At 41.8% G+C, this 72089-nt stretch overlaps 1 protein-coding gene and 1 long non-coding RNA gene across 2 annotated transcripts; one reads left to right on the forward strand and one right to left on the reverse strand.

The window, feature by feature from the left end:
* Positions 1–9557: 9557 nt before the first annotated feature.
* On the forward strand, positions 9558–12172 carry LOC310986378. The gene is made up of 2 exons (XR_014595407.1): positions 9558–10769; positions 11412–12172. It is a non-coding gene; the product is annotated as an uncharacterized lncRNA (long non-coding RNA).
* A 259-nt stretch (positions 12173–12431) lies between these two features.
* On the reverse strand, positions 12432–41055 carry slc2a1b (solute carrier family 2 member 1b). The gene is made up of 10 exons (XM_083972239.1): positions 40632–41055; positions 27426–27521; positions 23408–23568; positions 22984–23224; positions 21640–21802; positions 16676–16863; positions 16405–16509; positions 16105–16206; positions 14210–14413; positions 12432–13219 (listed from the first exon to the last, which is right to left on the reverse strand). The coding sequence occupies exons 1-10, from the start codon at positions 40644–40646 to the stop codon at positions 13019–13021; spliced, it is 1476 nt and encodes a 491-aa protein (XP_083828365.1). The 5' UTR covers positions 40647–41055; the 3' UTR covers positions 12432–13018.
* Positions 41056–72089: the final 31034 nt, after the last annotated feature.

Genomic DNA, 72089 nt, shown 5'->3' on the forward strand with positions numbered 1-72089 from the left:
TCAACGTAAAACCTGTGTCTGACAGCTTTCCCTTGACAACTGAAATGCTCCTGGATTTGCTCGACTTTATTTCCATCCGGGCCCACTGGATGTTCTCCTGCAGCTTGTTCAGCAACCGTGTGCCTTGGTTCAGAGTCCTGCACGGGTCCAATTTTGGAAACCCGCGCCCGCCCGACCCGTTGGTTTTTAAGCCCGTGTCCCGACCCGTCACCCGTGATTATTTCTGACTACAACCCGGATCCGACCCGCCCGTCAATATTAAGACCCGCTGCCCGACCCGCTGCCCGTTAGATCGCCGTCATCACCGGCGATGACGGGGGTACAGCCGTACTCTTTAGAAAAAAGAAAAGAAAAGAGAGAGAGAAAGGGGGGGAGTCGTACTCTTTCGCGGCTATTTCCGGAACGGAGAATGATAGCGACGTAATTCTTTTTTTAATGAAAGCAGGACACTTCAGCCTTTACATTGATCCCATCGGTGTGTTTGTAGCTTACCCAGAGGCTGAGCAGTCAAGCCATGACAGGCTAAACTCCAGGGAAAGCTGTGAGCGGTCACACGCGCGGCCAAAGATCGTTTATTTACATCAAGATGCTGCTCTGTTGTTGCCGTGAGTGATAAAAAAATGATTTGCTACGCTGGTTCATGCAGCTGCGCGTGAGTTTTCCTCTGTAAGCCTACACACATACACCCGCGTACCCACCCGTGTTCATTTGAGTTCCGCCCGTGCCCGACCCGTGAATTTTTACAAGACAGCTGATCCACCCGTTGAACACCGTTTTTGCGGGGTACCCGTCGGACCCGTTGCAGGACTCTGCCTTGGTTGTGGTGAGTATGGTCATATCATCCATATACGCTCTGATCGGAGGGAGACGAAGACCTGAGCTTGAGCCCAACTACTACCCACCGGGAGGCTCGAATGATGACCTCCACTGACATCGTGAAGGCCAGAGGCGAGATGGTGCATTGCCATTAGCCCCCTTTCCAGACGTTGCCATGCTGTAGTGTACTCGTCTGTTGTAAGCCATATAGCTGCACGTGTTGGAAGTAGGATTTGATGAGGCTGGTGATTGCTTCTGAGACGCTGTGAAAGTGAAATTCTGCCCAGAGGAGACTGTGAGGAACAGATTCAAAGGCATTGGCGAGGTCCAAGGACACAACATTGATATCTTTTTCATCCTTTCTGGCGGCTTGGATTTGGTGTCTCATGTTTGTGTGCTCCAAGCAACCTGAGAAGCCTGGGATGCCTGCCTTCTGCACTGAGGTATTGATGTAGTGGTTCCTGTCCAGGTAGACAGTCAGCCTATGAGCCACTATGCTGAAGAAGATTTTGTCGTGGTCATTGAAGAGGCTGATTTGGCGAAACTGGCTGATATCCGCAGAGTCCTTTTCCTTGGGGATTAGGATGCCTCCTGCCCTCCACCACGCAGTTGTGATAGCTTGTTTCTCCCAAACCACCGTCATCAACCTCCAGAGAAAGTGTAGTACCTCTGGTGCGTTCTTATAAAGCCGGTACGGGACTCCATTGGGCCCAGGAGAGGATGCAGCTCTTGCCCAATGTACAATCCTCTCCACTTCCACTTGGGAGGGCTGATGTCCAGCTGATGTTCAGGGGGATGTATTGGTGGCATATCGAGTGGAAGAGTTGTCTGACTAGACCGCTGGCTGTCCGTGTGGTATTTAGGTAAGCTTCGAGATCTTCCATCGCTGTTTTGAGTTTGCCACTTTTGTTCTTTGTGAAAAGACTCTTTACAAACTTGAAGGGGTCCTTGAAGAAGTTTGATCTTCCCTGCTCCTTCGCTTTACACCTCCTTCTCAAGTTCTCAGCTCTCCTCAACGATGACAGTCGGTTATTGATTTCTGCTTGTAGCAGGTTAATTCCCTCCTTCTCCTCCTCTGGACCCTTCATTGTTTTTTCAGCTGCCTCCTCTCCTTGATAAGCCGTTCAATCTCCTCCTGTCTCCTGGACTTCATCAGGGTGGTTGATGTTTTCTTCTTCTTGTCTGTAGTTCCGAAGCGGTCAGCACCATAGTTGTATATCAGGTCTCCCATTCTCTACTCTGGGGGTGTTTTCTTCCTTGAATTCTTCGTAGCCAGGGGTGGGCGGGACCTGCACGAGCAGTGCCAGGTCCCTCCCACTATTGGGAGCTAACCTATGGCAACCCTGGTTAACCTCAAGAGCTTTGCTACCGTAATTTCTTTTTCAGTGTTTTCAGGTTTGATTTGGGATAGGGGCAGTAAAGTGTTAAAAATAAACCCCATGGGACATTTCTTCATCCTGGTACCTGTCAGAGTCTTAAAGTAGACACTTAAAAGATTAAGAAAAATCTCAAAATGTTTTCATTCAGTGCAAAGGATTTTGGTATAGGGGAAAATATACATACGATTTTAGAATTTTCAGCTACTTTTTGTCCCAAAATCAAGTCAAGATGTGTTTAAAAACTTAAAAATAACTAATTTGTTGAATTCCCAGTTTCAAAATTGTGTAGAAAAATGTGTTAATTTGTCTCTCTCTGTTGTTTACTTCAAGAGATATGCTGATTTCTTTTTCAGTGTTTTCAGGTTTGATTTGGGATAGGGGCAGTAAAGTGTTAAAAATAAACACCATGGGACATCTTTTCATCCTGGTACCTGTCAGTCTTGAAGTAGACACTTTAAAGATTAAGAAAGATCTCAAAATGTTTTCATTCAGTGCACAGGATTTTGGTATAGGGGAAAATATATATACGATTTTAGAATTTTCAGCAAATTTTTTGATATTTTTGTCCCAAAATCAAGTCAGGATGTGTTAAAAACGTAAAAATAACTATTCTATTGAATTTCTTGGCCCCAAATTGTGTAGAAAATGTGTTAATTTGTCCCTGTGAGTTGTTTACTGAAAGAGCTATGCCAATTTCATTTTCAGTTTTTTCAGCCTCGAATTTGGGATAGGTGTAGTAAAGGGTTAAAAATAAACACCATGGGGCATTTTTTCGCCCTGGTACCTGTCAGAGTCTTAAAGTAGACACTTTAAAGATTAAGAAAAATCTCTAAATGTTTTCATTCAGTGCAAAGGATTTTGGTAAAGGGGAAAATATACATAACGATTTTAGAATTTTCAGCTAATTTTTGATATTTTTGCCCCAAAATCAAGTCAGGATGTGTTAAAAACGTAAAAATAACTATTCTATTGAATTCCTTGGCCCCAAATTGTGTAGAAAAACGTGTTAATTTGTCTCTGTGAGTTGTTTACTTAAAGAGCTATGCCAATTTCATTTTCAGTTTTTTCAGCCTCGAATTTGGGATAGGTGTAGTAAAGGGTTAAAAATAAACACCATGGAGCATTTTTTCACCCTGGTACCTGTCAGAGTCTTAAAGTAGACACTTTAAAGATTAAGAAAAATCTCTAAATGTTTTCATTCAGTGCAAAGGATTTTGGTATAGGGGAAAATATACATACGATTTTAGAATTTTCAGCTCATTTTTGATATTTTTGCCCCAAAATCAAGTCAGGGTGTGTTAAAAACGTAACAATAACTATTCTATTGAATTCCTTGGCCCCAAATTGTGTAGAAAAATGTGTTAATTTGTCTCTGTGAGTTGTTTACTTAAAGAGCTATGCCAATTCAATTTTCAGTTTTTTCAGCCTCGAATTTGGGATGGGGCAGTAAAGGGTTAAAAATAAACACCATGGGACATTTTTTCACCCTGGTACCTGTCAGAATCTTAAAATAGACACTTTAAAGATTAAGAAAAAACAGGTGGGGAAAAAAAATCAAGACGTGCTCGTAGACCCCTGTTTCCATCTAGACTAATATATCTACTCCCTTCTGAGGACTTTCCTCCCTCCCTCGTTCTTTCCCTGTGCTTGGAATCAATAATGGCAGGACATGAGGCGATGTCACAGTTCTATTTAACAGCAAACATGCCTTTGAACTGGTTAATTTTATTAAACGAGAAGCTGGGGTGGGGGAGTTGGTTGGTATGTAGTATGTATAATAACAGGGGAGGGAGGGATGGAAACTGGGCAAAGAGTCCCAGCATTGAAGCGTCTCTGCTTTGTGCACCCTGGAGGTTCTGGCTGCCTCGCCGACTGTCTGGGCTACAAACGCTCATGTGCCGGTGCATGATCAAACATATTCAAATGCCCGCATTTGCCCTGGTGTCTCCTGTATCTCATTATTCAGCATACCATTCCCGGGGACCTTGACAATTGTTGAATAGGCCACGACTTCAAAATGCGTTTTTGGTTGTTTGCTCTGTGTTGTGAAACCTGCAGAGGTCACAGATGATGGATCATTTTTACCCTCCAATGCCTGCAGGTGTGTTCTCCGGAGAGACTAGTGCATCAGATCTTTGTGTAATCATGATCTTCTAGTGCTGACTGAGATTTAACAGATGTCTGTGAAAAGCCACACGATTGAGAGGTGAGACCCCTGCCCTTTAAAACAGCTTGAGGACATGAGGGTAGCGAAGCGTATCTCATTCATCTCGAGGTCATCCATGAAGGTTAACATGATCTCATTTTCTCTTCTCTGACCTCACCGCGCTGAGAAAAGCCGCACACATAGACCACGTTCTGGCCAGATGTACAAAAATAACCTATAAGACGTAACACTTCACCTTTTAAAGGCTGAGCTGGCACATTAAATTAGTCTTATGGTGTCATCGTAATTATTGTGTAACAGGTTAAAGGTTAAAGGGATAGTTCACCCAAAATTCAAATGTCACTCATTATCTACTCACCCTCATGTCGACTAAGGGCTGGGAGAATTTTCAGAGTCCTCCGTGCCTTCTCTGAGTTACGGGGGGGTCCGCGCAGCAGTATTTGTCCATATAATGGTTGTGAATGGTGCTCACTTTTCTTAGTCCAAAACGACACACCAAAAAACATCCAAATACCTCCATACTGCTCGTCTGTAATGTCCCTCTTAAGCCCCGACATGAGAAATTGTTCCGCCTGTCATTGCAAATCATGCGTGATTCCTGTGTCAGGAACACAGGAATCACCTGACATCCTGACACAGGAAGAGCAGTGAACTGAGACACTGGGAGCTTCCACTACAAACAAGCTTAAAATATAGACTCATTTTTTTCTGAACAATTTCTCATGTCAGGGCTTTAATACAAGAGGGACATTACAGACGAGCAGTATGGAGGTATTTGGATGTTTTTCGGTGTGTCTTTTTGGACGAAGAAAGTTGGTATCCATTTACAACCATTATATGGACAAATACTGCTGCGCAGACCCCCCCATAACTCAGAGAAGGAACGGAGGACTCTGAAAATTCTCACAGCTCTTAGTCGACATGAGGGTGAGTAGATAATGAGTGAAATTTGAATTTTGGGTGAACTTTCCCTTTAAGGAAAATGTTGAGGGAAATGTGAGGCAGTACAGTGTGATAGGAGAGATACAGAGCTGGAGGAGGGGGTGTGGGTGGACAAGGAGGGGTTTCAGGTGTCTGCTTTTTAAAAAAATGGGGAGCAGATTACATGTCTGGCGGTGCAATCTTCAAAGGCGTCTTTGAAGCCACAGAATCACATGGGGTCACTCAGAGACAGAGGAAATGTAAATTCACCCCCAAATCAAACTGTACAACAATGTTTTAAAACAAAGGAGGATAATTAGTTACGACAGATTCTGATTGAGTTTGTTTTTGTGTTTGTTGAAACCCTTGTTATTATGTACATTGTTGTGTGTTATCTTGGTGTTATTTTCTGTTGACTTGTATAGACCCCAGAGTATACAAACAATACAAACTATACAAACAAACAAAATAAATAAAGACTTCTCTCCAGCGAACGATGTCATCGCAAGTGTTTGCATGTGAGCTGAGCCAGTCTGAGCAGTGGGAGGAGGCTGTGAGATGTAGCAGTTTATTTAGTGCAGCAGATTAATTGCATATTTCAAGAGAATCGTTCACTTTGGTATAAAAGCATGAAATTTGGCACAGATACTCTCTAAGTGTCACTTTTTGGGAAAAAGATGTTGGCCATGCAAAAATTCTAAATGGCGGCCATTTTTTCAAGATGTTCTGTATTTAGTCTAGTAGGAAGAGGGGGGTATCATGTATCCCCTGGAAATATATTCTAAACAGTGTTTCTAGATTGGAAAAAATGTGTAGAAAATGATGAGCTATGTTAAAAAGTTGTCAGAATGTCCCATGTATCATTTTTATGCAAATTAGTGCCGCCATTATTGAAAAAACCTAATTTCACTATATCTCAGCCAATATTGCAGATAACTGAACAAATAAGGTGTCTACACCCATGTTTTGAGGGTCAGAGATCATAATAAAACTAAAAAACTTATAAAGTGATCACATGTTGGTGGCATGCTAGTAAGCAAACCTAACCCTTTTACCAATTACAAGACGCCAATATCGGAGATACCAAATAAGGTGTCTAGACAGAGGTTGTTTTGTGTTTAACCAAGGTTTATTTGGATCAAACATCATAATAGAACTCTTGTTGATGTGACCACTCTTCTCTTTCCCATGCCAGATAAACAGTCAAGTAAATGGTTCTCCACTATGCATCACTCATCATCGTTTTCACTGAAATCATCAGAGTTAAACTCATCCTCTCCTTCCTCTTTCTCCTCCTGTTCATGCTCCCCAGTGTCATGGGGATCAACCAGTGAAGTTGGTAGGATAGGACCACAGGACCATCATCATAGGGTTTTGGTTTTTCCAGAATAGGTTCATCAGCTCGCTTGTACAAGGCACGGTAGTTCACACGTCGGGCATGTGGCTTCAGAGCAGAGTGGCATGGAGGAAGGTGAGCCAGGTCAACCTTAGACTTGCAAGTGAGTTTCTTGTCCTCCCCCACCATGTTGCGTAGCAACTTGGCAGGGAACATCCACTGAAGACTCACAACTCTGTCCAGGCGTCAGACAGGTGAATTGCTCCAACTGCCTCAGCACCTCAGGCTTGACACACTAGCAGTCACTGAGTTGACTGAATATGTGAAACCTGGGATTCTTCTTCAAGGGCCCCACCTTCCTTCTCCCTTTGATGGCACTGGTACAGTCTTCTCCACTGAACACATAGAACCCAAGAAGAGTGGCGCGGTGGTCTTCTCCCAGGGATTCTGCAAGCTCAGAGATGTTGAGGAGTTGTTGGTGTTGGGTTAAAGAAGCTTCCTGGATCTTCACACTGTAGGGGTCTGAAGAAGTCAGCTTTAGCAGCCTTGCCCACAGCTTCTGCTCGTACTGTAACACGTCCATCTCAACATCAATGGGGACAGGTGCACCAGAAGCCAGGCAGTAGTAGTATTGCAGAATCCCTGGGAGAAGACCACCGCACCCCTCTTCTTGGGTTTAGTGGAGAAGACTGTACCAGTGCCATCAAAGGGAGAAGGAAGGTGGGGCCCTTGAAGAAGAATCACAGGTTTCACGTATTCAGTCAACTCAGTGACTGCTAGAGTGTCAAGCCTGAGATGCTGATGCTGAGATCTGAGGTGCTGAGGCAGTTGGAGCAATTCACCTGTCTGATGTCTGGACAGAGTTGTGAGTCTTCAGTGGATGTTGTCCCTGCCAAGTTGCTACGTAACATGGTGGGGGAGGACAAGAAACTCACTTCCAAGTCTAAGGTTGACCTGGCTCGCCTTCCTCCATGCCACTCTGCTCTGAAGCCACATGCCCGACATGTGAACTACCGTGCCTTGTACTAGCGAGCTGATGAACCTATTCTGGAAAAACCAAAACCCTATGATGATGGTCCTGTGGTCCTATCCTACCAACTTCACTGGTTGATCCCCATGACACTGGGGAGCATGAACAGGAAGAGGATGAGAAAGAGGAAGGAGAGGATGAGTTTAACTCTGATGATTTCAGTGAAAACGATGATGAGTGATGCATAGTGGAGAACCATTTACTTGACTGTTTATCTGGCATGGGAAAGAGAAGAGTGGTCACATCAACAAGAGTTCTATTATGATGTTTGATCCAAATAAACCTTGGTTAAACACACAACAACCTCTGTCTAGACACCTTATTTGGTATCCCCAATATTGGCGTCTTGTAATTGGTAAAAGGGTTAGGTTTGCTTACTAGCATGCCACCAACATGTGATCACTTTATGAATAGTTTTATTATGATCTCTGACCCTCAAAACATGGGTGTAGACACCTTATTTGTTCAGTTATATTGGCTGAGATATAGTGAAATTAGGTTTTTTCGATAATGGCGGCACTAATTTGCATAAAAATGATACATGGGACATTCTGACAACTTTTTAACATAGCTCATCATTTTCTACACATTTTTTCCAATCTAGAAACACTGTTTAGAAGTATATTTTCAGGGGATACATGAAACCCCCCTCTTCCTACTAGACTAAATACAGAACATCTTGAAAAAATGGCCGCCATTTAGAATTTTTGCATGGCCAACATCTTTTTCCCAAAAAGTGACCCTTATACCCCTTTCCCACTGGCCAAAAAACCCGTTTAAACCCACTAACAACTGGCTTTTGGTGGCAGTGGGAAAGGCGCACCGAGCCGCGTCGAGCCGCGGGTCAAACGACTCGGCAAGCAACGCGGGTTAAAATTGCCTTTAATCGGCTCGGCTCCGAACGGCTTGCAGTGGGAACGCCAGACCCGCGTCAACCCGCTAATTTACGTGATGACACTGAACGTTACGTGACGCTACGTCATCGCGCCGGTCGCGTCTCATATCACGTACCAAAACAAAGCTCTGCTCCGCTCTGCTCTCATCCGAGACTGGGATCAAAAGATCAGAGAACACTGACCAAAAACGATAGAAATAAAGAAAAGAAAAGAAAAGAAGCGACAGTCTGTTTAACTGACGTGTTGTGCCGCGGACGTCCGTCATCCGGCCGCAGCAGACTCTCTGTCCTCCGCGGTCCTGGTGCTCCAGGTCAGCCAGCCAGAGAGTCTGCCTCGGCGGACGGACACTCCGCGGCGGGCGGCTGTGGCATGACTGTGTGTGTCTCTTGCACCGCGGATGAGAGCGGGGCGACTGGTTTATGCTCTGTCTGATCCCTCAGCGGGGGGGTCAGACTCGGCTCATTTTGGTCAATGGGAAAGGGGCCAAATGCCGATTGTTAGCGGGTCGACCCGCGTTTAAAAAACCCGCGTCGACCCGCTAATTTTAGTGGGAAAATGGCTTTAGAGAGTATCTGTGCCAAATTTCATGCTTTTATACCAAAGTGAACGATTGTCTCACTAATCTGCTGCACTAACTGGAGGTCTATAGGGTGAAGTCTCAAATGGCTGTGACCCAGTGATAGAAGTTGTGGGTCACCTCTCTAGCTACTTTACAACCACATTTCAGAGTCGCCTTGCGCTAACAGCACTGACCCAAGGTTATGCACAACCGCTTACCTGCAGGGTCATACTTGGTGTTGGAGTTAAAACGGTGAGAAGCAATTGAAGGTTTAAAAGGTCCCTAAGATTCCTCTGTAAGCCGTGTTTGCTATTTCTACTCAAATGTAAAAGTGTCAGTGTTGGCTCACAGCTTGTTTCTACTGCCCCCTAATGGGCAAAATAAATAAATAAATCAGTTACCGAATGACCCCAAAACTTCAAATCTGTATGTATGATTTATTTTATTCAACCATTAAATCACTTATACAAGACAAGACTGTAGAAGCATTCAGATCAGCATCCATCACAATTTAGATTTCCCCTGGCAAAGGTTCACATTCCAGCACCATACACACAGATCTTTTCTTATTACAAACATTAGAATATGCTCTGTGCACTAACAATGAAAACACTACTGGTTGCATCTCATTGAAACCATCCTTACATGTGAAATTTAAATTAGAATTATCATAGTTAGGCCACGACATATCCTCAGATATCAAATCAAATGGGTATAGGAGGCAAGCTAAATGCATAGAGATGTTCAACACTACAGTACTAATAATTATTTTATCTATCAAAATAAAACTTCCTAAAACTTAAATATTTTATAAATTTGGAGTGAATGAGCCTGTAGTGTTGTTTAGAGACCACCAACCTGTGCTATAGGGAAAAGATTTCATAGGCAACAGGCTACGCTCAAAACGAAATGCCCAAGCAGAGTGTGGATCGACATTATGTAGTACATAAAATACAGTTCAGGTATTTGCAAAGGGGCAACTTCTGGTGCCATTACACTGAGTTTGCTGGTGAAGAAACGTGAAAGCCACAAAGGTGAAAGCCACAAAGGTATAGAGAGTGGATGTTACAGTGCTTTCAAGGACAAGTGAGGTGACCCACTGAATGACAAGAAACAGACTACAAAGATCTACTATGTACAATAATTAACAACCAATTATGGAATGATTTAAATGGGTTTTGACTGCTGGGTTGGATTTGTCCTCATCAGATTATGATTATTGCCATATTACCCAACAACTGACCTCCGTGTGTGTGTGTGTGTGTGTGTGTGTGCGTGTGTGTGTGTAAAAGGCAAAATGTGCTCTATACAACACGGTAATAATTACGAACATATGACACAATTTCACACATTTCCATTTCAGAAACATCAAGTAATTTGTCAGCAGTACTTCAGTCTCTCTGCAGTAACAAAGTTTCCACACTGAGTAAAATAAAAAAAAAGGAAAGTAAAACACACACACACTGAAACAACCTCAAAGTGTTTGTTTTTGTGATGAAGAAATATCACCATGAATAATAAAGTGCTGCTACAAAGATAAACTTTCCTCAATATATTAAAAAGAGAAGGAACAAGTGATACAGCAGTCACAGACAGCGACTTATACAGGCAAAGAAAGCCAGATGAGTTGTTTTTTTTCCCCACCAGCCACTGTGTACAGCAGTGGTTCCCAACCTTTTTCTTAAGGGACCCATATTTTTACCATTGAAAACTTTGGTGACCCCCCCCCACCCCCCCTGTAAAATTAAATAAAATAAGTATCATCATAACTTCTTTTACATGAAATACTGTATTATATTTCAGTAATTTAATAACAGCATGGAACAAACAATCAGGAGAACCTGTGTATGATTACAACATATTTCTTCAGAACTTGTACTTTTAAAAACATAATTGTGTTTTTAAAAGTACAAGTTCTGAAGAAATATGTTGTAATTTTACACAGATTTTTTCTCACTGTTCCATGCTGTTTTTCAAATTCATTGTGACTGATATTGCCCTGCTGTATATTATGTATTTAATGTTTTAAAACAGTTGATATTCAATCATCTATTGATATAGGCCTATACTTTATTTGTTTATCTATTTAAATACACAAATAAATGTTTAATGTGGCCCTTGAACTTAGTTGATTTTGTCACATATATGAATTAAATGCTTAGCCTACTCATTTATTTAACATTTTAATTACATTAAAATTATTAAACCCCTTAAAATCAAGAGGGCCTCGCGACCCCCCCTGGATCTTTGGCGACCCCCTTGGGGGGTCCCGCCCCCCAGGTTGGGAACCACTGGTGTACAGCACAGTACACAACCTAAAGACACAGAGAGAGAGAGCTACACAATACTGCAGAATTCACTGTACAAGGCACAGAGTGAGCCTCACACCAGGGCATCAAGTGTCCACCTCCTATGACAAATAATGGACTTTACGGAGTGCAAGGAAACCTGGGAGTTTGACCTGCACACTGGTGACAAGCACTTTCAAATAATGACAACCTCTCCAAAAGCTGACATTCATGTTGGTCCCCATTATTTCTTTTCTTTCCCACCCTCCTCTCTCTTCTCATCTTTCTGAAGATGCTTCATAGTTGGTGCAGAGGTACGACTTGCAGCTCTCATTTGTGTGAAAAGATCCAGAAAAAAGGACAGCTCTGAGGCTGATTCACCAGACTTTGGAAGCTCCACGGGTTATCTCAACTCAGAAAAAAAGTGAAGATCGTCCACTTGACAAAAGCTTTCAGTCTCGATCAGGCCAATCTGACCTGGAGCTGCTCCGACGTGATAAGGCTGAAAAGGTTGAAGGCAGGAGAGGGCTGATTGTTTTAGACGGGCACTTAAACTCTGGTTTTTCCAAGACTAGTCTTTTTTTTTTTTTTGGTTTCGCAGCTGCTGATTGTGAGTGAGTACTTATCTCATGTCCTGCTAAAATGGCTGGATGATTTATTTATTTGACTTCACTGCCAAGTTCAGCGCTCTGGTGCTGATCTGTGCATGTGCTGTTCAACCTTGCACAGAGGCAGCATTAATCCCACCTGCTGTACTGATAAAAAGGAATGGTGTAAAAACACATGAATAAGGCATGAATGGATTCTTTATATATTACTCAATTTTGTCTATGACCGAATATTAATCAGATTAAAAATGACAATAAGTGTCAATAAAAATGACAGTGACAATAATATGTAAAAAATAAAAATAAGAAGTATAATACGTGGAGTGTTGCTATTTAAATTTCATTTCAAACACTAAACTCCTCACAGTAAAACACCAACATATGAGAATGTGTACTCAGTAACTTCAAAAGGTGCAATCAACTTATTTTGTTTTTAAGGCCAGTGCCCCATCTGGTGGAGAAAGACAAAGTTAAGCTGTGCAGCATCTACAGTGCTAGTCTACAGTGATACATCATTACAGTATATGATCAACAAACACACAGTGAACTGATCGCTACAGCTACAGCACTGACCGTAGCAAACTGACTGTAACATGCTACAGAGCATAAGAACATATCAGTAATATATTCAGTGAAAAAAGTTATTTTCTTTAAAAATAAAAAATAAAATAAAGGTTGGTTGATGGATGTAGACACTCCTTTTCCTCCTCCTTTCTTTAAAATATTAAAAATCTTCCCCATCTATCCTCATCCACCCTCTCTACAACATCCGCCAGGCGACACAGTGCCCATTGAGTTTTTGTTTGTTTAAGTTTCATAACAGGGGCAGCAGAAGACGTCATGAAGGAGAATCACGCCCGGCTGTTGGTTTGGTAATGACGCCTGAAATGTGGTGACAGTGTGATAGTTATTCTACCAAAAAGACCTGTCTACTGCTAGTTAGTAGACCTTTCTCGTCCCTCCATGGGTCTGAGAAAGAGTTTGTTAGAAAGTTAAAAAAAGGGAAGAAAGCAGTCACTCAGAGCTGAGAATCAGCTCCCAGGCTGTTGAGCTCCTCCGGTGAGTGCTTCTCTCCCCCCGTGGCAGCTGTCTGGCGGAAGCCGGCCGAGATCTCGTCAAACGTCCGGCCCTTGGTCTCTGGCACTTTGAAGTAGGTGAAGACGAAGAACACGAGCAGCAGCACGGTGAAGATAATAAACACGTAAGGGCCGCACGCTTCCTGTGAAGAAACATCAGTGGGAGAAACAGATATTTAGAAGAATCCTAACAGGGTTGACTCAAGACTGATGATTTGACTTGAGTATGAAAGAAGAATTCATTTTATCTGTAAATACACATCAAACATGGAGAAAAAACCTAATGTGATCTTTGTATCAACTTAAATAAAGTTTAGTGGGTGAAACTTTGAAGTATTCAGGAAAAAAGCATCACTTCCTGCTTTGTGGTCACTGTCATCATTAATGTTGATGATCAAGCTGCTTCAGTCAGATGAAATATAAAAAAAAAAGGCTTTTATTTTGAAGTTGTGAAATGGTTTGATGATTGGGTGAAGGAGCACAAAACCCGAATTCTATGACTAAAGGCTCAGTTGTGGAATGATCGCAAACATATTGGTATAGTTAGTGGGTGTCAATTAATGAATTTGAATCATGTGATTGATTTGTGTCTGAAGGTGAAATCAGAGGGTAAAAACAAATATAATTTTTGAATTTGGTCAAATTGTAATGTTGCCACCCTGTGGCTAGTTAGCGTAGTTCAGTTATTTTACCCTTATATCGAATCTTTGCGTGCATTTTATTCTCTGCAATAGTTTTCACATTCACGACACAATACTCTTTATTCTCTATTAAATCTAGTGGGATGTGCTCCTATAACTTATCAGGCTGATCACCTGACCTCAGTCTGACCTCAAATGAATGTTATTTATGGGTAAAATAGAGGATATTTAGTTTTGTAGTGTTCCAGTGAATTTAAAATAAATTCCTGGTTTAACCTCATGAGCTTCCAGTGATTAATGGGTTTGAATGGAGCTTGTATAGAGATTCTTATCCTTTTGAAAACAACTGCTTATAAATTCAAAGGAAAATCTAACTAAAATAGCTTTGACTTATAGTAATTTAACTTTTAGTTCCTAAGAAATTACCATGTCACTTCAATGACACTGAGGTTTTTTTATTATTATTATTACTTCTACATTTTTTCTACTCACCTCAACATACTGGAAGCCCATTCCCACTATAAAGTTGGCGGTCCAGTTAGACAAGCCAGCTAGTGCCATGGCTGAAGGCCTGGGCCCCTGTGAGAACAGCTCTGCCACGATGAACCAGGGGATGGGACCCGGTCCAATCTCGAAGAAGGCGACAAAGGAAAAAATGGCCACGATGCTCAAATACGACATCCACTTGAGCTGGTCCTACAAGAGCAAAGCACAAGAGAACACATTACTAAAGATCACTTTAAACACAATCCCTGCGTATGTACGTTGTGACAAGCATTTATTTGTTTTCTTTTTTCCTTCCTTTTCTGTATTGTGTATACATATACATATGTATCTCAATTTCATACAATGGTGTGTACATAATACATTTATATATACAAACTTTGTGCAATATTGGACACACATCTGCATGTGCAATCGTGTGCTATGGGATAGTGCAATTTAAGTCTATCCTGCACTTTATTGGGGCATTGTGCAATCACATTAAATTCAATCTTGCACTTATGCACTCGTCACTTTAGCAAACAGCACTTTAACTAGCACTGTAGCGCTTTATAACTTCTCAGTAATCTTTTGGTCCCCTTACCCACTCTTTTAACCGTCTATGGCAGGGGTCATCAACTATATTTGTTGAAGGGCCAGAATCTTTCTCAACAGACACATTGGGGGCCGGACATTCAAATAGGCAGAGATTGAAATTAAATTCACCTTTTTGCCTAATAATGTATTTGTTTATATTATATTTTACCTTTAAACTCATAATTTTCATTTATACATATCTTTGGTGTTTGGTATGATATAAAATGAAAAATCTTGACAGCTGGACTTTCAGATCCTCCCACATGCTGGAGCTTTACACTGCTGACTTGCCCTGTGATTTTCAGCCTAAATATGAAAGGAGGCTGACGTACGGTTCTGATGACACAAGTCAGTAGTCCTGAGTAGTCAGTAGTGTTTCTCTTCTATAATACACATTCAACATCTCGGAGGCGACGTTTTTCCACACACAGGCAGAGCTCAGTGGGAAACAGTAGGAGAGACACAGGCCGAGGGGGAACCGAGACAATTGTCCCTCGGGGATAAATAAAGTTGTTTGAATTGAATTGAACACCAGAGAGAGAAGTAGGCTAGGTCCGTGCAGCTGTGCGCCACAGACGTGCACAAAAAAACAACAACAACCGAGTGGCATCAAACACGCGCTGCTACCGCATCGTTTTTGGGTTGTGAGCGTGCATAACACGCATCTACACTGAATGGGTTTGAGTGCACAAAAGACGCTACATCTGAACGGCCCGTGCACACCCGGTTTAACCAAGGCGGCCAAACTCACCCAGCTGGCCTCTGCAGACAGGCAGGGAAAACCCTGCAGTCCAGCTCCCTAAACTTTCATGCACGGTGCTTTGGGTACCAAGGCGTTTCCTTTTCCCAGCACATTGACTTACAGGCGCACACTTTGAGCGTGTCTGCGTGTCTCCGTGTCCCAGCGCATTGACTTACAGGCACACACAAACAGAGACGGAGAAATATAATAGCTACTTTTTAACTATTAGAACTCAGTCGCGGGCCGGATTGGAAGGTTCGGCGGGCCGGATTTGGCCCGCGGGCCGCCAGTTGATGATCACTGGTCTATGGTCAGTTAACTGGTGGTTTATGTATGTCGTTCATTATGTCTGGTGTAAGATGTCAAGGTGTTTTATTGTCCTAGTACTGCCTCTTGTACTTTTTATTGTCATTGTTTTTTATGTCTAACATCAACCTGCCAATGGGACTGGGGATGGAAATTAGCCACTGGGCTATAATCCCACATATTTACATGTCAATGTCCATTAATATGTACTGTTCCCATTTTAAAAAAATAAAATAATTCTGAAATCTGAAAAACCTACCAGCAGAGCCAAGGCAATAGTCATCAGGATGGCAGATCCAGCCATTCCCAGCAGCCCCAGCAGATGCAGAGACCTACGTCCTGCACGTTCAACAACAAACAGCTACCGAAAAAAACAAAGAAAAAGATTGGATTGTCACATTGACTGACTAAAAGTGATTTCTGAACTATGCACTGTAAGAACACATGAGTACTAATTATTTCTAGGTGAAAACAGTCCTGAGGCTAGCATCCTTTTAATTTTTCATCTGTACTGTTATGACAATCTCATGTTTTAAAAAAAATGTCATACTGTACTCACCGACACCACAGTAAAAGCTGTATTAACGACACCGGCTCCGATGGTGGCATACACAGGCTGCTCCACTCCAGCTTTTTCAAAGATGCGGGTGGAGTAGTAGAATACCTACATGTACGGCAGCGACAGAGAATAAACATGAGCTGTTGCCATGTAGGTATTAAGATCGTCTTCTATTTGTGATGTATGGGCATGTGATTGTAAATGAATCACGCCAGGGAAAAGTGATGTTACTGCATGAATTTCTGTCTTCTCATCAGAGAAGGAAACTTACAGCGTTGATGCCAGACAGCTGCTGAGAGAGCTGCAGGATGATGGCGACGATAAGTGGCTGGCGGTACAGGGGTGACTGGATGAGCTCCTTGATGGTCACCTTCTTCTCCCTCATCATCTGCCTGCTCTCCTCCTTCATCTCCTGCATATCAGTGCTCACATCTGTGGTGCCCCTGAGCTTCTTGAGCACTGAAAGGTGTGGAGAAAGAACAGATGGTTAACTTGCTATTAACTAACTATTTCCTTGATGCAGTTCAGCTATTTGTTCCCCTGACATTTTATTATCTTTAGGTTACACTTTTGAAATCTGTAAACAGCAATGGACAATCGTGGACAGTTTTGAAGCTGTTACACCATTGCCATTTTTCTAGTAGCCTACTGTACCACCACCTCCACCAAACTCCCACCAAATACAGATATTGGCAAAGGGTGACCACAGCTTCAGTTATGCCTTAATAAATGTTAAACAAGTGAGTTATATAAAAAATACACCCTCCATACAGTTGTCATGAAGGAGGAATTGAAATCAGAACTGTTTTTTTTATACTTGTTTACAAACTAACAAAAAAAATAATCTTGTGTGAAAAATACCATTTGAAAAGTTGAGTGAGGATTTAAAATGTTTTTCAAGACACAAGGGCACAAATTTAACCGAAAAAGTGATAGTTTTGAGCACAGCGTCTAAAAACTCTCTTTTTTTCAACATTGCGTACGTCATGAGAGGGAGTTGTAGAGTTGTACGCTAGCCGCTGCCGTAGTGTGGGAGCAGATAACTGTCTGTCAGATAGTGAGTCAGTGTGTTTACAGCAGTTTTGGATTGCGATGATTTATCATGGATATGGTAAATTATTTAGTATATGGTGGTTGCACAAACTCCTAGCCTCGCGTCACCAGGCTCTTCGGACAAGCGAAGAGCCTGGTGTCTGTTAAAGGAGAATTCCGGTCATTTTTGACCCCTAAATCGTTGTCCTGATGGTCATCCAGTGTTGGGGGGAGCTACACCATGGCTACCCGGCGCTAGGGATAGCGACAACGCTAAAGGGGGCAATTCTTTCAACCACAACAAACACTCAAAAAACAATCAAATATCTATGGTACATGACTGGAATCCTTATGACACACCACTGAACTCATAAACTGTACAGTAAACCGGTATAAACAGTATAAACGTTGTGTTTTTGCATGTAAAAAAGTTTGCAGGTGTGGTCCTGCTTTCATTAAAAAAAGAATTACGTCGCTATCATTCTCCGCTCCAGAAATAGACGCGAAAGAGTGCGGCTTTTTTTTCTCGGGGGCTATACCCCCGTTATAGCCGGTGATGACGGCGATCTCACGGGCAACGGGTCTTAATATATATATATATATATTTTTTTTTTTTTTAAGTATATTTTTTTTGGCATTTTTGCCTTTATTTGATAGCACACAGTGAGATAGACAGGAAAGGGGGAGGCAGAGAGAGGGGGAATGACATGCAGGAAAGGTCTGCCCGACGCAGGATTCGAACCGGGGACGCCTGCGTTGAGGACTGTAGCCTCTACATGTGGGGCCGCCTTAACCACTGCGCCACGCACCGCCCCAATGGGTCTTAATATTGACGGGCGGGTTGGATCCGGGTTGAATTCAAAAAAAATCACGGGTGACGGGTCGGGACACGCGCTTAAAAACCTGCGGGTGGGGCGGGCGCGGGTTTCCAAAATTGGACCCGTGCAGGACTCTGCCCACACTTGTATTGAAGGTAGGCCGACCTCAGGGTCCATGTCAAAAGCTGCCGCTAATGCTATTGTGTATTTCTGACACTCGTTGTAGTGTTCATATTAAACAAGGCAGGAACACGGAAGTGTCAGAGGACTCGTTTTGTAACCTAGCAACAGCGGCATTCTGACGAGGGAGAGAGAGAGAGCGCTAAGCGCTGGGAAAGCAGCACTGAGAGCGCTGTCAGCGCTAAAAACGTGTTTGGTGGACACGGCCCCTTACTCCAAATGTTGTCTGCATTCTGGTTCCCGTCTGTAGCGGAGACCGAAATCACCAAATTCACCAAAATAAAAGTGTTCACCAACATTAAACTTATAAAATAGACATTAAAGGGATAGTTCACACACCAAAAAACATCCAAATACCTCCATACTGCTCGTCTGTAATGTCCCTCTTGTATTGAAGCCCCAACATGAGAAATTGTTCCGAAAAAATTAAATAAGTCTATATTTTAAGCTTGTTTGTAGCGGAAGCTCCCAGTGTCTCAGTTCACTGCTTTGCCTGTATTTGTGCATTGACAACCAGTTCACGGCTCCGCAAATCGCGCAAGATTCCGGCAGAGCAACACTGAGAGCTTCCGCTACAAACAAGCTTAAAATACAGACTTATTTAATTTTTTTCAGAACTATTTCTCATGGTGGGGCTTCAATACAAGAGGGACATTGCAGACGAGCACTATGGAGGTATTTGGATGTTTTTTGGTGTGTCTTTTTGGACGAAGAAAAGTGAGCCCCGTTCGCTAGTCATATGGCAGTGCAGTGCTGCACCGAGACCCCCTGTAACTCAGAGAAGGCACGGAGGACTCTGAAACTTCTCCCAGCCCTTAGTCCACATGAGGGTGAGTAGATACTGAGTGAAATTTCAATTTTGAGTGAACTATCCCTTTAACTTGTAAAACAATAAAAGCAAAATGTTAAATTAATGGCTAGGGGACTTTCTTGCCAATTATATTCCTTAAATTAAAAAGTTTCACCGCATTTTATTAGCTTGGTGCTTTTATTTTGATGGAATGGCCTGTGGTTCCGTTTCCTACCAAGACAGCAACAAGGAGGAAGTTTCATACAGGACGTTGATACCTCCACAGAGGCTTTTCATACTCATACACACACAATGTGATTTTCTCGATCTGTTGATATAGAGCCAGATGCAAATGTTGTATAAATAAAAATTATAATTATGGATTGAGACAGGTCTAGTTGAAAGTATGCACTCTTGAGTGCTGTGTATTTTCAGATGGGTCATATGGTATATTTTTCTTTTGATTATTAATAACATTTGGCACATCTGCATAATAGTTGCAATGTTTGGTAAGTTAACACTTAGTTTAGATGTGTTGTACAGGATGTGCTTAATTGTGGTAACTTTAATTCATGAACATAATTTATGAAGGACATGTTGGTTGGCAGTCTTAAGCTGCTGCTGCTGCTGCTGCTGCTGCTGCTGCTGCTGCTGCTGCTGCTGCTGCATGCAGGTTTAACCATCAAATTCAGATCTAACTGTTGGTTAAAGATAGAAAAACCTACATAGGCTAGGTCCAGTGGACAATCTGCCTGCTGTATGCAGTGAAGTGGTATTCCTTTATTTTTCTTTCTCTCTTGCACTTAGTATTTTTAAGATGTTTATGCTGTTGCAAAATTTTGTTGTGTTACACTTGTGTACTAAATGTCAATAAAAATCTTAAGTCTGTGACCTAACTATATACTTGTATGTGTCAGTGTGTGTGTTTGTGTACATTAGGGTGCATTATATTGACTAGTGTCCCTAATATTTTGCACCTGGCCTATAATTACAGAGTGATTAAAATATTAGGAATAATTTTCAGTATACTGCACCTTTATACACCACTATCACGATATCAGTAAGAAACATAAAAAATAAAAATCATAAAATAGAGTGAAAGAACTCAGAGTAACAAACTATTTCTGCCTCAAACATACACATGTCTGCTGGCCTGGAGAGGTCCGTGCTCCTGCCTGTAGTGCATGTTAGAGCACTGGAAAAGAGAGTAACGACACCACCATGGACTCCCGTGGTAAGGGTTTTGCGCCCCTAGTGGCAGGATATGGGTATTGCAAAAGCGCCCAGAAAACCCATTCACTCCAATATATGTGTGTTGCCCACTTGCTTGTAAATTGATGAAAACGGCCGTGTTTTCGTTTTTAGGTGTCTTGGTAATATCAAATTATACTTATAATTTGTTTATTACAAAATGTAGATTGAAACATTAATGTAGACAACTATTTTTTTTTTTACTTGCCTATGTGTTAATATTTATCTGTAAAGGATCCTCAATGATGCTATTAACGTGGGTGATCTATAAATGTCCTTAAATTATTGAAAACACCACACTGCTCATTCACCGACAATGCAGAGATGTCAGTTCTTGGGCGCTTTTGCAAAACCCATATTCCTCCACCAGGAGGCGCTTCCATTGAACCAATGCATGTCCTTACTCTCTTTTCAGTGCTCTAGTGCATGGAAGTAATAGGTGTATTCAGGACAGTGTTTATCTCGCCTTTCTCTCGCGCGCGGACGGTGATGGTATAGCGCTACCACGTAGTGTGCACGTAAACAAGCTCTTTAGTTTCTGTCATTGGTAAGTATCAGTACTCCGACCTGTATTAGATAATCAATACTATTTTTTTTTAATTGCATGATACATGATAGTAATCTGTATGATGTTGTTATGTGAGCGCAGTATTTATATCCGTAGCCAACTCTCCACTGACTGTCCTGAAACCACAGCTCAATTTCTCTCTCCTCTGGCCATTAATTCTCCCCCTGGTCTCTCTGCTCTCTAATGTGCATAATGGACTCGTAGTTATACGGTTGTGGTCCGTCATATTTGTAATTATACACATTCAAAGTTTCCTCTGGGTCAGAACCAGCACCAGAATCCATTGTTTTCCTATTGTTCACATCAGCCACTCTCACTTCAGTTAAGCGTTTTTCGATGCAGAAGTAAAATTTTCTCACAAAAACGGCTCCAAAAGCCTCAATAGTGTATTTATAAAATATAATTTTAAGAAAAACTTGTTCCTAAATTATTTTCTAAGCATTGAGTTAAGGGGGGGTCTATCCTGCAATATGCTCTTTAAAGTTTTTGGCACTTCAGAATTGGCTTCATTTTTCTGCCACTGTGGTTGCTTCTCGGCGATAACGCTTAAGATTTGTTTTGGATCTCGAGATGGAGACATGATCATGTCAACTCACCTGACTTGGCTTTGTTCTCTTCATTCTTGTTGATGAGCAGGAAGCGGGGGCTCTCGGGGCAAAGAGGCAGCAGGACGCACTGTATCACAGCTGGGACGAAGATGAAGCCCAAGAGGAGCGGCCACAAGGTGTCGGTGCCCATGATTGCGTCCATTCCAAACACCTGAAAACCAAAACCCAAAGGCGTCAGTTTACATTGAAAGGTGGTGGGGACAATGACCATATGCAGCCACCCCGCCCCCAACCCTCCCCCCTCGCCACCGTACCACCGCACCTGACAACGTCTCCCAGGCCGTCATAGGCTGCCGTTCTCAACCAGACTCTGGTCTCCTGGTGGACCGGGTCTGGCTCCAAGTTTGAGCAAATACATGAGCAAAGACCAGACCAGGTCCGACCAGTGTTGAAGCCTGGACCCGATGCGGACGAACATTTAAAAAAAAAAAAAAATTCTCTGCCGGACCGCGGCAAAAAAAAAAAAAAAAGCCCTAGTTGTGTTTAGAGACGTGACAGGTGTGGCACGACAAGCTGGTGATCAGCTGTGGTCATTGAATTGTTAGACTACACTACAGTAGGTCATTTCAATTTGCGCATCTGTGTTTTTTCCTTTTTGTTTTTTCTAACATTTATATGCGCATCGAGAGTGAGTGAGTGAGTGAGTGAGTGAGTGAGTGAGTGGGCAAGCGCGAGAGAAACAGCGGGAGCACCAGACGACCAACCGGCAAAAACTGAAACGAGACGCTGGTTAAAGAGAGGAAAAACACAGAATATACAATATGTCCAAGAGACTTTGTCCCGTCGTCACGACGTGAGTGAGGGAGGATCTGATGGGGTCTCAGGTTTAGTGATGAGGAAACTGTCACTGTCAGCTGCACATCTGTCAGCAGCTGCTCCAAACAGACACGTCACTAACTTAATTTTGAAGGGACAGGTTAGATGTTGATTTTGTTAACAGTGACTTTGTTGCACCCAAACATTAAGCATATATCAGGTGCTGTCTTATCCGGTACAATCGACCCCCCCCCCTCCCCACGGTGTGGCTCCTCCTCTTTGTCCGAAGCGGGAGATGACAGAAAGAGTCTGAGAACTACTTAAATCGAAGCTACATTGTTGCGAGTTGGCTTCGGCGGCGCCGTGCACAATGTTTCGGCTGCCTATATTCTGTCATAGTTTATCAACGTTTTTTCGTCATTCTTCATTAGGATAATGTTAAGTTAATTTGGTGGTGGGAACAAATTTGTTCTTGACAAAAAGTGGTGGGGACATGTCCCCAGCGTAAATGACACCTATGCCAAAACCCAAACATGAAGCACCTGTAAAGCATCTGGAAATCATTTGTCTACCAACCTGTGCAATGAGGATGCCCAGGACGATGCCCAGCTGGTGCAGGGTGCCCATGGCTCCTCGTAGAGACGTTGGGGAAACCTCACCGACGTACATGGGCACAAACCCCGTGGAGAGGCCGGAGTAGAGGCCGACCACGAAACGACCGATGATCAGCATTTCCCAGGAGCTTGCCATCTTTGAGAAGCCCATCAGAGCAGAAGCGATGAAGGACAGGATGTTTGCCGCAAGCATCGAGTTCTTTCTGTGGACATCAAAGAACGAGGTGAAGTTAAGACAAGCTGCCGACAAAACTTCAATTTACAGATGTGCACGCTGACACTCAGTTCATCTTTTTTTTATACTTTCTTTGACCATGATCAGCTCTCACACTGTTCTGATACAGCTTCTGGTGTCTGTGGCGTGCATTTTACTTTCATTCACTTACCTGCCCAAGGTGTTCACAAAGAGTCCGACAGAGAAGGAGCCCAAGATGCCGCCGACAGAAAAAATGGAGACAGAGATGGACCAGATGGCCGTCAGGGTGCCCTTGGTGATGGGCTCCTCATAACGCTCCGTCCATGTAGTATTTATGAAGTCCTCAATGATCTGCACCATAAAAACAAAACAAAAGAGACACATTTTGAATGTTTTTGTACGGATCAACGAGTTAAAAAGACGACACAAATAAGATTTAATTTAAACCTAGAAGTGTCACAGTTTTAAATTCATTATTATTATTATTATTATTATTGCAGCTTTATGATTTCCTCTTGCTCCCTTGCTATCTGTGTGTGTGTGACCAGCTGATGGCAGCACCACTGTATGAGCAGCACCATTTCCTGGCAACCAGGAAGTTTACCAGCAATGACTAAAGTGGCTGCAGATGTAGCTCCTCCTCTCTTCTGGCTCCATTACAGGCGATTGCAGTATGTTGACAAACTGGTGACGAGGTTCAAGCAGCCAGGGCCTGCCTCTGTTTATGTGTGCGTCATGGCGACACCTCTCAGATGATTCAGAAAGGTCACCACCCTGTCTACAGCCCTAGACACACAACTGTGACTTGGGCAGTATGTCTCTGACCCCCCGTACCAGCGCTGCAGTTAGCTAACTGCTAACTCTGGTGCTGTCATGCGCCTCCGCAGTAGTGTAACATCACCCATTTCTGTTGTGAAACACTTGGCATTTGACCCAGTGTCCCAGAGCTCTTGATGTACTGGAGCTCAGTGACGGAATGTGGAATAAATACTCAGCAGTGTCCTCTAGAACCACTTATGAATAATAAAGCTGTCACTTATCGAGGGCTCCTGAGGTGTGTATCATCATACACTGTACCGTACCGTACCCCTGACCTTCACCTTCACATCTACCCTTTAAAAACTGCTTTATTTAGAGGATCTGATCCCTGAGTTTATACGTTTGAAAGGAAGGACGAGAGCTGAAATGAAACCGCAACTTCCAGATTCTGTTCGAGATGTTAAAAAAAAGACACTCGCTCAAAACCCCGCAGGCCATTTGCAGCCATGATAGGAACTAAAACTAGAGCCTTTCTCCACAATACAGTGTGTCTTCAGTTTATTTAAATATGGGTGCTAGGCTCTTGAAAATTATCTGATATTTGTTGTTTCATTCAGACTTAAATGGTTTTTAACATTAAGTAACATCATGACCAGAATTAATTGATGTATTTCATTTTTTTTTTTTAACCTTTATTTAACCAGGAATAATCCCATTGAGATTCAGAATCTCTTTTGCAAGGGGGTCCTGGCCTTAACCTCCCTTGAAAATGTCATGTTTAATGATTTCACTGCAATAAAGATAAGTCCCATGCTCATTTCTCACACCAAACCAAGTTTCCATTTAAAATGTAAATCAAAACTTTCCATCCACTGCTGTCATGTGAGCACTGGGAGCTGGTTCTTCCAGATAAACACTTGATGACACCAGTCAGGTGCCACTAAACCACTGAAGTAGTAGAGAGTGCAACAAGATTATGTAATGTGACAATCTGATGTTCTTTCCTCGGTGGAGCCAAGGCCTCAGTGTAGATAAATCCACAGGCCTCCTGTGAGTATTTCAGAGCTGCTTTTTGCAGGCGGGAAATGGAGCTTGTTCCACACGTCTGAATTGCCGCCTTAATCTCAAATACGGTGGATGAAGTGAACCGAAACTGCAGTTGAGTGTCTTAACAGGCTACGGTGCCAAAATGATGAACTGAATGAATGGCTGATCTCGAAGAGTTGCATCATTATCTTGTGTTCTCCCTCTCCCTAGTCTCAACTGAATAGACAGTGCCACCCAAAAACCACCAGCTGGCCCGGGCCACACAATGGAACAAGCCGTCTATTCATGCTGTCAGGCTGTCAGCGTATGTTGCTGCAGCGGGCTGCTGGCCAGACTGTCAAGGTGAGCGCTGTATTCAACATGCACGGGGAGCATTATCCTTACACCTGTGGAAAAAAACTTTATTTCTAAGGAGGTGATATGAAGTATTTTTCATTATGTATTGCTTCTGGAGGACCAACAGAATTATTACTTAATGATGCCAGAAAACTAAAGCTCAACACTGTGTCTGCGTCAAAAGCAGCAGCAGCAGCAGCAGCATCACTGCATACTGAAAGGAGGTGTTGCTGCTGTTAAGTTGTATTTTGCTCAGTTATACATTAGTTAGTTATATCATCATCATCATCATCATCATCATCATCATCATCATCATCATCATCATCATCATCATCATCATCATCATCATCCTTTATTTAACCAAGCAAAAAAATTGCTAAGGAAAATGTCTTATTTAAGCAATAGCCTGGTAGGAGGTGAGGGACCTCCTATGGGGAAAAGGCAGAGGGAGAGAACAAGAAAAAAAAAATCATATCCTCCTAAGTGGTCATTAACTAAGAAAGGATTAAGGAGCCTGTGTTGAATACCTACTTTTCTGCCAACTCAGGACTGAACTGTTTGCACGTGACGCAGCTCAGACCTTAGGGAGTTTGTGTGTGAGGCTCAGTCTGAGTACTGGGAAGGGGACATGGAGCCCAGAGGGCAGGCTCATACAAGCCCAGTGTGAAGCAGGCGACTTACATCCCCCCCCCCCCCCCCCCCCCCCCGGCCCTGTGCAGCCCCTCATTCAGCCACTTACAATGCACTCGCTGCGTGAGCGCCGCGCAGAAGAACACGTGCCGTTTTCATGGGGGAGTCAAATCTTTGCCACAATAACAACCTCAGTTTTCTCAAGGCAAAATAGAGGATTAAATGTTATGAAATACCCGTCGGTCTCAGTTTCTTTCTAACAAGTGGGAACCGACTTAGAGCTGCACTAATGAGCCCATGAGATGAGGAAAACATGAGGTTTGCCTTTTTTTATTTTAATGTCAACTGAATGTCTAAATTGATTTATATAGAAAATAACAGTTGGATGAATCAATAATTAAATAATTATAATAATAATAATCATTTGCAGCTCTTGAGAGACTGTACTCATTTATATCCATAGTAAAGTTTACAAAACATCACAAAAGGCTTTTTTTTATTCTGAGTTTCACCACTAATGTTGTTGCACAATCCATGACAACTGGACAAGTTTTGCACAAATAGTTTCAGCTTGAAATCCCCTCTAAAGTGTGGGCAGCCCACTCTGCTCTTGCTTAACACAATGAGGGAATGTTTTCTCACTTTTTTAAAAGACAACTGATGAAAGCTGCCCTCTTTCTCAAATGATCCTTCACATCAAAGTGTAGGGCAGCTTTGACGATATGATGATAGGGGACGAGCTGTCCTGATAAAAATCAGTCTGCACTCACAGAGAGAAGTCCTGGAACACCTGTGGCTGTAGATCACCGTGACAGTCTGTCTGCAGCACACGGAGGACTCAGAGTATGCCAAAGGTAAATGAAGGAAGCAGGCGGGGCTCTGGCCTTTCTGGTGACACACCTGTGACCTTAGAGACAGCTGCGTGGCTGCAGGGTGTGTTCGGACCAACGCAGACTTATTTACACAGAATGCAATATTGACATTCCCCAGGAAATCAACATTTTACTGTACCTGTCTGCTAATAAAACCTACAGTTTCCCCATAACCTTGTTTTGTTATGGGGATAGGTGACTATCTACCCCCTGTGTTTCATTTCCTTTGACTTTCCATATCAGGCCTTTTCCCAGCCTGTTCACTGGGCAGCACAGGTCCATGTTTGGACATGGACACAGTCTTTTACACAGGAATCGCTCAGAGTCTGTTAATACAGATGTCCTTGGACCTTAGCCTAAATGTAGCTATTTTTATCCTTCCTCACCCTCCACTTTCTTCTATCTTCTTCTCCAATCTAACAAGTGACCAGACAGCACTGGGACTGGGCTGGTGGGGTGGGTGATCAGCTGTAGGACTGACAGCTCTTGGTCCTTAATGGCTAAAACCTAAAGCCTTAAAACTGTCACGGGGAGATGCTGCTGGAGCAGTGATGTCTAACTCACCTTTTGCGGGGCATTGATGACACCTGTGTTGTAGCCGAACTGCAGCGAGCCGATGACAGCTGTTCCAACACACATCAACAAGGGGAACGTTATTTGCTGAAAGAAAGAGGAGAGAAAATACAGTCAGTGAGAAGACCAGCTTCACCAGTTCATCAACATTTTATCCAGTTAACAAATAGATTCATTTGCCAAAGAATTGGAATGAGTGCAAATACTGTAGTAAGATTAATATGTGCGTCATTTTTTTGGGCGGCAGGCCGTAACAGTTGGACATGAAGTTTCACTCCCAGACATGTTTTGAGCACAAAGCATCCACTATTTCTCTCTATCACTGACTGTGATTTTTTTTTTTTTTTTGTAGTTTGCATCAGCTGCTTCTCTAAAATAGTCCGTTCGGGTTGGGCAGCCTCAAATCTTATTTTGACCATGTGTTCATAAACCAGATAATGAATGCACTGTGAAAAATATCCAGAAATATCTTGAAAATAAACTGTATAAGGCCATGTTGTGCAATGCGATGAAAATGGATAAGCCCATAAAAGATGCTTTGTGTCACCTGAAGGGAAGGGCTCGAAAGGAACAGGGAAGTGTTGGAGGAATATGTTAAAACCCCCAGCTGACACAACCAACACACAAACCAAAACCTTTATATAAGACTTATATAAGACACCTGTTATAAGAAGCACCATTTATAAGGAAATATTCCAGTGCAAAAGTCTGGTTGTGACTCTCTGTATCAGTCAGTTGTCTAGATAACTGAGGTGATCTGCCTCCAGGTCAGACCCAGGTGTTTTCATATTATTGTCTGTCTTCTTGTTCCTGTTATTACAGAGTTCATTTTAAGCTTGATCTCAGCAGAGCCCAGTAGATTAGTCGAAATTTTCCTCATACCAAAAAGTTAATAAACCAGAGCGAAGTATGTCGCCACTTGTTTTCCTAACCTTTGGGAAGCGGAAGCCCCAAGTGTGGATGGAGAACGATGAGACATGACATGAGGTACTCAGATTTATCCACCTCAGAGTTCACGAGGTTCTGATTAAATTTAGAGATTTAGAGATGCTTATTATTTCCACTCTAATATCTCAGAATCAGTCATGTCTGGATGATTAATGTTTCGCTTAAAGTCCTGTGATTCACAGCAATCCGTTACCAGTGATTCACACTGGATAGGTTCATTATGTTGTGGCAACAAAGGGCCCGAGCTTCACCAAGGTTGGTGACATGACCTGTTTCCTTTGTCATTTACAGACAAAAAATCTAAAAAAAATAAATAAAAAAAGACATAAATATCCTTAGAACGTTTTTCTGTAGTGAGAATGGCCACAAACTGCAGATACCATGAGCACCTGACGCCCTCTGATCCATGCTCACTATAATATTAACTTAACAACATAAACTATGGTGTGACTGTATATCAGTTTAAAAGTTACTACTGGTCGTTACTCATTGTTTACTTGCACTTTGGTGCAGTAGAGACCAGCTGGCAAATCAACACCGACACATCATCGTCACCTTTAAAGTTGCTAACTGACACTTGCACGCTTGGAGACATATTTCTATCCACCTGATGAAAGTAAGCCAAGTATTTCCTGCTGTCTACCAACGTCTGAGGGGAAGATCTGTTCCTCTTGCTGCTTACTGCGCCACTGTGTCCACCAGATAATTGTTAACTTTGTGAGCAGACAACCTGAAGTTGTTTTTTTCAAATCTGCCGACAGCTGAGAAGCGACACTTATGAGAGCAGCGAGAGTGGGGCCAAAATGGTGAACTTGTGGTTCAAGATAAGTAGACCCCGACCGATGAATCAGCTGACTTGAGGCTTTCTCAGACATAGCGATATACACAGCGTATGTGTTGGCCGATAAGAACTGAAGTCCCTTCAAACTTTGCGGACAACCTGCAAACTCTCCGGGTTTCATTTACAATCCACAATAGAAAAATAATGTTAGTGTTGTATTCATTTAGTTTGTGTTTATATCATTTATATAGGCTTGTTCCACACAACATTGTGGGACTGTCAGGGGCTTGCGGTAACAAACTGTGTCATTATTCATTACAGGCTTTTGCCATTTTTGCAGTTATTTTCATTTTCATTTTCAGACAATTCCCAGCTGGGCTGCACTGAGGCCTGTATTTGTCACATGTGTTTGAATCATATTTAAGGGATCATTGCAAAAAAAAATGTGTGTTCATGTACTGTAGATATGAGGAATGATTAATATGTTATAAGACATTTTTACACCCTAATATTGGTATCACCATTGGCCCCAAAAATCCCTCAGCGATCGTGTCCTGCAGAAAACTAAAATAAGTTGAAAAGGCTCAAGGTTGAAGAACTGTCAGATTATTTCCTGTGTGCTGTAAACCCTTCCACTTTCAAGTAATCGTTTGATCCACTGTTAATATTGAAAATTCTGATCAAAGCTGCTTTGAGGATTCAATTATTTTTGTGAAAAGTTATTACTGCCATTATGTCTTCAGGCTGACTCTCAAGAAATTTTCATTTAAGCTTCAGAAGTGGAAGATAAACCAAAAGGACAGACCCCACAAGGTTTCATTAAAAGGACAGTCCTCAGGAACTATCTGAAAGGATTATGTGCCCCCCCCCTGTAAAATCACCAAAGTGCTGCAGGCTACTTTTGAATAGCAGTAGTATGCTTTGACAGAAGCAGCTTGGAGAACGCACGTTTAAAGGTTTCTTTCTGCCGGCCAGAAATTCTGCTCTTAAAAAATGAAGAAGGAGGAGAAGGAAGAAGAAAAGAGGCAGTCACTCCAGCGTGCTCCGTCTACAAAATGGGCCTGGCTAAGACCTAAGACCCACCCCCACGTCTGAGCCAATCAGGTCTCTTGTTATGGAGGGTCAACAAGTCCATGATAGGACTATTTAGGCCCAGTATGTAAACACAAGAACACACACACACAAACACACACATACACATACTGGCTTGAAGGAGCAGACCTGATGCTCTGTGGGTAAGAGCCACACCTCCACTGCTGATCAGAAACCAGGATTCACTGTTCCAGCAGCTGCTTCTCACTATAAACACATGAAATCCCAACGGTCTTTGATGGGAAAAGTCATCACACTGTAAGTCCCTCCCTCCCCCAGTCTTTGGAATAGCTTGAAAAAAAAAAAAAAAAACTCCCCCTGAAAGTGGATGTTTAAATCCCAGAGTGGGAACAGCAGTGTGTGCTGACATGAAGTGAAACACTCCTCTGTGACATCTTTACCTTTAACCTACAAGCCAGGAGAGCTCCCTACACCTGGCCTCAGAACACACATAGTGCCTGGAAGGCCAATGTGTTTTAGCTCAATATATTATAGAGTGCTAACAATGTTGAGGATGTCACTGCTAAGTTTCAACCTAATAGGGAAGGAAATCCACATTTTCTACTGATAATTTCTAGTTTGGGGGTTTTTTGTTTCAGTTGAGATGAATCGGTTTAACCTACACGTTATACACAGTTACTTGTACAAAGAAGCCAGAGGCAGCGGCACAATACATGTTCACCTCAGTGGAGGAAACAATGAGGTCACACCCAAAAGGAAAAACATGTCACAGCAGCCTTGAAGCGTGAAGCTACCCCGCTTGTGACCAGTGGTCATCCGACGCTTTGGCTCTGCAGCAGCCTCACTGATCCCTCAGGCACGTTTTCCCCAGCTCAGGTCTCCCAGTCATGTTTATATTTGTAAATGGAGTTTTTGTATTTGTATTTATTTACTTACACATGATGACAGCTTAGTTAGCCATTCGCAAGGACCTGGAATTACACTGCGTTCCACGCTAATCTACATGAAGCCTTAAATCTGATTAGAGGAGCAGGATTTTACTCCGTCAGAAGGACGGTATTTAAACATAAATAAATGAAAGCTTTTAACATGTCAGATGACTATTTCAGTCTAGAAGAGAGAAAACTTAGTGAGAAACTGAATAGTTCTCACAATGAGCAAACACTTGGCAACAGTGGAGGAAAAACTCCCTTTTAACAGGAAGAGAGAGAGAGAGAGAGAGAGAGAGAGAGAGAGAGAGAGAGAGAGAGAGAGAGAGAGAGAGAGAGAGAGAGAGAGAGAGAGATGCTATTGTATGTATTTATGTATTTTTACTGTAGTAAAATGGAAATCTCAAACATTAAGCCTGTACTCAGTGACATTTTCACAATTCTATCATTCTGTAAAAAAGAAAAATGAAAAAGTTCTGACTGGAATTGGCAAAATGATGCGTCAGTAGACAAACTCAGCTGCCAAAATCCACCAGCATTTGGTTGGACTTCGGTGCTACTTTCTCACCCCTCTCCTGAAAACCATCTTTACCCCTTCAAAGACTGAATCAATGAACAGTGTGTTGCGTTTCCCCAACTAAATACTTTTGAATCTCAACATAAAAGTACCAGCAGCTGGCATTTTTGAGACCAAAGGGTTAACTATAATAGAAGATGATTCTCCTCTTGCTGTGCCTTCACTTCTCCTTTCTGTAAACACCTCCTGGAGCCCATAAAAATGCATGCAAATGCATCCTCTTTGCATATATGCAAAGTAAAATGCGGTGGCTGTGTGCAGGTTTAACACTGTTGATACTAGCTGCTCAGCACCACAGCCTCTTCACTTCTGCAACAGCAGTCGTAAAGAGTGATATAGAGCACATTAATAAAGCACAGGATACGAGTAAACTAGGAGGAGATCTGTGCAAACATTTACACCATGCTGTCATCCTGCTCAGTCACGTAGACAAACCATGTCGGTGCCTCTGGTTAGGTTAATGACGATAATGGGAGGAAGTTAACTAGAAGTGAAGTTCACTCTAAATGAAGATACGGACAACCACAAGCCACACTTCACCGAGCATCCAGCACCAATTTAAAATATGTTTATAACAGTTCAGTTATTAAATGTGATTCCGTTCACGTCAAAATACATCTGCTGATGCTTAAACACACTGAGACAAAAAGAGAAACTTCAACTTGCAGTGTGACAGGCAAACTCAGAGAGACACAGAGAGGTGGTGTGATTGTGATGCAAGTTATTTTAGCTATGAGGATGTCATGGTGACTCTATTCTTCCAAGAAGACAACCCACAACCGAGAATGTAAACAGGAAACTCAAAGTGCTGCACACACCTCTCCTAAGAAATACTTAAGAATGTACATACACATACTGTAGATGAGATGGCACTAAGGTGTTATCACTTTATCATTTTGGGCAGATTTGGTCACAGCTTTGCTACAGATAGCCTACTGTCTGTGATACAATGGAAAAGGGAAATACTGAAGCAAAAACAAAACTAGAAGTCAAGAGACTGGGGAGGATGTGTTATTTAAAATGACAATCAACAGTAGTAAATTAATTCTCAAACTGTGTTTAAGTTGGAGCACATACTTAATATTACCTTACTTCATGCCTCTACAGGGATAGAGTAGTGTTTTTTTTTTTACTGTAACTTGATTTAGTTCATGACTCACAGGCGGATTCCCATTGAATTGGCTCTGGCAATATTGAATTTTTCACAAATAGAAAAGGCAGAAGCAAACAGTCCTCTGTGATTCAGCACTGTTCACTTCCTCCCGTGCCAGATTCGTAGGAAAGGCCTACGCTGCAACCATCACGTCCCTCCACACGTCACCTCTTCAGTCTCATCTTACACAGCTGTGGGGAATCCAATATGTGCCCAGTAGTCAGCTCACCTCCACCCTCTTTGCTCTATTCAACATTGAAGCCTTCTCATGCAGGCTTGAGCTGAACTGAGGAGGGGACTGCTCCCAACTGCCTGTATGTTTTAGTCACTTTGGTGTAGTTGTAGCCCAGGTAATATGATTGCAATGCAGAACAAAAGCATTATGTTTCTGTAATTGAATATATTCCTCTGGTTTACATTTCTAGTTAATCTCATATGGGTGCATGTGCAGTTTAAGTGGAAGCAACCATATCTGTGTGCGGAAACACTGATGAATAATGTAATATCAAAGTAACAGATGTATAAGCCTGTACAAATTGAACCTGCCACATTTTTCTTTTCTTTTTTTAATGAACTGACTTTAATAGTCATGTAACTGTATAAACTGTCTGATTATTGGTAATATATACCATGTAATACAGAGCAAAGATAAGCTTCAAGGTCTATATGTGTTGCATATACGCAACTGTTTTTAGTGCCTTATCTGCCGGCAGCAGTAAAACACCGGATGACCAGTGAGATAAGATGAAAATGTATTTCGAGTTGGCCTCTGTTTGGGAATATCAGTGTCATTTACAAACAACACGCGCCGTTATCTTTCAATAGACTAGACACTGAATCTGCAGAACGTGGCCTTTTTGGCCTGATGGCATTGATTAAGGGAGGTTGATGCCTGTGAGAACAGTTGTAATGAATTAGGAAGATTATGCTGAGGAGAAGATTATCAATATCATTTCAATATCAGTGCATTTACAAGGAGGGGAAGAACTCTTTCAGAACAAGTTACTGCAAAGAGATAAAAATGCATAATAAAGTCAGAATTATCAGATGAAAGAGTAAAATGGCTTAAAATATGAATATTATGTAAGTCTAGCTAACACTGTCAAAGATTGACAAAGTATATTTCCAGCAGATCATCGCACACTTTAGAAATCATGCAGTCTAGATAATCTAACAACAATCTGAGTGGCATTTCCAGAAACTGCCCGCGTATTTGGCTGTGTAAACTGAGCTAAACTATGTGATGTTACATGGAGCCTTAAGCCAGGAACACACCGGCCCGACAGTCGGGCGTCGGGTCTCGTCGGATGGCGTCGGGTCCTCGTCTGTTTGATGTGTTCATCTCCGTTGGGGAGCGTCGGAAGCCGTCGGGTCTCGTCGGGGCCGATTCAACATGCTCAGTCGGGACTCGTCGGCCGTCGGGAGAGTAGACTCGTCTGGTACTCTGATTGGCTGTGTGCTAGCTATGGCGATTCTGATTGGCGGTGCCCTAGGCAAATCAGCGCGATGTGTGGGAGGGACGGAAGTGACCACAGTAAACAAACGGTGTCCTAGCCTGTCCTACAGTAAAAAAGGCACACAAAACAAAAAGAGGAGTAAAGCAATATATTAAGTGGCAATATATATTTAAGCATCAAAGATGTTCAATCAAACCCACACAGCTAGTGTCACAACTAAGCATATAAAGACCGCTAGCTTAATGCTAATGTATAATGTAAAACACCATAGACGGGCTAACAGATATCCACAGTCTGTGGAAGCTGCGACCGGGGACCGTGGCAGCGGCTGTCACAGCGGCAGCAGCCGCTCTACTGAGCTGATCTGCCAGGGCAGAGCTCCGTCCTCATCCCGGGGGATCCCACACGCTTTTAGAGGTTTACCGCTGGCTGCTTAAATTGTTTTTAGGAGATTAATGTTGGGCTCATTGATGAAATTTAACAACTGTGGCATTAGTTTGTTTGTTGGCAAAGATTATTACCACTTTTTGACTTAAAATTGGTCTGTATTTCTATGGGAGTCCTCGCCACTCAATCGCTCTGGTTGGCAGTCGTCGGGGTGGTACAGGGCTCCAGAGTGCGACCAATTTGGTCGCATATATGCGACCAAAATTTTTAAGAGTGCGACTAATAATTTTTCTAGGTCGCACTGGTGCACCTGAAGCCCGGGTGAAAACATAAATTTATTTCGCAAGCGCATAATCTCTCTGTGTGACTGAACTGTTGTTGTCATTGTTTCATGTGTGACTTCCTGCCTGGCTTGACGCGATCGCTCGCTGCTCGCACACAAAATAGACCTGATGCCGAAATCGCTGCAGGGCCCGAGCCAGCCGCAGAGGTGCAGTCCGGTGTGAATGACTGTTAACTTCGGCGCCAAGAGGAAACCAGCTCAAAACGACCAGGGGCCTCATTTATCATTGTGGATACACGTTTTTGTACACGCTCTTTCCCCCGTTTTGTGCGTACGCACTTTTCTCCGCCTAATTTGAAATCTATCAAACCAAAACCTGTCGGGAGAAAGTGCCGAAATTTACGACCAGTCTGACCATGGCGTACCGGCATTTACACGCTTTTTGAAGAACAGGAGGAATTGGCGACGCCGCTGCAGAGTCAGAGAACTGCAGTGTGCGAGGGAGAGAGGAGCGCGGACACTGTTTGAAGTAGCAAGTGGTGGTGATGATGATGCCCCCCCCGCCCCCCACCACCACCACCACCACCACTACCACCACCACCGCACACGTGTTGACGTCGGCACTTTACATGAAAAGCACAGCGACTCAGATTTTCCCCTGTGCATTTACACTAGTTTGCTCCTAAATACTGGCTTTATAAAACAAATGTTGTTTTCTTTTGATATCATATTGATATTTTTCCCCTGCATGTAGGCTACACCTCTTCCACAACCAGTCTGTCCAGTCTGGAAAATAATTTCTGTGACGTGCGTGTGTTACGTAGCCAGACTGGACACACACAAGCAAGCAGCAAGCCCAATAATGTCGGCGCAAATCAAAGCAAATGAGAAAACATGATCGATATTTTTTGTGTGAATAATATTTATTGTATTTAACAAAAATGGGTGCTGCCCAACATCATTTTAGGAAAAGTGACAGACTGGTGGACTTCAATGTTTTTTTTTTTTTATATGCACAAATGAAAATCAAAGTCGTCCAGTGAACGGCAGTTGGGGGTTAGTGGAAAGGGGTGCAAAGTATTAACTGGCAGTGGAAACCCTGCTTTAAATTATTATGACATAATCTAAAATAAGGGGCAGAATAAATATGATTCTTCTTTCTGTTCTGTTTCATTTAGATTTGGGAGTTTTTTGTTTTTATTGTAGCCTTTCAATGCAAGATGATGTTTCTGACTGATATTGCCGTGTTACCGTGTATCTCGCTTTCAGAGAAATTCTGCTTCTTTCTCCGCTCTCCGTCGTCTGTTGTCTTCACCGTCTTCCACTGACGTCATTCCACACGTTTCCAGAGTGCACATGGCTACTTAATATGCACGTACTGATTTGCATTGACCACATATGGTTGTGTGGGGCCGTTTAGGGGGCTGGGTATGAGGCGTGTTCTCATCCACGCTTTTCTCAGGTCCGGTGTGATTTATCAAGGGAAATACCGTGCAGCCGTGTGTACGCGGAGTTTGATAGATCTGAAAAGAGTGTATATTTTTTGGTCGTACGCACATTTTGCCTTTCCGTCGTACTGAAAATTTAAGAGGACTTTTACACCCTCTTTGATAAATGAGGCCCCAGGTGCCTAAGCACTCGGGCTGCAACGAGTGGCATATTTCACTATCCGAATGTTCGGGGTCACTATTCGAGTAGTACTGGAGTATTCGTTTGTCGACCAGGGGGGCATTTAGAAGGAGAGCGGAGCAGCATGTGGGAGGAGAGCATCCTCCCGTGTTTTAGCTGGGTCGATATAGCCTAAGGGAGCTTTATTAAAACTGAACAGCTGACCTGTCACAGTCTCACAGTGTACCCTTCATTAATATAAACTTCAACCTCAAAGCTCTCTGTCCTCAGACCGAGCAGGTTGTCCATGTTGTCCCTGATGATCACACAGGGACAACATGGAGCTGCTTATGTGACAGGTTATTGAGTTTTATTAATGTTTACAGCAGGTGTTCAACAAGTCAATACTTCTGTGACCGAAGTAGTTAAATATGTAATTCATAACACAGTTAATATCATAATAGTGTAGTGGCAGGAAAGACCAATTCACCTGTATCAAATATTGTGAATAGGCCTAAAACAACTTATTGCTTGTGTCTGTTGATTTAAAAAAAGTTGAAATATTTCCATGTATGACCCATACTGGGTCACATTTGAAGTCAGCTTAAAGTCAAAGGAAAAATGTCTAGGGTGTTTTTACTGTTCTCAAATGTAAAAATGTGTCACATTGGACCCTCAACATTATTTAAGGGTTAAAAAACACATTATTTTAACATTTTCATTGTGCCCCTAAAGTAGGAACTAACAAATATTAGTGTAGAGCCCTGTAGAAGCAATGTTCAGCTTTTTATGTTATAGACCCTACAGTATACCAAAGGAAATTTAGGTCAACCAACTAATGATCAATAATGATTAGGCCTAATTGATCATTTGCATCCCTACTCACAACCCAAAGTGACGCCATAGCGGCGTGCATTTAGTGGGACACAAAAATTTGGGTGCACCTAAATTTTGTGCTGGTGCACCTAAATATAAAAGTTAGGCGCACCAGTGCAACTAATGCAAAAAGTTAGTCTGGAGCCCTGCGGTGTGTTTCACTGTTTCCTTTCTCCCGACTGTGGGCGACGAGAGGCGACAGACTCGTTGGACAAAGGCTGTCGGCGTCGGGTCGGTGTGTTCCTGGCTTTACATCTGATGTTACATGGCTATGCACAAACTATTGTATTTTACCCAGCAGTGATCAGAAGTGTGGATTGGTATAGTGTGCACAAACCACCTTCTTTCTGGAGAAAGTAAATGAAATGTGCTCTGCCCTTTGCTTGTTTATCTCAATTAAAACCCTCCTAGATCTCTTAATCCCAACTTTTGCAGCAAAGCCTCATTATAACTCATTAGTACATGGCTGACAGTTACACTCTGAGACATACTGAAGGGAGGCAGTCATGCAGATAAAAGTAAATCTACTGAACTTGTCTTAAGGAAGGACGAGTTGGCAGATTGCTGAAAGGCAGAGGATGGAGAGGAATTAAGCAAATGCAAAGTCTGTACAATGTGAGGCGGATTGTTGGCAATGGACTGCCAATTAAAAATACCTTGGCCGTCGAGTCTGTCAGGGATCATATGGTCAACTGTACGCTTGGCCTCAATTAGCATTTTATTCTTTCTTTTGGAAAATCAGATTACAGACTCAAACACAGCTTTCTGTTGTTCAGTGTGAAGCTGTAAGCTGGTAAAAAATATCAGACGTCATTAATGTCATGTTTTGACAAAGAGACTGTGTAATTAACGTCAATAACTGCCTTACAAATAGAGATATGTTTAAAAGTGTGTGAAAATTAAATATCATTAAGAACTCAAATTAAATCGAGTGGTTTGAATTGACCTGAAACAAATGCAAAGTACATAAACCTGATAGGAGCCTACATAAGATCACCATGGACACACCTTACCAAAAAGTAAGCGCCCGGGCAGGTCATAATGCGTGCACTCAGGCAAGTTCAGCAGAGTTCAAAATCGTTTTACTGGAGCTCAAACCAGCTTCCTTCAGCATGTCCACTTTTTTCCAAGAAGCTGAGTTAGTTGCCGCAATTTCCAATGTACTTGACGTCATCTGTACGTACCTAGGCATCACACTAAGTATAAGCCAGGTCCTGACCACGAGATGTTAATAAGTCTTTTTCTCAACTACTGTTTAACTACAGACACACAAACAGCTCAACAATGCCGGAAACAACAAAACACACACCAAAAACAAAAAAGAGGCTGTGAAGCAAACAGCCTGGGGTGGGAGAGGCGGTGAAGTCAAGGCTTTAGCAACAAAAGTTTGGCAAGGGTGTATTCCCTGAGTGGGCTCTCACTTTCTCTGGAAATGTGCTGGGTCTGTGTCACAGCGGAAACTGGGAACAGCGAGATCCATTCCCATCACGTCCACAACAAACCCATCCAGCTGAAGGGCCGTGACAGGACCGTAGTCATAGTGAGAGATAGCATGGGAATACGAAACAACAACAGCCTGCATGGGAAACCACTATGTCAGACTGGTCTGCTCCTGCGCTGCTCAGCTGGGTTTCATTGGTCCTACACAAATAAGAAGGCAGGAGGAAGAAGAAGAGTCTGGTCTGTGGCGTGGCGTACGTGCCTCCCTGTACTGACCACAAGCCGCAGCACGAGAGACAACTTTATCACACTCTAGATACTGTTTACAGTCTGAGCAAGGAGTCTCACAGTCTAAGAGACAATACAAAGCTTGATGTCTTCATTTCAACTCATCATAACCATAAAGACAAGGTTAAAAAAGAATCGAGAATGACAAGTCTGCAGTGACAAAAATGAGATTATCAATCATTGAGCATTGAGTTTGAAGCCAAAAATAACAAATATTCTCACTATCAATTGAATAATTTGAAGTATTTACCACTGATAAAATGTCTAAAAGTAAATAAAAGTTGCCTGAGCCTAGGATGGCACTTGCAGTCCTAACCCCCGAAGCACAAATAGAGACAAATAACTGCTTGCTTCCAGCTCCTCAGAAGTGAGGATTTGCTCCTTGTCTTAGGGTTAGGGTCATCTGATGGACTGACACCCCGGACTATGGCAAACTGTGCCGTGTATCATTCAGTATTATTTTACATTTTACGAACCACATGAGTGATCAATAAAGCAAGAACATAAAACATAAATATTAGATTATTTGCAGACCTAATGTATATAATAACATATATATCACATATAATTAGTGATACTTTAATTAGATTTTTAGACTTTTTCTTGCATGAACTTGAGAAAACTTTACTTTGTATTTAATATTTTAAAATTGTTGTATTGCTAAATGATCTGGGTTTACTAATGGCCTTATTAAAAGTTGTTATAAAACACTATATAGCCTAAATAGCACATGACACACTTATGTCATGTAGCTGCAATAGGAGCAGACCACCTTAACTGCATACTGTGGCAGTTGTTTTTGTGTTATAGCCAGTAGGCTATTTGGACACACATTTGTCCAAATAATATTAATAATAATAGCCTATATAACACAAATATGCAGTATGTTTTGGGCTGTGTTGCCAGAGACTTACATTATGGGATGTCTAAACGTATTTAGTTAAACTAAAATTGTTTCTAGAGTGAAGCTGTTCAGCACACTTAAAGCTATTGCATTACATTGTCATTAAGCAAACTTCCTGATACAGGGTCATATCTATTGGGATACGAGCCTTTTGTTTGAGATATTCGTGCAAAACAGGCAGATTGTGCAGCCCACGTTCAGCATTTTGTGACATAATACTGCGTCATCTCCCCAAACTCACACGAGGCACGACGAAACTCTTCAACTATGACTTAAAACATGCTGTTGAGATACAAGAACAAGACCAGAAAAGTAAATGATTTAACACAAAAACTAGTTGAGTTCAGCGCCATACTGAGTGCTCAAAGGCGGCACATGTGGAGGAAGAAGAAAAAAACTCGAGTGAACTCACTGAACCGGCTGTCGGACAACGTGGAACTTAAACGCATCTTTAACCAAACAGGTTTGACAGGATTGTTGTGCTCAGGTGAGTCACTGATGGGGTGTAATTACCTTTCCTGAGTCCATGTTGGCAACGCTGCGAGGTAAATATTACTTCTGCCTCTTCTCTTTGTCTTCTTTCCTCCTGTCAAAGTCGCCCTGCGATGGGGGGCACTTCCTCTGCAGGGGAGGGTGAAGGGGGTCTCCCGGGGGTCTTGTTCAGAAGTCAGTCATCGTAGCTAAAGGCTGACTTCAAAGTTCAGTCCAGGGTTTTCAAACACAAAGTATTTTTCGTCTTCCTTTTGTTTGTTGTCTCTTGGGAAGCCCACCCGCTTTAGCCGGAGCTCGTCTCTCTCTGTTGCCGCTCTGGCGCGTCCTTTCTCCCGCAGCAGCAGCTCCAACTCACCGCTCCGTCAATGGAGTGTGTGTGATGTCTTCTCAGGATGTGGTGCTGCGTTCAGGTGCCGGGGTTTAGTACCGTCTGTTTGGTTTCATGGAAACAGATCTCGGGTGACACACGTCCACTGGCGGTTAATATAATGTAGCTGACGCAATTTTTTAAGGGTGGGACTGGAGGCCTGCCGTGGCCTCAGCCAATCACGGAGCGCGAGGCTTTACACGTAGCCTATGTTAATTATGCAAACAGCTGAGAGAACTATTCAGACCCTTATGTGAAGGTGGCAATAAAAACTACTGCTGGAAACATATGTGATTACATTTACTAAGTAGCTTGAGTTTTGTCAATTATCTGCCACATGTCCGAGAAAGAATGTGCATAAATGCATAAAAAATTATGATCCAAAAAGCCTGAAGCATTTGAGCGTTGTTACTAAATACTGTCCTACCTTGGATACATGAGCTACTAAGTGCCATTTGGCCTATGTAAATAATATTTACACAGCTGCATCACTAGTGGCGTGCACTCTGATCCATCAATAAATTAATACATCAATAATTATAAAATAGTATTATAATACACACTGTTCTAAAATTGGCAATTCAGCATAGGCTATTATAATCCGAACATTTTCCCTTTGAAATCCTAATCTGCAAAGACACAAGTTACAAACATCAAATATACAGACTAGTGGATTAAAAATAAAATAGAAACATATTTACCTCAGAAATCCACGAAGTTGAAGGAAATGTTTCTCAGTCTGTTTTGCACTGTAAGTCCTCTTAATTGTTTTAATACCGGTATATTCTTCTTTTTTTTCTTGCTTTTAACTGTATGTTTTATGTTTATCATTTTTGGGTCATTCTAATTTTTTATGCAGTTCTTTTTCTGTTTCTAGTTCTTACTGTTATATGATTTGTCTTTATGTAAAGCACACTGATAAATGCTTGAGCGTATATGATGACAGAGTGCTACATGTCTGGGCTGCAAATAGTAGTTTGTTTAAATATATTTTTGATTATTCCACTTTATTCTAAAGTTCAATTTGGATGGGGATATAGCAGATAATTATATTAAAGTCATTTCTTCATTCTTATAACTGTTTTGTTCAGATGATTTTGAAGGCACCATCTGTCTGTTCTCAGTCTTCCAACAATAAGTTATTGAATCTGTGCAGATGTGTGATCTAGTGATCTTTCACTAGTTTGGTGATATGACATGTCTGCCCTCCATTCAACCCCTGTCCTGTGATCTGGGATGTTTGTTACCAAAGGCTTAAAAAAACAAATCTTAAAAATGAAAACTGCGCACTACCTTTTGTTTGGGATTGAGGGGAGGTGTCCGGTCTGAGTGTATGTTAAAATTTAAGAAAATAATTATGCACACCCAAAGGGAAATGCATGTGTTTGCACAGTGAATGAAAGTGCATAGGCGAGGGAGGGAAACAGGTTGAATTTGTCAAAATTTGTTCCCTGTGTATTTTATCTTCTGCCTTTGAAACCTTGGGAAAACAAAAACAGGGAAATACTCCGGAAGAAGTCGAGTGTGAAACCCAAATGGACAGAACTGTTTTCCAGCCACTAGCCTGAAATGAAGAATTAGAAATAAGAAATATGGCAACAAGGTAAACTTTGGACATAACTATTGTTCCATTGTCATAACAATGTTTCCAAGAATCTCTCCCGTTGTTTTCACTTATATCATGAAAACAGGACCTAGATGAAAATGAAAACAGATTTTATGACATGTTTACATCCAATTAATGTGCTAAATCTGAAATTATCAAGGTTTAATGTTGCCTTTGAAATGTGCTCCCTCCAGGAAATGCTATCCAATGCACAGGAAAAGACAAAGTGACATCATGACTTTACACATGATACACATGCCTTTTGTTGCAAGTGGTGTTGAAATGGAATGAAAATAATCACAATGGTAAAGGAGGAAGAGTGCATTCAGGCAGCAGCAGATGCGAGGGGACAACGGAAAAAAGTGACACATTATGGAACAGTTTGTTTATGTTTGGTTTTAACATGCAAATCCTTTGAAAGCCCAACCAAAACAATAACAGACATTTTTCTTGAACAAAGGCGTGGGCCAATGTCCTCAATGATGGTATTGTGCACTATATCAAACGCTCAGGATGCCAGTCAAAAGGAGTTTCTCCTGTTTAGGCCAAGCCTTTGCTGCACAGAAAAACACATGGCATTATGAACTGTTCAGGATTTACATGTGGCAGCAGTACACATAAATCCCGAGCCGTTATTTGGAAAAATTGCTTTCCTTGTTTGACCTGTATTGTTGCTGCAAGAGTTGTCACTTGTCAACAAGTCTCTGCATGGAGGCCAATGTGCATTTACCAAAACTTCAAATCTTGTTGGCTTTTTCTTTATATGCTAAATAATAATGTAACCACCTTACAGTATTTTAGCTTAGCATAATGCTTGAACTACAAAATGTAGCCGGCTAGTTCTTTCTCTGGTTTTTATGTTATGCTAAATTAGCCATGTGGTATTCTCATCCAAGCAGCTAGTGGAGAAGAATGTTGACAGATGTCAAATTATACCTTTAAAGCAGATATCAGCTTCACGGCCGTTTCGGCTAATGCTGCGTTCAAGGCAGGCTTTTGAAACCGTAAGTTACAGCTTCAAGTCACAACTACGACTTGGTAGCGTTCCAGGTAACCCGTAGCTCGTGTTTTTACCATCCTGTTGTCTGTGAAAGTTCCCTATAACGGCCACTCGTAACTTCCGACCCGTGAACTCGTACCAGATCGAACTGGTATGACTTCACAGGAAGGAAAAACACAAAGTACGAGTTTCTTTGAACGCACCATGAGTTAGCAGCCCCCGCCCTTGTCAGGCATCAATTGGTCCTCGTGCTACGTCACCACATTCACGCGCATCCCTTGGCTGCACACACAGCCCTTTATGCCGTTCTCTCTCCTCATTGGATAACACTTGTATCCCACAAGGAAAATTTTCTCCTCGGGTTACAGCAGAGCAGAGTGACGGAGAGACTCGTGTTTAGGCTGAAATACTTCATGTAAGTGATTGCTGACGGAAAATAGGACTATTTAGGACTTATATTAACAAAAACATTCCACTGATATCTGCTTTAAGTATATTGTTATATTCTTGAAGCAGTTTGTTTTTTCATTCATTTTTTAAATAAAAGTTTAAAATATAAATCTAAAATGCCCTGTTTCTTGTTGTTGATTTCATGTGAGAAGCTTCGCTCTCACTACATGTTGGTCTATCTGTACCTGTTGACCTCCCATGTACCTGACAGCACCTCCTCTGAATCCCTGGGCTAATTGTCACCTGAATCAACGGGCAGCTCATATTCTCCTGTTCACAATGAGAGACCTGGACTCTGTCTGTGTCCTCCTGCACGTACCCTCCCCTACTATGTTATTCTCACGAGTCAGTGCCCATCAACATCCTTTGTGTCACTAATGCTCTTTTCAGGATGAGCTTTCGATTCTGTGAGAACGCCACCTTGTAGGCTAAAACTGGTCAGCATCTTACTTACATGTCATAATGTTGAAACAGGCAGCAGATTGTGCCTTTAAGTGTCAAACATAAAATCCTAACAATTATGTTGAGATTTCGTGAGAGTGTTGACTTTGGTTTCATTGTCAGTTGGTATGTGTTAGGTAGGGCATTGAGGTGGGTGTTAACCCACAAAGGGCAGGGCTGGAAGATTAATGAAACACAAACTAGGCTACCAATGGAAGAATACAGGAACACAGGACTGAAAATCATCATGATGTGCTGCTGTTATTACTGAACAGTCTTTGATTTCAAAGGAATAGATAGTTTAACAAATACTTAAAAGACTATATCAATGTGGGTTATATGAAGCTAATGCCTTAGCTTGAAAATCATTCTACATAGTAAGGAACCAGACTATTTTTATCCAGAAGCTAGCTGGAAAACATATATGCCCGTCAACAGGAAACTGCTTTTACAATTTTTATAGCCTACATATTAAACAAACCTACGAGCTTTTTTCACATTCATAGGTGGATTTTGTTATCCTTGGACTGAGCCAGGCTAGCTGTTTCATTCTGCGCTGAGCTAAGGTGTTGTAGCTCACTGGGTTGAGCAGGCGCCCCATATAGTCCTCGATGCAGCTGGCCCCAGTTCGAAACAACCGGTGGCCCTTTGCTGCATGTCATTCCTCTCTGTTTCCCCATTTCCTGTCTCTCTCTGACTATCCTATCAATTAAAGGCATAAAGCCCCCCAAAAATAACTACTTTAAAAAGTTAAACAATTTTATTGAAAGTTGTGTTGATTTCGTCTCTGCTGAGAATTGACACAGAAAATGACATAATTTCATGACGTCATTTAAACCTGGTATTGACAATGAACAAAGATAAGGTATTCAATCTGTGTGCGGAAATGCGACAACAGGATACTTGCGACGACATCCACCTGATCACTGCTTTTTGCGTCTTTGCCGGCGCTCTTCCGTAAACCGAACATGCAGACGCAATACAGACACTCCCAAGAGCCTGGGCTTCTATCAAAAAACAAATTTGTTTCCTGCTCTGTATGACCTGGGTTGTGGTCCTGAAGGAACACAAATGCATCAAAGGCCTTCTTTCATCACGGGGTCCTAATAGGACATCACTGGTGCCTGTAGTTCCTGTCACTGGTGTTTACAGTGCATGTGTGATTAGATCCCAAACTGTCCAGATTTGCCTTTAGTGGCTTTTTAGATTGACCTTTTCTTTTCTTTTTTATCATAGATTTTTTCACGCTAGAACACAAAAACCTTGTAATGGAGCAGTGACCTTACAGTGGACCTGGTTTTCTGCCACTGGTGAAGAGTTATGGACTTGACCTCTTTGTTGAAAGTTTTCCCTTGGCTCATCTCTAACGTGTCTGTTAGGCCAAGGCCATAGGCTGTCCTGTCATTCATCTTTTTAAGCGTTTGGAATCTAATTGGCCGCCAGGATCTCATGCCATGCCAAGCGGGGCCTATACGACTGCTGCCTGTTAAAATAGCGAAAGATGGCCGCACTTTGAATGGGGATCTGCATTGCTTGCATAACCATGGATACAGCGAATCCAAACACATGTAGGCTACTGCAGGGCAAATGGACCACAGTAATTTGGCATGGATAGGAATAGCGATGACTGTCTGTCGGTTCACCCCCCACTTCGTCCCAGACTGAAACATCTCAATGACTTCAGAATGGATTGCAATGAAGTCCACATGTTTCTCTCAGTTCGTTGCAGCACTAACACTTTCCAACTTATGGATATTTTAGACATAACTCTTTCTGTACTCTGTCATGTCATGTCATGTCATCTGAATCAAAACCTGACACCAAAATCCGCTTTATCTAATAAAGAGCTAAAAAAAAGAAAAGAAAAAAGAAGTGCCTCTGGTGAAAGTGAAGGCTACTTCAGGGTAATACTCTGTCACCTCATTCACCTCCCTCTGCACGGTGAAACCAGAGCTGCTGCAGGACAATGCCAACACATCTAAAATTGGGACATCTCTTTGGCTAATCTCTGTCATGCCATGCCTATCAGTAGTGACCGATAACCTGGACTGTATGTGTGCTCACACTCACACATTCTCATTGAAACATCCAGTATCTGTCACTGCTAAAAAAGATAAACCTTTCCACTGAGTTGCCACATACCTTTTAGACAACACAATAGTCTGTATCTACAGTCAACAGAGAAATAAATTCAGCTGAATTTACCTTGCACATTGCTTTCTCCTGCAGCCACTGAAACAATGGTGTTGACATGGCTGCTACATGCTAATGTTAGCATGCTGCAATGTTCACAATGACAATGCAAGCTGAGAAGCAAGCGGCAAGCTGATATTTATCATCATCACTATCTTAGTGTAGCATGTAAGCTTGCTAACATTTGTTAGTGCAAAGTGCCCTTTGCAGGAATTTGGTGCCAAACTAAGAAATTAGAACAAAAAAAGGTATTTTATTTCCTTTATACCCTGTCATCAGCAGAGACGTGACAGGAAGTGGGGTGTCCTTGGAGGTGTAGGGGTTAAGGTACCACCCACGAACATCTCTCCCGACAACTTGTTCTCTAATAATAGCAAACTAGGCCGCTACCAAGTGTCGTTTTATGCCTCTGTCAACAAGCCAAATTGCAGGAAATACGGTCACAGTCTCCCCAGTTATGGCATTGGAAAATGGCCAGAGATATTATGGCAGAACACTATGATGACATATTATGATGACACAGGGAAGTTGACTTTGACCTTTTAGTCATTTGTGCTAAATTTTGAAAGAATGAAATTGGAACAGTTACGGGCAAAAATGTTATGCTATAGTGCGTAACTTCTATCGCCCCCTAGAGGATTTCTGCGTTATTACAACGATACGGCCGGCACCTCAATATGGCGTATGGCCCGGTGTAACCCGCCCCTCCCCTCCCCACCGCTACCGTTTGTCACTCTCTTTCTTCGCCAACAGACCTTCTGCCGAACGGGAAGGCTTTTTCTTTTCAGTAGGATCCATTTCTGAACCTCTTGGTCGCTTCTTCGGGTTCTCCGCCATGTTGCTTCTAGCAGCGCTCTCTTCCCCCCTCCCTTCTCGTTGTCAGGTAAAACTGATTGTCATTGCCTAACATTGAGGTGTTAGAGGAGCCTCTTGTAGTGGCTTGGGTGAAACAGATATTTACAGACATGTAGAAGTTACACACTATAGCTGTCACAGTAACCTTTGACCACCAGTTTTTTTCTTAGGTTTTACTTTTGGGGCAGAAAGGAAAATCAGGGAGAAAGAGAGAGACAAATGTTAAACGGGTCAGTCTCTGGCAGTAGCCTATAAGATTTCAGATTTTATTTATTTTTTAAAAATGGGAACAGTACATATTAATGGACATTGTGTATAAATGTGGGATTGTAGCCAAATGGATCATTTCCATCCCCAGTCCCATTGGCAGGTTGATGTTAGACATAAAAACAATGACGATAAAAAGTACAAGAGGCAGGACTAAGACATAAAACAATGCGCCATAAGAGGAGGGCTCCAGAGGAAAATTCATGGGATCATCAAAGTCAGTAGATTTCACCCTCTGACAAAAATGTCACGACAACCCATCCAATAGTTTCTGGGATTTTTCACTCTAGTTTAAAGTAGTGAGCAAACACAGTGTTCTGTCGCTTTAAGGCTAAAAAGGTAATAAAGAAACATTCAGGGGGAACATGAAAAAAAGACTCTGACTGACATCTCTGTGCAACAAATGTTTCACAGGTGTTTTAAAAAATCCAAGTGGAGGCCGCTTGTTAACACTCTGCTTTTTCTTTTTTCCATTCTGATAATCCAGCCATTAAACCAACCAACCAATATGCAGTGTCATCATTACCAAACACTAATGAAAAGGTTCCGTAAAATGTAGAAACAATAGCTGCATTAGCAAATTAACTCCAAAGCGTGAAAAGACGATAATCTGTGCTATTGTTGTATTTTTCAGCTTGTTTTCTTTTCATTTATCTTTTAAACACTGTATAACTTCAGGTGTCCCAACACAACGCTGTGATGTGTGAGCTGATGTGTATTTGACAGGCAGCAATGCCGATGAGAACTTATAACCTTTTACCCACTGACCTCTGACCCTGGCCTCAGCTGACAATGTTTATATGCTTTCACAGCCTCTACAATACAAATAATAGGAAAAAGAGTCCTCCCCAAAAAGCTCCCTTTGATTTAATCCTCTACTCCTCTCAGGAGCACCGTACAATTGAACCTCTGTTGTGACCTTCTAAAGCTTTGGCATGCAAATCTGAATCCCTCTCAACTGCTGTGACCGTGGCTCTGCTCAAAGAAGCCTCCCCAACCTTGAAGCTAATGCAGGTTAAAACCCATTTTAATTTTCTAACTTGACAACACTTTCAATAGACAAATTGCCAAAGTGCCAACAGGGTATTTTTCTCCTGTTGCTGTGTGTGGAGAGGAGAGCTGTGGATTTGCCTGCTTTGCCAGTTTGTTTTCATGTTGTTCGACTTGCAGGATTAACACTATGTTACATAACTGAAGTGGAATTTAGGTGACCAGAAAAACGAATGTAAGCTCAGGTCCACCCAACTTATATTGGCAGCCTGATTCATTCACATGCATCAGTGGTTAAATGTAATAAGGAGTTTAAAATATTGGTATAATACTTCTTGGCAGCATATCAACCACTCACATTGAACCATTATAGTTTTCACACTGCCACTGAATTCAATAAGCAGTGTAGCACATCTGTAATTGAGATAATGATCTCTATTAGAGGGGACCTATAAAGAAAGTTGCCATGGTTGATGATGTAAGAGGGCCAAAGCTGTTCTTTGGCAGAGTCACTGCTCTCTACTTTTGCTGAAAACAAACGCCAAGTCTTTGCTCTGTGGTCACTGCACGGTCAGGTGATTGCCTGCTGTTTTGAATACAACCGTCTCTAACACAAGGAGAAGTCAGATGATCTTTTTTTTTTCTTATTTCCATCTTTACTGATTTTTCAGAGGCTGAGGAATCCGAGTGACATCATGTAATTCCTGGATTGACACCACTCAAATTCAATGCACAGCAATTTCCAGTGAAAGTACACAAAGGAGATCAAATCTCATCAGAATTTTATCATAATGGCAGTTTTTCTTAATGACATGAAGAACACCAACCTGGCCCATTTTATTCCTATCATGTCAAGTTCTTGCATAAATGTGTTCATTTTTTATTCAAAACACTGGGTTTCAGGACAAGTCCTCCAACCTCAATAACCAGAGGTCAACCCTCTGAGGTAACCTATACGAGTACCTCCAGAAATAGCCCACCTTCAGTGGCAATGGACCTCTGTTGTTAAAGTTACCAAACATGTTAACTCATTGAGTGCCGCGCACTTTTCCAAAGTTTTAGTCAAGTGTACCGGCAATTTAGACCATTGAACAACCACTAAACAACAATAACACAGACGCACCGTGCAGTGTCACAGCCTCTCGCCGCGGAATGTGATGGTCTCTGGGCCAAAGCAGGTCGGGAACACCGTCCCCACCGGTGTTTTGAATCAAAACATAATTTGCACCAGTCACATTCAGTGCATCATGAAAGATCAACTTTGCAACAGTGACAATATGCACTCCAAAACTGTAGGGGGAGCTTCGCAGAGAAAAAAAAATACCAAAACAGCGAAAAAGTGACCAGACTTGTATAGTCCCCATTTAAAAATTATTAGTACAGGAAATGTATTTCTTGTCACTCTTTTGTATGACTGGCCACTGATGTGTGGCATGTTCATGTTGTTGTGAATAGAAATACTTTTCCATTAAGCATGCTGGTGTTTAACATGACAGAAAAAGGCCAGTTTTCTGGGAACACTACTGGATATCAGTTGCTGTAATTCAGCTTAGTTTTTAAGCGCTGGCATTGGACTGATGAACATATTCACGTGGGAACACTTGGGCATTGTTTCTATATTTGTTTACTCCACCTCTGCTAAGCTCGTATTTCTCTAACACAGAGACGGTCTTTGTCCTCATGCATTTGTTTTTTAGTAACTATGTATGAGATTTCTCTCTACACTACCTGATGCTGGTTATTGGTCCATATTAGATACAATAGAAAAGGAATCTATATGCTGACAGCTCTATGGTAAAGGGACCAGGTCAGGAAATAGTTTGTTTCCGTAAAGTCTTTTTACTGGAATGCAGCAAACCTGCTGCTGTGTCACTCAAAGTTTTAAAGTCTGTCCATGTCACTTTCCTCAGACTCTTGTCCACACAGTATGTTGCAGGATGGTCGTAGCAGTGCATGTCCATATAACGGTTGCAAATGGATACCAACTGTCTTCGTAACAAAAAGACACACCAAAAAACATCCAAATACTTCCATGCTGCTCGTATGTAATGTCCGTCTTGTATTGAAGCCCCGAAATGCGAAATTGTCCCGAAAAAAAAAAGTCTATATTTCAAGCTTGTTTTGTAGCAGAAGCTTCTCGAAGCTCCTCTTCCCGGTTCGTCAAATTTGGACGAACCGGGAAGAGGACAGACCCTGGTTCGTCCAAATTTGACGAACCAGGAAGAGGAGCTTCCGCTACAAACAAGCTTGAAATTTCGCATTTCCGGGCTTCAATACAAGATGGACATTACATACGAGCAGCATGGAGGTATTTGGATGTTTTTTGGTGTGTCTTTTTGTTACGAAGACAGTTGGTATCCATTTGCAACCGTTATATGGATGCACTGCTACGCCGAGACCCCCTGTAACTCAGAGAAGCCACGGAGGACTCTGAACCCTCTCCCAGCCTTTAGTCGACATGAAGGTGAGTAGATAATGAGTGAAATTTCAATTTTGGGTGAACTATCCCTTTAATGACTTAAAATTGGTCGGTATTTCATCAATTTAGCTCAGGAGTTTCCTGCTGTGCACTGCAGCCATACTAGGAACAGAGCAGACGTGGTGGGAGTTTTCTCGCACTAGAACTCCCGTCCTTACGTCACCACAGGAGCTGAGTCTGAACAGCCTGTTTTAGCACCGTTTTACCAGTGAGTGGGCTGCAGAGTCGATGCAGGAATCGTCTGCTTTCCTCATTGTAGGAGTTGGTAGGCTCAGGGAGGACCAGTTTATATATAGAGAGACCAGAAAAAACATGTTTTTCATAATATGGGACCTTTAATGTAATGTCATTGTTATGTTATGATATTTCTAAAAGCAAACTCAAGACCTACCATTTTAGTCTGGCTTTTAATTGTCTCTCTGTTGAGCTGTTTTACTGGCTTCTCCTTTTAATCCGTGAATATTTTCCGGATCTGCTTTTATCTCATCCTTTCATTGTATTACTAGATTTATTTGATGCTTCACAACATCTATTTTGTCTTTTTTATCAGATTTCTTAACATCTTTCTTTTAGTAACTCCCCTTAATACATGTCATACATGTCACAAGGCAGGTCCTTCATTTCCTGTTTTACATTATTGGACAAACTGATCAGGTGTGTCTGACCATTGTGACTACTCAGACACACCTGGATTAATCAGTTTGTCCAATAATGTAAGACAGGAAATGAAGGACCTGCCTTAAATTCAGGAAGTGTAGGAGCTGTGCATAGAGCCCATTGCAAACAATATTGTGAGGACACAGAAGCTGATCTGGAAAATCTGCCTTAATGTTCAATATGTATTTGTTCATGATTAGAGATTATTTTCTCATGTAAATATAATGTACACTTTTGTGTAACTGCGTAAATATTTTATATTTGGGCAAATATCTTATGTAACAGATTTAATGGGACGCAATGTAACTGACACTCTAGCTGTGATTAACATTCAGGCATCAACTCAGGACAAATAAATAACACCAACTTTCACCGAGGCAACAGACAACAGAGTGGTGCAGTATGCCGAAGTGTGTGGTGGCCACTAATCTCATTCATTTCACTTTGCCCATTGCCTGAGAGGTTGTGAAACTGCAAGATAAAGCACAGTAGCTAACAAAAGATCATGTGTGGCAAAATGTCAAAAAGCACATCATTGTGTGGCCTTAAACTAGGCCACATTTTCAATCATATCATTTTTATATTTTGTTCATATACTGTATATAAATTCTTACTGGCTTTCACTCTTTAATTTTTCTACTCCTCTGTCTTTCCAGTCACATTGTAAGGGGCTGAGCCAAAAGACACAAAGATTCAAAAAATGGATTTTCAAAATAAGGGATAAAAATTACTTTTCTCAAAACAAGCAATTAAATTCTGGGTCTGTAAAAAAAACACACATTTACACCTACATACAATTTGGAGTCACTGGTCAACCTACTGTGCACATATTAAGACTGTGGGAGGAAGCCAGAGTACATGGAGAGAACCCACGCAGGCACAGGGAAATTATGCAATCTCCTCACACAAAGGCCCTATAGGCCCAGGAATCAAACCCAGAACCTTTCTACTGAGAGTTAACAGTGCTTATCACAGTACCATTGTGCCACAAACAACAGAAGAAGAAGAACAGGACAGTTCGCGCACCATTGAAAAAGCAAACCAATACACAATAAATGTAATCAATGTTTAAATACTGTATGTGTAAGTGGTGGGTGTACACTTTTCAATTTCATTGTGTATCTAACTGCATCTATGTGCATTGTATAGAGCACACTTGCAACTTCAGCACTGAACCTCTGCTAAAACAATATCAAAGCTCCAAATAAATCGTCTTTGACTTGTATGAGGTACAAAAATGCAGATAGATGTCCACTTAGTCTAAAACTGGTCATGAGAACATGCTTCAATTTTCATCTTGAGGAATCACCACCACTCATGAGAGACACCATGAGAAGATGAACAAATGGCCTCAAGCACTGCTCCAGCTTTTGGTGCAGTGATCACTGAGCACAATCCCCGAAGACCAACTAGAATAAACCGGCTGGTTCAACAGCAGACAAAACATACAGGTACGTGTCCATTCTTCTTCTCTCCATCTCGCCCCATCCATCTTTGCAAACTCACCTTGGTCTAACAACTAACAACTGGCGCTGTGACTCTGCCCAGTGCCCTTGCAGAAACCTCAGTTGACCAGGCAGCAGGCGAGGGGCCAAACAAGGCCGTAGCTGTCAGCTAAGTCGCTGACACACTCCTTTCCTTTCTTCGCTGGGCCCAAAGGCTGCAACCCTGGTGCCATGGGCCTCCTAAGTCCGTCCCGATTAAGACGCCCAAGAGGTGCGTGGAAGGGAGAGGGAGCTGGGTAGAGCTGGAATTGTCTAATCCCACAGTAATTAAATGGCCAGAAACAAAAGAGGGCAGTCTGAAATATTAGACTTTAATGTAAATGTGTAGTGGTACACTTTCCCATGACCCCTGCGCCATTGTTTGACTTTGTTACTTACAGCACCCAAATTAATTGGTTAATCCATTTTAGTTTCTTTACATCCATGAGTGAGTTAAGAGCAATTCCAGAAGTTCTTGTGGAGACAGTTTATAAGGATTGGTGAAAGAAAGGCTGCCTGTACCTACCAGTGTCTGTAGGTCAATGCATGTTAGGACTATCAGAGCCACTTTGTTGGCTCTGCTTCAATGAGGAAGGGAATACCTGAAATATCTCCTAGGTTTTGAACAATTAAGAAAACATGCATGTGAAGTATTCGGTCGGAACAGTCCACCCAATTTGCACAAATTCCTGTGGTAACACTTTACAATAAGGTACACAAAATTAGAGTAGTTAATGAGGAACATAATGAAGAACTAATGAGGAACTAATGTGTAGTTAGTGAGGAATTGAGGTATACAAAATTACAGTAGTTACTGAGGAACTGAGGTACACAAAATTAGAGTAGTAACTGAGGAACTAATGATTAACTAACTATTAGTTAATGGTCAGTTCTTCAGGAACCCCTGATCAAATTTCAGAGGAGTAGTTACTGAGGAACTAATGAGGAACTATTAATGATCAGTTCTTCATTAACTCGTGATCAAATTTCATATAAGTTAATCACAACTTGATGATTAGTGAACTCGTTACTTCATCAGTACAGAATCATTACTCAATAACATGTCCAGTAGTTAACCTTTATGACCTAAAGTGACACATAATGAGTGGTTTTTCATTTCTTCATCTTCATCTTTACATTAGTAGTTCCTTCAAAAAATCACAGACAGCAGGATTCTTGAGAAGATTTTATTCATTAATTTCAGACCACATACACATTAATATGACCAATGACCATCCATGTTGCCTTCAAAATAAATATGATAGTTTGTCACATGTTTGGTAGGCTAAATTAATGTAACTATCATGGGGTTGTGTGTAAAGTACTGTATACTGATCACACCGTGGTTCACAGTTAGTCACTACTCACGATTAGTTAATGGCGAGTTCTTCAGTAACTCCTAATGAAATTACTGAGGAACTAACTATTACTTAATCATTAGTTACCCTTTTTGTGTATACCTTATAGTAAAGTGAGACATCAAAATGAGTAGGTAATGAGTACGGAATCATTACTTAATCATTATTTACCCTTTTTGTATACCTTAGGATGAGGATGTGACCGTACAGTATACGTACATTTTAATGGTATCTCTAATACAAATTCGGTAAGATTGTTCCTCAAATTTACTGTAAGATAACTTTGTCCAAAGTGAATTTAGCCCTCTAAAACTGACCGTAGTTTGGTTAACCGAACGTTACATCAATGCTACGCTTGCACATGTTTTACAAAACATTAAATAAGTTATGAACCATTTATGATAGAGACGAGTTGTGAACAGCATCTGAATCGTGGGATTTTTCGAATGGTGCCTCTATGACAACAAGGGACGATATAGGCCTATGCGTCATGTAACCACATGGTAAGGGAACAGAGCTAAACCGAGCTAGCATCAATGCAACACTTGAGCATGCTTTCATAGAGGCACCATTCAAGGACCCTCTGAAAGCAAAGAATCCTGCGATTCAGATGCAGTTAACAGGTCTTTATTATAAATGGTTCATAAGTTATTTAATGTTTTGTACCGTGTGCAAGTGTAGCATCGATGCTACATTCTGTTAACCGACCATAGCATCGATGCTACGCTAGGTTTTACATTCACTTTGGAGAAAGTTAGCATAGAAAAATTTGAGGAGTCATCTTACACATCTTCAAAAAAAAAAAAAAAAAGACAGATACCATTAAAATATACTCATCACTGTACGGTCACACCCTCGTCCTCGAGATATCGTCGAAATGGGATTTTCTTTCTTTTGCTTTTCCCTGCATGGTCCATTGCTTCTCTTGTGCCAACTGAATTCACTGTTCCTCACAGTAAAGGTGCACAGGAAATGATGATCTCGTTTCCAAAATAAAAGACAAATGACACTTTGTAAATGACCTTTAATATGATAAGAACATTACTTCATTTGTTGTTTTTATGTTTATTTATTTAGTTTCTGAACATTAGTCAAGGTCAGGGCTTTATTTCTTACATATTAAGCAGATGTTATATTCAGTGCTTTTATCGCCGAGACCTCATAAACTTCAGACACTTTACACACAGCCCCATGATACATTAATTTAGCCTACCAAACTTGTGACAAACTATCATATTTATTTCGAAGGCAACATGGATGGTCATATTAATGTGTATGTGGTCTGAAATGGATAACTAATGATTAAGTAATAGTTAGTTCCTCAGTAATTTGATTAGGAGTTACTGAAGAACTCGCCATTAGCTAATATTGAGTTCCTCATTCATTCCAAATTTGTTTCATAGTAAATAACTACTCTAAATTTTGTGCACCTCAAACAACTTTACTGTGAACCACGGTGTGATCAGTATACAACTTTACACACAGCCCCATGATACATTAATTTAGCCTACCAAACTTGTGACAAACTATCATATTTATTTCGAAGGCAACATGGATGGTCATATTAATGTGTATGTGGTCTGAAATGGATAACTAATGATTAAGTAATAGTTAGTTCCTCAGTAATTTGATTAGGACAGTGCTTCTCAAAGTGTGGGGCGCACCCCACTGGTGGGGAACGGAGACATGACAGGTGGGGCGCGACAAACGGGAGGAAATTTTCAATTTCATGCCTATCTTACTGTAAATGCTATTGACAACAAAGATAATTCACTCTAAACAAAACAGCCACACACAAACAAAGTAATAATGAATGAATAGCTAAAATTATTAAAAAGCATTAGGAGACCGGGAGAAAAAATGTAACCTGGAACTAAAGTGCAAAAACAATGATTGACGTCGGGATGTTAATTGCAGCGGGCCAACAAGGCAGCAGCAGCAGCAGCAGCAGCAGCAGCAGCAGCAGCAGAGAATGTCTAATATAGACTGGCTCTGGTAGCAGGCTGCTGGGTTCACACCGGACGCCGAAGCGCCGCGAACAGCGCGGGACAGAGACCGCTTCCCTTCGGTGCTCAAGTACCGGTTGTGTAGTTCAGACCAGTGGTGGAAGTCGCGCCCTGCAACAATCGGTTCGGCATCTGGTCAGTTTTGTGTGCGAGCCGCGTCAATCTTGGCAGGAAGTCACACATGAAACAACGAGAGAATCCAGTCAATTGTCAAAATAAAGCACTTTTCAAAATAAAACAGCGATTGACAAATGCGATCATATTTGTGTGCGTTTTATAGCTTATGTCAGACTCGAGAGAGATGAAAACACACACGCACACACGCACACACGCACGCACGCACACACACACACACACACTTCTCAGCTCAACATTGAGCATGACTTGAGGCAGTTTCAAGCCTGCAACCCCGAGGATGTGCAGTGCATAACAGGCACATTGCAGCCACTAATGCAGGGAAAGTTCACTTGTTCATGTTTTTGTTTTTTGCACAGATTGCAAATGAAACACTGTGGGGAATGACGAAAAAAGTTTGAGAACCACTGGATTAGGAGTTACTGAAGAACTCGCCATTAACTAATAGTGAGTAGTGACTTACTGTGAACCACAGTGTGATCAGTATACAGTACTTTACACTAGGGCCCGACCGATTAAATCGGCCGATTATAGCCCGTTTGAAACTAATCGGTAATCGGCCAAAACTCGCCGATTGTCGCCGATATTTTCAGGAATAAAATGCAGGAAATAAAACTTGGTTTTACTTTGAAAAGATACCCCCGCACCGCGCCGACCTCATGACAAACTCCATCCACTACCACCTCAGTCACAGCACACAGCAGAGTGACTGATCTGTCTCAAAACCAGTGTTGCCACTGGCTTTCTGTTTCCCTTTTTTTTTTTTTTTTTTTACCGCGGTTGGGTTGTGAATTAATTAATTAATGCTCGTCTCCGGCCGTGTTGGGTCCGAGATTCAACAAGCCGGTCGGGGTCGGGTTTTACCGTTATATACCGGCACGGCAGTATGCTCATTTATCACCAATAAACACAGTAGATGAGGGAGGGAGTGACTGAGCTGAGGCTGTGTGACGGGTGGGGCGGGGGGTCCGCGGCGTGGAGCATTGCGGGACTCTGACTGCAGCGGGGACTATCATGTCTCTGCTCCGTGACACTGCTGTGAGACTGACCGCCGGTGAGCGCTTTGACACGGTGCCGGGCACGGCAGCAACCGCTGATCGCTTTTAATTGAAAAGAGAGAGAGAGAGAGAGAGAGAGAGAGAGAGAGAGAGAGAGAGAGAGAGAGAGAGACGCCGTGCCGTGTATAAAAAATAACAACAAAAAAGTATCACGTGTCATGACTTCCTGTATTTGGCCCTTCAAAATAAAAGCCCATATTGATTTTGACTTCATTTTGACAAGACAGGGCTTCAAATGTTTTTTTTTTTTCATGCAACCAATCGACCAATGAAATTTTAGTCGGCTAATGATTTTTTGGTCGACCAGGCAGCCCTAATTTATATATTATATAATATATATAGATATATTATTATAGTAATACAATTTTAAAACTTAATTAAAAAATAATAATAATCGGCCGATTAATCGGTTATCGGGTCTTTTTCCCCCTAATAATCGTAATCGGCATCGGCCCCAAAAAATCCATATCGGTCGGGCCCTACTTTACACACAGCCCCATGATACATTAATTTAGCCTACCAAACATGTGAAAAACTATCATATTTATTTCGAAGGCAACATGGATGGTCATTGGGCTTAATGATGTGTATGTGGTCTGAAATTAATGAATAAAATCTTCTCAAGAATCCTGCTGTCTGTGATTTTTTGAAGGAACTACTAATGTAAAGATGAAGATGAAGAAATGAAAAACCACTCATTATGTGTCACTTTAGGTCATAAAGGTTAACTACTGGACATGTTATTGAGTAATGATTCTGTACTGATGAAGTAACGAGTTCACTAATCATCAAGTTGTGATTAAAGCAGAAGTAAGCGATCCGGTCGTTTTGGCTAATGCTGCGTTCCAGGCAGGCTTTTGAAACCGTAAATTACAGCTTCAAGTCACAACTTACGACTTTGTAGCGTTCCAGGCAACCCACTCGTGTTTTTCCGACCTGTTTTACCTGTGAAAGTCACTATAACGGCCACTCGTAACTTCCGACCCGTGAACTCGTACCAGATCGAACTGGTACGACTTCACAGGTCGGAAAAACACGAGTTGCCTTGAACGCACCATAACGTCCTCGTCCCTACGTCACCGCATTCAGGCGCATCCCTTGGCTGCACACACAGCCCTGCATGCCGTTCTCTCTCCTCATTGGATAAAACTTGTAGGATACGAGAAAAGTTTTCTCCTCGGCTCAGAGCAGAGCAGAGTGACTGACAGACCCGTGTTTCAGACCAAACACTCTATGTAAGTGATTGCTGTGGGAAGATATAACTATTTAAGACTTATATTAACACAAAAATATCGCTTACTTCTGCTTTAACTTTCTATGAAATTTGATCACGAGTTAATGAAGAACTGATCATTAATAGTTCCTCATTAGTTCCTCAGTAACTACTCCTCTGAAATTTGATCAGGGGTTCCTGAAGAACTGACCATTAACTAATAGTTAATTAATCAGTAGTTCCTCAGTTACTACTGTCATTTTGTGTACCTCAATTCCTCACTAACTACTCATTAGTTCTTCATTAGTTCCTCATTAACTACTCTAATTTTGTGTACCTTATTGTAAAGTGTTACCATTCCGGTTAGCAATATTAGACAAAGGGGAGAAGAAGGGAGCCTGCAAACAGCTAAAAAAAAAAAAAAGCAAGCAGCGTGGACTCTCCTCCATCTTTCTATCATTATATCCAATTAGAAAAATGTCACTCCTGCTGCTGCCTCTAAAACCGTGCAAAATAGAAAAACAGATTGTCACATGGCATCAGCCTGGTACTGCAGTGTTTGCTGAAATTCAGTGGAGCGTCTCTGAGGTCTGCAGCCTGAGCCAAATGAGGTAAGAGGGGAATTAAGCCCAGTATACAACCCTCAAGTCTTCAAATCAAACTGTCTTCTGTCCAAACATTATTAAATGTACATCAATTTATAAAAACTATCCACTCACTGTTACATGACCAACCGATGTGAGGATATAACTCTAAACTAATTCACCGCGTTGCCACAGCAGGAAGTGAACTTGTAGGTGAAAAAAATGTGAATGTTACTATGTAATATATTCAACCTTATATCCCCTACTGCTTGTAGATAAATCCCAGAGTTATTGCAAAGCATAAACACCTTGAATAGGCTCCATAGACAGAGAACAGATCAAAATAAAACTGACATTTTGTTGCTTTTCTGATAACTTGTTGCATCATTGCAGACTGCAAATAGAGCCACCTTTGCTTTTTATATATAGGCTACAGTCGCCCCATATATCCACAGCATATTTATGTACGTGTGACACCGCCAGGTTTGTGGGCACATCATGTGCTAGAAAGTTTTTTTCTGTGATAACAACCGTTATTTACTGCCCCTCTCTTTGCCATAATATGAAATAAAAACAAAATAGCAAACCACCTGATATCCAAATGATTATACATACAAATAAATGATAAAATAAAATACACCAGTATCAGCCTGTTGATGGCCGACAGAGCAGACATTTAGGATCTCACATGAGTCAGTCTATGTGTTTCACATTGCGTTGGCTGCTCTTTATGAGGAAGCTTGTCATCAAGCTTCCTCACAATCTTTGATCGTATTTCATCATAGGATCATAAAACTCAAGTGAGGTTTGCTCTATTAACAGTTGGGAGTGCACATGAGCTGGAGTGATATTTCAACAACACTTAGACATTGTTGGAAGAGTTTTTTTTTCTTTATTGTGTGTAAACATCAGCTATATCAGACGCAGCTCTTATCAAAAATCCCACAGGCTCAGTTAAAGGCCCCATGGCATGAAAAATGTGATTTTAGTTATTTTTTGGTGCTTGGGGAGGTCTCTGGGCCACGTATATACTGCTCCATGCATCAAACTGGTCATATGGAGAAACACACACCGCCCATTTGTAGGAACTGTCTTTTTAAGACTAATGGGTAGCACTTCCTCCTTTGTGTGATGTCACACACAAGGTAACTCCGCCCACCGCGACCAGTTTTTTTTTTCTTCAATTTTTATGACTGCAGCTTAGGTTTCAGTTACTTGCCTGTGATTGGCCTGACCACACGCCACTCAAAAACAGTCAGCCAATAAGAGGAGAGCTTCTCATTCTCTCTTCTGATTGGCCAAATGACCTGTGCCTGCTAGAGCTCCAGAAAGAGGCAACAGAAAGGGGCAGTAGAAACGATATTAAGCAGATCACAGGTACTCAAAACCAATGATACATCTTGTTAGGGATATCAGCAGGTAAATAAACCCAGAGAAAAGTGCACAGCATGGGGCCTTTAAATGGTTTGTCACATGACCAGTTTGATGCATACACCTTGTTCATGGGTAAGTTAGAGCTACTGTAAGACCCAGCGGCTGGTGAGTCAGGCTTTTAGCAGATAAGGAAGTAGTCTTCTTTGTTAGTGATGTTATGCAAGATGAAGTCTGACCTTTGACCACTGACATTTATCGGTTGATTAATTTATCCTGTGATGAGTAAGTGCTGCTTTCAAGTCTCACTTGACATGGTTTTCAAAAGCTGTTTGAACATGCATTAAAAACTGAAAATACGGTTGATGGGGTGGATTAGTGGTGTAACATCATCATCCCACAACAAGCCAAGTATATTTAGTGGTTTGCAGCCTCTCATGTGGCGAGGTGTGGAGAGCCACATAATTGTCAACACAGGGGAAACCTGTAGTTGGTTGTTGTTTTCTGTGTGCGTGGTGATGAATTATTTAAACATTACAGGTTCATTCAGGACTACACCAGTTCAGCTTCTGTCACTGGCATGTGACTATGACTCGGCAAAGACTCGCTCCCCCCCTCTCTCTCTCTCACACACACACGCACACACTCTCTACATTTCATCCTTCAAAACTATGTTGTACTGATTTTTGTTTTTATCTCTATTTTTCCATTCCATTTTATAGTTCATATCATTCACACCGGGACATTTCTCTGTTGACAAAGATGTTGTAGACAGTTGTCATCATCCAAATAAGGTCAGTCAGCAGAAACAGGATTTTGTTCATTTCTACACTTATGTAATGGACTTAAAGAGCAAAGAGTTGACTTTGTCCACTTTTCAGCAGCAACCACCTACATTTCTTTATGTATTCCACACCCAATTCCTGCCTTTTTTTAATTAGTTCTCTTGGTTCTTGTTTGGATTCAGGCCAGTTCATGGCATGAAGTCATTTCTGTCAAATAAAGTTGGATTATGAAGAAGGTGCAACCTAAAAGCCTGCTTTGTGCAACCATCTTAGTTGTGTGATTTGGTTTCAGCCTATAGGACTGAGGATGCAATATTAGTCTTTGCAAGAAATTCTGATGAATCACACAAGAACTGCAGTAGCTGGTCACTGGCAAATAAAACTGTGACACTCAACTCACTCAGACACTTCTCTCTGTTTTTAGTTCCACTACTCTCAGGCGCTCATGGTAGACGTGCACCGGGTCTCATGTTCACCCTCATTCTTTGTATGTGAGTCATTGATGCTTGCCAGACTACCAAACGCTTTAAAACTTTTTTTTTTTTTTTTTCACGTTCTGCCTCTTCACAGATCACAGGCCCCTGTGGTTTAAACCCTCAACACTCTCTCACACTGACTCACTGGAAATAGAAAATGTGTGCGTGCAGCCAGGCACACACTCGTTAACCCCACAGCTGACTGCCTTAAACAAATAGGTTTGCATTCGCATTAATAATCAAGTTCATTATACCAGTCCAAACAGGTTTTTTAGAATGAGAGCACCAAGGCTTCACTGTAGATCAAACCACTACATATGTGTGTGGTGCAGAGCTGGTTTGAAGTCCCGCCTACGCAGTTCCTGTTAGTTTACCTCATTTAACCTCCTACTCACTCCCAGGAAATTTGTCTTACTGATGATAATCTAACATAGTATAATCTGTTTAGCCTAGTTTAAGCGACACAAACACACAATACAGAACTATAGGTGCACAACCAATTTAAAAAAAAGTATGCATATTTTTTTTACTTTAAATTACATGGAAAGTAGGTTAAAATCCAAAATCCTTTAAATCAACGTTATAATGTTCTTTTGAACTAAATGGATAAATGAAGCGGGAAGGCAAGATGCAACTGCATGAACAAATATTACCATTCATATAATCAACCAATACACCTCAACACCAACACACAGTTAAATATTCACTGTTACAGGTTTCTCTCAGCTGGTACTTTCACTAGTGGAGCTTTTTCTGAGCTCATTACTTCCAGCACCTCCTCTCATCTCAGTAATCTCAGTGTGACACCATGCTGAGCAAAAATTAGAAAATGGCTGAGTTACCACAGCCTGAGTTTTTCCCCTACCTGTGAACTGACCAGCCCAAACGATGAAAACAAAAACTAAATTCATTTCCTGCACTCACCTCCAGCTAACTGAAATCCTCGCTTCTACAGAGCCGTCATGAGGAAATTGGTTGATCATCTCTCTGTCTCCTTACTTGTTTGTTTGTTTGTCATGCAATGACAACCGGGGTTAGAAGGTGTGAGTTTTTTTTTTGTCATTTTCTCCAAAACCACTGGCCGGATTTCAACCAAACCTGCGTTGTACTCCACTCGGCCCTCCAGATGATATATTCGAGTTTGGAGAAATTTGAATTTTGGGCCCAAAACGCCATTTTTCGACACCCCCCGGTTCTATTAAAACCCACATGGCCACAATAATGAGTCCAAGACCTGGCTGTCAAATGTCTTCAACTCGCGTTTATGTCAGTGCAACTTTGACTGACATGCCAGTGACTTCTTCTAGTATTTCCACTAAGAATAAGTTCTGTTCAATTTGAAATCACAATCTCGAAACGGACAGACTTACATAACAAAGCCTTGGTATTTATAAATGTGCAGGGCAGGTGAGATTATTGTCCTTTTCAAATTGATTTACTTGAGGATTTTATGTGAACATTTAATCACCCACCCAAAAGAACAGGAGCAGTGGCAGATTAAATACCAGTGTGCGTCACAAGAATGAAGTTGTACATGGAAGTGAATGAATGGTATTTAAAGCAGAAGTAAGCGATCCGGTGGTTTTGTCTAACTTCCTGTCAGCAGATGGAGTTAGCAGTCCCCGCCCTCGTCCCTACGTCACCACATTCACGCGCATCCCTTGGCTGCACACACAGAGAGGACTGCCCCTTTATGCCGTTCTCTCTCCTCATTGGATAAAGGTTGTAGGATACAAGGAAAGTTTTCTCCTCGGCTTAAAGCAGAGCAGAGTGACTGACAGACCCGTGTTTCAGACCAAACACTCTATAGAAGTGATTGCTGTCGGAAGATAGAACTATTTAATATTAACACAAACATTCCGCTTACTTCTGCTTTAACACGTAGGGAACTACTAGGCAATGGTTAACAATTAGGCTGCTATTATTACAACTTGCCATTCTACTTTTACTATCAAATAACTACACTAATCAAGTAAATCACGTGCATGTTATAATTTATTTAAATTTTTGCTAACATCACACTTTGTCTTTATTAGTCACTGTGGGTGTGAGAACTTATAAAACATTACAGGTTCACATACAGTTTGCTGCCAGCTGAGAGAAAAATGATGGGTGTAAGAGGAGCCCAAAGGCAAAACAGAGGCACGGGTGGACTTGGTACACTAACAGTTGCATTGGTAATTAATTGGCCGTCGAACACCACAAAAAATACTGAACCCTTGTCCTTTCACACACATTACTGCACACTATGCAGCGTGTTGTAATGTCTATGGCAAAAATCATTATTTTTGATCGGGTGTAAGAGAATTTAAGTAATGAGTGTGTTCGATGTTCTTGAGCATTCAGTTTCTGTCAAGAAGGCGGAGACACTTTAAGCTGCTGTGATTCAGCTGCCGGTGCTGAGGCTTTCCACTAATGACTCTTTGAGTAACCACATGGTTTTATGGAAGAGAAAATAACAGGAAGGGGAATGTGGTTGTTGAAGAACTGATAAAAATGTCATGAGTCCTTTGGACATGTGAAGAACACTAACTGGACAGGGACAAATGGTCATGTCTTGGGTCATTGTCATTTGCCAGTCATCCTCCTTATTGCCCAATACAGGCTTGGTAGTTCATTTGATTTCTTAAGACTGCTTGTAAACAAGATATTGGTAATAGTGGTGCAAGCAGACCAGTGATTCGATGCAAAGGTCGACATACAGGATGTCTGTAATCCACAAACTTTTTTGTGAAGTCTGTGTTATACAGCAGGGAGGGGATGTCTGCTAGGGCTGAATCAGACTAAATATCCTTCCTCACAATAGTCATCCCTGCTGTACAAACACTGAGTGAGACAAATCAACAATGAGGAGAAAACCGAGAAATTGTTGAACTAATAAGCAAACTTTGATGCGGGAGGCCACTCTATCGTCACTCCCAAGCTCTCATGCAGAAAAAAACAGTTCAAAAAGGCATCAAGGTGGTGGTTTAGACTGTCTTTGAAGAACATAATAAAAGCAAACACAAAAGAACCAACCAGTGGGGAGGCAACAGCACACAGCCTTTGACTTCAGGAATTTTCATTGTTTGAGGGGAACAATTAACCCCATTCCTGGATGCTATTTTAAACACCTTTTACAGGGGTGAATGATGACAACTGATGAAAAAAATCTCACAAGCAGTTTCAGTTTGCAGACTTTAGGCTAAACACATACTACTTTTGGAGCATTTCTTTTCCAAATGTTCACAGATACATGACAGATCTCAGTATTACAAGAAACAAAATCAATGGGGATTTTTTTTCTTTGTTATGCTAATGTGAACATAAAAAAGGGCAACAGTGCTAATTTGATTACTATGGGAAACCAGCATTAGTCAGTAGTGTTAGTGCAATCCATTGTCTGATTGTGTACATCTATCTATATTTTTTATGTTCTGTGTTTTCTTGTGATGTTCACTGAGTGTGTGAGCCAGTGGCGAGTGGTTGAAAAGTGCTCTGCAGACTTTTGACGTAATGGCTCCCCCTCATGGGTGATACATGCAATAACACCCCAAATAGGTCTCAAAGGTCAGAGGAGCAGCCACAGTAACAGGCTCAACTCCCTGACCTGCAGCACAGAAAGATTAAGGAAATCCTTCATTCCTGCTGCCATCAAAATGCACAATGCCTCTTGTTAGGTTATACACGTTTACTTTTTATATCATTTATATCATATCATTGTTATGTAAACTGGATGATCTGAATTTCCCTCCTAGGGATTAATAAAGTATTTTCTATTCTATTCTATTCTAAATAATCAAAGTGTCCGACTAAAGGCTCTCTGACAAATTAAAATCAAATTAAATTAAATATAGATTTATTTTAAAGCATGTAGATATGGTGATTATGCTCAGGTCCTGTGACACATGGACTAATGGCGCTTTTCAACTACACAGTCACGGCACGGCATGGCTCGGTAAAGGTGCTTTTCCATTACAGCTGAATTCTTGTTCCTCCGGCGGGGTCGTCACGGGGTCGCATTGTCCCTCTCTCTCTTTTTTCAATCCTCTCGTCAGCTCCAAACTCACTCGTCTGCACCTCGATTACGGACCATTGCGTGGTTTTCCAAACAGCATCATTTAACTCAGGTGAAGGAATAACAACAGTCTCGGTACAGATCAGCTGGCGCTGTTTCCACTGTGTTTTTGAAATTTCCAAGTTTGATTCTCATGTCGGACGTCGTGCTCGCACTCTTCCAGTGATGATGCTCTGCCCAATCAGTGGAAGGCAGTCCGCTGACATCACATTATAGTATCGCTTCAGCTCGCTTGGAACCAGGGCTAAGGCGGTACCAAAACAGTAGTACCAGGTACTAGGGCTAGTGGAAAAGCCGCGCTAGTGGAAAAGCGCCATAAGACATTTTATTAGATTTTAAAGGTCAAAGGTCAAGGGTGGGTGACCTCACAAAACATGGTTTTGGCCTAGTGAACACTCAGTTCAGTACAGTAGGAGCCATGAAAAATTTCCCCTGTTTCCATGTGCGGTCCGCGGCAGGACCGTGACTGATCCGTGACGGCCTGCCGCTTGGTCCGTGGGGGTAATTCAATCCCCCGCGGTGACGTAGTGGATGCAGCCACGACTGTATGTCATCAATAATAATTAGGGCCTCCATTAAAAAAATGTATCTAATTAATTAGAGGCTTTGTAATTATTATACATTATTGCATATACATATTTGATCTGAGAACAGTGCAAAGCTTTTTTTTTTGGATGGATTTTAGTATACCATTGAATAATGACTGAATACATAAGCTTAAGCAACAAAACATTGTTTGTTTGTTTTTCAAGGTGGTACTTAACCAAGACCAACAGACTAGGGATGCAAATTATCGATTAATTTATCAATCGATATTTGATACATACAGATTAAATGGTCTTTCCTGCCACTACACTAGTCTACTGTATTTAATCACTTAAATCACAGAAGCATAAACTGATTTGTTGAACTCAGCCTGGTGTAAAACTCAGTAATCACACAGGCAGCTCCATGTTGTCCCTGTGTGATGTTCAGGGACAGGTCAGGACAGTGACAGATCTGTAGCTACGTCTTGACCACATGTCAGCTGTTCAGCTGCAGCAGAGGAAACTCCGTTGTTCTCAGCTGCACCGCAACGAGACGAGCGCTTTTTTTTTTTTTTTAATTAAGCTCCGGTAGCGACCGGCTAAACTACGGCAGGATACTGTAAACTCCGATTTGTTTATCAAAGCTTGGTCGCCGTGCTGAGCTGCGTTCAGGCTGCATAACTCCTCAGGCAGTGATGAGTGTCTGCAGCTTTTTAACTCGTTACTCACTGGTCTGTGTTTTAGCGATGGTACAGCCTGAGGCCAGTATACAACAGGTAACAGTGTTGTTGTCTCTTTTCACCTCCTCTCTCCCTTGCAGTGATCAGTGTCGGCGGCTTTTTAACTCGTTTAATGATTGTGCTCCAGTATCCTCCTGAGACCCTGCGACAGGCCAATCTGATGTGGCATTTTAGAATAAAACCCCTTTGAACTTCCATATATCACTGTATTCTATATACAGTAGGATTCATTGTTTTTTGACCCAATGTCCTCATATGAGGACACTGATTTTTGAGAGAACTACTTATTGTAGAAAGCTGAAATTTTGAATTTACACAAATTGGGCCCTTCTGGTCCCAAACATACAGTTTTTTTTATGTTGTGATAATCCCAGTGTCCTCATATGAGGACATCATTTTTTGCAAAAACTACTTCCTGTACAAAGACAAACTTTAGGTATTGTACTTATTAGGTCCTACTTATCCCAGATAGCAAGGAGAAATAAAAAATGCATACCAGAAAAAAACTCGGGTCTCAGGAGGGTATAAACGGTCCGCCTGAAACTCATCCAGTGAGAAATGTTCCACGGTGCAAAAATAAGTGCGATTAAAATGCATAAATTTTTTTAACGTGTTAATTTTTGTGTAATGAATTAATCTTAATTAACGCGTTAAAGTCCTGGCTCTAATAATAATATTAATTGGGGTGCAACCCCCATTCTGAAGGACCGCCATTCCGACGGTCCGCTATTCCGAAAATTTCTGAAGGTCCGTCATTCCGAATATCCGGGGGGCCGCCATTCCGAAGGTGTCAATTTATTTTGAAGGGTTAGGACTGGATTCTCTCATGTTTCTTTGTTTGACTTCCTGCTCGGCTTGACGCGATCACTCGCGGAAAATAGACCAGATGAAACGATCGCTGCAGGGCACGAGCCAGCCTCGCGTCTGGTGTGTGTGAACAGCACAATCGGTTAACATGGGCCGCTGTGTCCCCGGCCGGCTAATAATGTACAGTGGGCTAATATACTAGACATAAAAGATACCAATCCCTGATTTGAACCCCGGTCACCTGAGCCGGGACCGGGAATAGTAGAGCTTAATTTCCTTAACTTTTACCATTCATTCTTTATGGTAGTTCTTATCACTACGGATGTAATATATTTTTGGCCACAAGCGGGTTTTTTTTTAATGGAGAATTATGTACACTTCCTTCACAAATTAATGAAATTTTCACTTCCTATTACTCTAAATTATATACATCTGAGTCTCACAAAGATGATTCAGCAATAGTATCTTTTCTAAATTCCTTGAATTTACCTACTCTTTCATCAGAGCAGATTTCCAAGCTTGATGCCCCTATTACATTAGCTGAAATGAAAGATGCCTTGGACTCTATGCCAAAAGCAAAATCACCTGGTCTGGATGGTATCCCACCAGAACTTCTTGTGGCTTTGTGGGACCTGGTCGCAGTGGCGGAGCTACGGGGTGGCCAGGGGTGGCCGTGGCCACCCCTGACCACTCTCTGGCCACCCCACTGGCCACCCCCATGGCTGGGGCATAATTTGACAAAAAACGGCTCTGCGCGCGGAACTTTAGTTCCGCCCTACCGTCGTTTCCGCACGGACGCATTTTACTGCAGCACACAACAAACTTACCGCGGGAACAGAGCAGAGCAGAGCAGGAGCAGCCAGTTTGTCATAATACGCTGTCGCCAAGCAAGGACACCTTTGGAGGTAAGTTTTCTATGATCACTTTGGTCGGTTCTGGTCGAGTTTTCTATTACTTGTTGACTGTGACTTTACTCCAGTTCTGAAGCATTTCAGACACATACATCTGGTAGTCTCCTTGTGGTACATTAGCGAATGGAGAGTCTGCTCTGACTGCCCTCATTTACGTTATATTATATTTTGTGTATTTTGTGATTTTAGACAAGTCTTTTGCACTTATAAAAATAGACATCATTATACCATTGATTAATCACCAGCTGCAATGTTTTTCCCCCCACACATTCAGCACACAATATCTTTTAATAGTGACTTGCATGCTGCTACTCTCTGTAGCAGAGCAGCATGAGCATAAACACTCAAATAACGATAGTCGTGTGGTAACTTAAAGCAGATATCAGCTTCACGGCCGTTTCGGCTAATGCTGCGTTCAAGGCAGGCTTTTGAAACCGTAAGTTACAGCTTCAAGTCACAACTACGACTTGGTAGCGTTCCAGGTAACCCGTAGCTCGTGTTTTTACCATCCTGTTGTCTGTGAAAGTTCCCTATAACGGCCACTCGTAACTTCCGACCCGTGAACTCGTACCAGATCGAACTGGTATGACTTCACAGGAAGGAAAAACACAAAGTACGAGTTTCTTTGAACGCACCATGAGTTAGCAGCCCCCGCCCTTGTCAGGCATCAATTGGTCCTCGTGCTACGTCACCACATTCACGCGCATCCCTTGGCTGCACACACAGCCCTTCATGCCGTTCTCTCTCCTCATTGGATAACACTTGTATCCCACAAGGAAAATTTTCTCCTCGGGTTACAGCAGAGCAGAGTGACGGAGAGACTCGTGTTTAGGCTGAAATACTTCATGTAAGTGATTGCTGACGGAAAATAGGACTATTTAGGACTTATATTAACAAAAACATTCCACTGATATCTGCTTTAATGTATTTTGCTGCTCTCCTTACCTGTCAGGCAAAATGAAAAGAAAAATTGCCTGCTACTTCAGTAGAAAGACAGGGAATGTTGAAAGGAGGGACAGTGGTGAGGACAGACAGGAACAGGATGAGAACACAGATCCTGTAGCTACTGCACACCGTGACTGCCTGCCGTTTCTGCCTTTTGTATCACCTACTCCTGTATACTGTTATATGTAATAATGCTTCATAAAATCATTAAGACTTACTGACAGTTTCAACATTTGTGTTTCAGACACTGTCACCACAGAACCTATGCAGGGCTCATCACAAGGTAGGTATGCCCACAGCTACTGTTTAGCCTACTTTATGTATTGCAATTAATCATTACATTCTAAGTAACAATGCTAGGTAATAGTACAGTATAATTTAAATCCTCCTATTAATATTTTGTCATGTGTGTGGTTCAACTAACAGGTGTCAACAGACTAGACCCACAGCAGGAGATGGTGAACAATGTGTTGTAAATTGTTTTCTTGTCTGTACTGTATACAACATCCACTGCATGTCTGCCCATCCTGAGGGATCCCTCCTCTGTTGCTCACCCTAAGGTTTCTCCAATTTATTTTCAACAACATTCCAGACCATCAACATATAACTGTTTTGTGCATTTGCACAGTAGCCCTTAAGCCTTGTCTATGACTGGAATCCTTATGTTGACCCAATTTGCTGGCCATTATTTGTGTGTGTTTATACTGTAGCTTGATCAGCCTATAATAAAACAACTGTTTCTCAAATTATGTCTGTGTATTCCTGAGAATGAGCTCATAGTGATCACTACAAGTGGAGCTGATCATCTCCCGAATCCTCTCATCACAGTACGCTGTGCAGTTGTCTGTATATTGTGCTATTTGTAGTGTAAGCATCTTTGTTACTTTACTTGCAGGAATAAGAAAAAAAGTTAGATACACTGAATATTAGTTGATCTTTTCCATCATTACCTGCGTTCTAAATTCTATGGAGGTGTGTGGTTTACAGTACGTGACCTAAATATCGCTATATTTTACAGTGAGACATTGCCACCCCATAATGATCACATGACCATCCTGGCCACCCCACAGAAAATTTCCTGGCTCCGCCACTGCCTGGTCGGTCCAGTCATCTTGAACTCATTTAATTTTTCACTTGCAGTTGGAAGCTTCCATCGAGATCAAAAGATTGCACTTATCTCTCTTCTTTTGAAAAAAGGCAAAGACCCGTTGGAATGCTCCAGCTATAGGCCCATATCAATCTTAAACTGTGATATTAAATTGTATGCTAAAATTTTATCAAGACGACTGGACACTTGTATCTCGTCCTTGGTTCATCCAGACCAAGCTGGCTTCATTAAAGGCCGCTTGGCTTCCGATAATATCCGTAGATTATTGCATATTATTGAAGCAGCACCATCTCTGGAACACCCATCTGCTATCCTCTCTCTGGACGCAGAAAAAGCCTTTGACCGCGTGGAGTGGGACTATTTATGGGCAGTCTTAAAACATTTTGGATTTGGTCCTACATTTATTAATATGGTTCGTACATTGTATGCCAGTCCCACTGCATGCGTTCAAACTGGCCACACGGGTGCACCTGAGTTTGCACTACACAGATCGACTAGACAGGGTTGCCCTCTTTCACCTGGCCTCTTTGCACTTTCGTTAGAACCCTTGGCACAAGCTGTTAGACAACATATATCACCAATTTCAATTAAAGGAACATCTCATTCTAT

This window comes from Trachurus trachurus (assembly GCF_905171665.1).
Source record: "Trachurus trachurus genome assembly, chromosome: 5".
Lineage (NCBI taxonomy): Eukaryota > Metazoa > Chordata > Actinopteri > Carangiformes > Carangidae > Trachurus > Trachurus trachurus.

Excerpts from the sequence above, each read along its gene's own strand:
- slc2a1b (XM_083972239.1), bottom strand. Across the intron at positions 21,803-22,983 it reads TGGGCATCCTCATTGCACAG|GTGTTTGGAATGGACGCAAT; the intron begins GTTGGTAGACAA and ends TTTGGTTTTCAG. Across the intron at positions 16,510-16,675 it reads AGCTGTCTGGCATCAACGCT|GTATTCTACTACTCCACCCG; the intron begins GTAAGTTTCCTT and ends CCGTACATGTAG.